General features: G+C 39.4%; 1 protein-coding gene across 4 annotated transcripts; it reads left to right on the forward strand.

The window, feature by feature from the left end:
* Nucleotides 1–7,848: 7,848 nt before the first annotated feature.
* Nucleotides 7,849–26,949, forward strand: LOC124101635 (zinc finger protein 717). Of its 4 annotated transcripts, none has more exons than XM_046457721.2 (6): nt 8,097–8,234; nt 11,106–11,267; nt 12,385–12,532; nt 20,997–21,123; nt 22,018–22,110; nt 25,256–26,949. In XM_046457721.2, exons 3-6 carry the CDS (start codon nt 12,476–12,478, stop codon nt 26,563–26,565), a joined length of 1,587 nt encoding a protein of 528 aa, XP_046313677.1. In that variant the 5' UTR covers nt 8,097–8,234; nt 11,106–11,267; nt 12,385–12,475; the 3' UTR covers nt 26,566–26,949. The 4 variants fall into 4 exon arrangements, with proteins under 4 accessions (XP_058439440.1, XP_046313677.1, XP_046313678.1 ...); XM_046457722.2 differs by having other exon boundaries at nt 11,106–11,221; XM_058583457.1 differs by lacking the exon at nt 11,106–11,267 and having other exon boundaries at nt 7,849–8,234.
* Nucleotides 26,950–72,089: the final 45,140 nt, after the last annotated feature.

Raw genomic sequence — 72,089 nt, forward strand, 5'->3', positions numbered from 1 at the left:
AAAGATGCATTTTTGGTGATTTTTCAATTTTTATTTTCAGAAAATAACACCATGTCCTATCTTTACTTGTATAATACTCCGATTTACATAATAATTTTTTTCTTATTTAGCAAAGTGTTTTATTCAAAAACTTCTCAGCACCACCTAATTATCAGAAAGAATGGATGTCACCTTTTTCTGCCCAATTAACCCCCAATTCAGAAGCAAAAGTTAAACCCTTTGCCTAGAGCTCCCCCTAATGATGACTCTTGAGATTATGATAAGGTTTTGGTTGTTCTTTCGCCCAACTCCTCCCTAAGCCTTTACTTAAATGGACTCAAGCAGAGCTGTCTGTGCACAATAGCTCAGAACAACAGGAAGGAATCAGGTCAGACCCAATCGACCTCCCATTGCTGGGCCACTGGAGGAACATGAAATTACCTTGAAAAAATTGTACTCAGTTGTCGCGACCCCTTGCCCGCAAGGAAGACGCAACTCGGGAATCTTCTTTCAACAGTTTATTCAGGCCCTTGATATTTCTTCTTCTCTCTCTCTCGGATGCCCCTCCCAGCCTTAATAAAGCATCCCAAGCCCCAATGCAAAGCTGCCGCGTGGAGCTTTCTCACAGGGTGATGTACAGGGTGGTGAAAAATCATGTGCCAACTCTCCCAGATAAGGAGTTGTTTGTCACAGACCACAGCGGAGCCAGCGTCATCTTGTAATGGCGACCATAATCTGCAGAAACGGCAGAAGCGGCTCACCACACTCAGTGACTTCCAGCTACATAGGACAGCAGTTTGTTAGGCAACTCTGATTTCAGGTAACCCTCCACTACTCTAGGAACACGTGGCAATGAAACATTGCATTCACTGAGCAGAGGAAGGCACGTCAACAATGTAAAAGTCACTTTCTTTTGAGAGAGAGAGAGAGAATTTTTTAATGTTTATTTTTCAGTTATTGGTAGACACAACATCTTTATTCTATTTGTATGTGGTGCTAAGGATAGAACCCAGCGCCCCACACATGCCAGGCAAGCGCGCTACCGCTTGAGCCACATCCCCAGCCCCTGGAAAAGTCACTTTCTGAAAGGTAAGTGGCAAATCAGGAGACCTGAGGGAGAACTGATCACAATGGAACATCAGATGCATCAGAGAGGCCCTTTCAGTGAGGACAAGAGGATGCTGCCCTAGGAACGGCGAGAAGACTGGTGTTCTTGCCAGTGGAGGCTTAATGGAGTGAAGGAGGGGGAAGTCAGACTACTGTAGACTGGGGACGCATGGAGGTAGGAAGTAGAAAGGGTCGGTCTTTTTTTTTTTTAGGTTTTAAAATTTGCTCTTTTTAGTTATACATGACAGTAGAATGCATTTTGACATATCAAACATACACAGAGCATAACTTCCCATTTTTTGTGGTTGTACATGATACGGAGTTATATTGGTTATGTATTTATATATGAATATAGGAACGTTATATCCAATTCATTCTATTGTTTTTCCTATTCCCATCTCCTCTCCCTTCCCTTCATTTCTCTTTGTTTAATCCAATGAACTTCTATTCTTCCTTCACGCCTCCTTATTGTATATTAGCACCTGCAAATTAGAGATAACATTTGGCCTTTGGTTTTTTGGACTGGCTTATTTTACTCAGCATGATAGTGTTCAGTTCCATCCATTTACTGGCAAATGCCATAATTTCATTCTTATTTTTTAAAAAAATATTTATTTTTTTAGTTGTAGTTGGACACAATACCTTTATTCCATTCATTTATTTTTATGTAGTGCTGAGGATCAAACCCAGAGCCCCATGCATGCTAGGCAAGTGCTCTGCCACTGAGCCACAATCCCAGCCCCTAATTTCATTCTACTTTATGGCTGAGTAATATTTCATTGTGTTTATACACCACATTTAGAAGGTGTCAATCTTGACAGCTCTTGCAACACAGTTTGGGAACAAAATGAAGGACTGGGGAATATACATAACTATTTGGAACATGATAGACAAGAGCTCTAAGAGTTACCTACTCTCTATATCTATATTCATGTAAAGAGAGATAACTCATTTTTGCATATAACGAAAACACCCAACTGAGAGGCAAATTATGTAAGAAAGGGAAAGAAGACTCACATGTGGATCACTTGCCATGTGTCAGGAGTTGTATGGACACATTTCATTCTATCTTCAGAAATCAGAGTCATTCATGTCTTATTTCTCCTTTAGAAATGAGGAAAGCAAGGTTCCAAGAACTCAGTGTGCAGTTTGGTATTAACCATAACTATCAAAAGAGCCTGCAGACTCAGTGACAAACACCAAGGTCAGCTTTTTCCACGAGGGTTTTGCCTAAACTGTGAAGGTCACCTTTTTTTGTGAGCAAATATTATACAAGATGTGTAGTACAAAAATCTCATAAATACGAAGAAAAATAACCTCAGCAGAAGATGGTAAAATACTATTAATAGAATAAAAATGAGGCATAACAGAGCCATGTTCTAGGATCTTAGAAATTAGATTGGCCTCGGAATAAAATTCACAAATGGATGAGATGCAAATTTGTCATAAAGTGCAAGAGTCACTGCGAGGCCAGAGACATTAAGCACAGGACACAGGGATCTGTTTTGCAAACAAAGCCTGAGATACTCAAGTGGGAAAGTGTTTCAAGGGAAAATATCACATTACCCACCCCAACACATCCTGGGGCAGAGGATGCCCTGGCTCAGCAAGTGCCCTATCTAGTACTGTGGTAGGTGGAGGGGAAGGAAGCAGTGTCTAGCCATTAAGTATGGAATTTCTCTAAAACTCAATTCTTTGGAAATTGTAGGTACCATCAATCCTGAGGAGCTTGATGAATTTATTTTTAATTGAAAACAAATATAAGGTAGAAGAATCTATCAGAGATATCACACTTAATTTTTGTTTTGTGAAACTTTTGTTTGAATTGATCAAAGGTGTATAGATGTGTAATGCATGGTGATTTAAAATATATTTCTTTCCATGTGCTGAGTTGGTAAAAAGTCTGAAAAACACAGTTAGTTTTATCCCTTCTACTTGGATACGTGTTCATGAAGTCACCTCACCACACATATCTGCCTACTAGAGAGGAAGATGCTGGTCACAGTGAGTCTCATTTCTGTGTGTGTGTGTGTGTGTGTGTGTGTGTGTGTGTGTGTTTGAAGCTCTCTGTGCATCTTGTGCTGCAACTGCACACTGCTCGGTGGCCCCAGCCTTGACTAAAGCTTCCAGCACAAACACATCTGCACATGCTATTCAAACAGAATTTGGGCAGTGATGTCACCAGGATGAGATGTTGACAGTGAGGTGAATGAGAGTGGAGTGTCGGCTGCTGTTGAGGGCTACAGCGGAGTCGGGATGAGCATGGCATTTTGGAGTGGTTGAGAGGTGACTCCAGCAAGCCATTGAGATGATGATGATGGTTATGTTAAGCTGTGTATTCAATTGTATATTAGACCCCTGCTGTCCGCCTCAGCCTGCTACTTTGGAGTTCTCCCGGGGATTCCTGGGGAGTTCTCGTTGGTTGGGGAAGTGCCGGAGGAGGGATTTCTGGTTGGTGTGTGGTGTGTCCCACGAGAAGGCCTCGTGGGTGGTGTTCACAGGAGTGCGGAGAATAAAGGAGTTCCTGTTTTGAACCTACAAGGCTGTGTGGCGGCTCGGTTATTTTGTGCCTAGCCAGACTGCGGCAGGCTGCCTGAGAGCACAGGGGGAAACCAGAGCCAACTATGTCCAACAAAAGGTGCTGGCTTCCATTCTTACCAGTTCTTTCCAGAACTCTTCCATTTCCTTTACCCCATCTCTCTCTGTCCCTTTCATCTTGGAAAACAAACAAGCAAACAAAAAACCCTTCTGCTCTCCTGACTTGTCCATTCACATGGAGTTAGGATGGGGCCACTGGGGATCCAGGAACTAGAGGCTGGGATCAGAAACCCCAGAGGGTTTTATTGCTCCATTACTGTCTCTTCTTCACTTCTGGGTTCTTGGATTCTCTCCCATCTGCTTCACTCCCACACTCAGTTCTTCTCCTGACTTCTCTTCTTTTTAGGCTGGTGGATGAAGAGCTGATTAATTAAAGGCAAACAGAGCAGAGGTATTACAATTAGTGTAGAAGGAATGGCAATAAAGCAGAATATAGAATTTCCTTGTCTACATTGACAAGTTTGGAGTAGGCACTTTACTAGAAAAGTGTGTCCTCAAGTCTAAGGTGCTTTGACTTTTACTTTGTATATACAAATTGTGTAGGCATTAACTATCCTGTGAGTGACAAAATGTTCTCTCCTGTACCAAACTCTTGTTCTGGCTCCTCCAAGCCCTCTTCTGGACTAGGACTCAATCTTAGTTGTCTTAGTTGATTTTCTGTTGCTGTAATTGAATCCCTAGACTAATTTATAAAGAACAAAGGTTTATTTAGTTTACGGTTCTGGAGGCTGGGAAGTCAAAATAGGCCAGATCCTTGGTTTCTTCTCCTGAGCATGCTCTTAGACTCTTTACATAGCCAGACTGAGGATTTTCCAGAATTTCCACATTTCTCTAGACTGCCTCCATTTTGGTTACACATTCTATCTTTAAGTCATCTCCTTGCTCTCTCATTTCGCTGTAAGCAATTAACAGTAGCCATACCACAGCCTGGTAGCTTTGCTGCATAGAAATGTCTTCCCTCAGATATACTAGTTCATCAAGATAAAAACATTCTGAGTCAGGCATGGTCATCTCAGTGGCTCAGGAGGCTGAGGCAGGAGGATTGCAAGTTTGAGGCCAGTCTCAGCAGATTAGTGAGTCCCTTAGTAACTCAGTGAGACCCTGACTCTAAATAAAATATAAATAGGGCCAGGATATGTCTCAGTGGTTAAAGGCCCCTTGGTTCAATCCCTGGTACCGAAAAAAAAAAAAAAGTCCATTTACTTCTGGACAAACTGAGCTTGATTTCATTGCAGTCTTATTCTAAGCATAATAGTATATTAATGATAAAAAAATCTGTTGCCAATTTACCTAGTGTCTGGCTCTGTTTATCTTTCAAGGTAGATTCTTACTCACATATTTAGAGAGTAGGGAATTACTGCTGGCCAGCTTTGAGAATATGGATTTCTCCTGTTGTGGAAAGATTCATGCTAAGTGTGTTGAAACCATGGTGCTAAGCGTTCCATTGGATCCACAAAATGTCAATGTTCCCAAGGAAGAGGCAGGGTCAGTCAATCAATCACTTCCAAGAACAGTATAGAGGAACAGTATCTAGCCTGGAACATGGTTGAAATAAATTCTCTTCTCTGAAGCCACTGAGATAAGGTTGTTAATATTTACCAGAGCCCAAGAAAGTCAAATTAGATGGGTCTTATTTTCCACAGTTTTCCATACCACATGGGAGGGAGCATGGAAATGTACTAAGTGGAACAGAAGTGGGTGTTCAGAGGGATGAGTCACAGGAAGGTGTATGGCAGATTCCTAGAAATGAGGAAGGAATGCAGAGATAGATGGAGTGAGAGAGAGGTCATTCACTGTACAAAAATCAATTGTATTTCTGTACAGAAGAGGTAAACAATCAAAAAACGAGATTAAAGAAACAATCCTAGTTACAACAGAATCAAAAGCAAAATACTTAGGAATAATTTTACCGAAAGAAGTGAAAAAATGAATACTAAAAACTGTAACCCACGGACGGCTAGTTTGGGGAAAACCTGTGTGTCATCCCTGAGTCCCCTCTCCTTGGCAATGAGGATATCATCTTCATTGAAGGAAGAAGGGAACTTCATTCTTTCCCCTCTGAGCATTACAAGTGGGCTGGGGTGTATACTCTTCCAAACATATATTACTGTCTCCATTTTTTGGGTAGAAAACTGAGGCCTACTAAGAGGAGTGACTATTCATATAGGCATTGGTTCTTCCTACCCAAACCCTGCCAATCATCTTGTATTTAAAGGACTCCCAGGTGGATGATGGGAAAGGCAGCGGAGCACAACAGACACTAGTATGGCAATTTGTAAATCAATGGATGTGTAACTGATGTGAATCTGCAATCTGTGTATGGGGTGAAGGTGGGAGTTCATAACCCGCTAGAATCAAAGTGTGGAATATGATATGTCAAGAAATTTGTAATGTTTTGAACAACCCACAATAAAAAATTAAAAAAAAAAAAAAAAAAAAAAGAGAAAAAAAAAAAAAATAAAAAAAATAAAGGACTCCCAGACACCAACAGATTTTTAAGAGATAAATATGGGATTCAATGTCTAAGAGGGAACCTAAAAATTTCAAAGTCTGAAGCAAGTAGGATCTGCAAAGGTTGTCAAATGAAATAACAATCAGTGTGAGATTCTCCAATGAATAGTGATTTTTTTTTCCTGGTGTATAATAGAGTATTGCAATGGCAATACCTGTGCAACACTGAACTATGGGTATATTCAGGAGTTTGAGGCAAGAGGAAAGTGATAAAGGCAAAAAGGGAGACATTTACCTAAATTACTTGGGTCAAAATTTGCTGGTTTGGGGACCTGATGCAGGAGTTGGTGTCAGCTGTTGGTGTAGGTGTCTCTGCTTGGCAAGTGTGTCAAGAACATCTTGTCTGAGTTGTTGCCATCTTAAACAATGCTAAAGATAAATTTTTGTTACAGAAATCTGTGTAAATGTGCTAGGTGTGCAAAGCACTGAGATGTGTATAGAACAAGAAGAAATCTCTTTTGTGCCTTTAGAAAGATCTTGAGAAAGTACTCATCACAGGCAGGCAGGCATGACTCACCCTCTTCATAACTTCTAAACCCTTATTTGTGTGGGTCTGAGAAGAACGATTTCATTTTTTGTATCATCAGCTTTTATAACATCAAGCTGACTACCCTGAATCTGCAGAAGAGAGCTGCAGGAATTTGAACAGGGCAAAGCACATGTTAAGAAAAGAGAAAACCAGGCTTGAGGAAGAGTCAAGCCTCTCACATCGCTGTCCCACAACTGCCAAGCTTCTCCACTTTCACATCACCCTGATTCCACCTTCAAGCACATATCAACCTGGTGACCCTGGTGACTCCAGCCAGACACTTCCCTGTCTGAAGAGCAGTTGGTGGTATTGGAAGCTTTGAGAAATCTCTGTACAGAACTTCTTGCCTAATTTGTGGCAGAAACCAAAGAAGAAAAGGCAAAATTCTCCAAAAAGAACAAATGACTACAGATTCTGAGCAGATAATTATCAGATACCAGAGTGTAAACTGATTGGCACAAGGATTATGGACTGCACACACTCTATGACCCTGATATTTAACTTCTTCTACCAAAGAATTTCCAATTCAATAATTCATTGAAAACCCATTCATTAGTTCAGAGAGTGAGAACACTTCTTTAATGAGCTCAGACAGAGCTAACATTAATTTCTTATTTGTTAACCATTTAATTTTTTTTCTTAGTTATAGATGGGCACAATACCTTTATTTATTTTTATGTGGTGCTGAGAACTGAACTCAGTGGGTGCCTAACACGTGCAAGGCAAGGGCTCTATCACTGAGCCTCAATCCCAGTCCCCTTGTTAACGAATTTAAAGTAAAATGTAGACATGACTTTTAAAGCTTTCGAATGCACATGTAAAAGTAGACGTCGATTTTATAATCGCAATACGCTTAAACAAAATAAAAAAAGTTAAAGCCAGTTTTTAACATCACGGACTTCTTCGCCTACATTCGAATTTCTCCATTCGTTCCACAAGGAACCAGCTTCTCAAACCAGGATTCTATAAGGAAGCTCCTGAGCCCAGTGCAGGTACATCCGGGTCTCCGAGTACCCGGACTCACAGCAGAGAAAACTAACATTCCCTCCGCGGGTTCCCCAAGGGCAGGCGCAGTGCCTCGTGGGAAATGTAGTCTCCTCACTAACACGGCCCACCTGGTTGTCCGATTCATTCTGAGCATGCGCGGCCACGCCCACTCCCGCCATGTTTCCGCTGAAGTTCTCGGGCAGAATTTCTTCCCACGCTCCAGAGCACGCCCAGACTTGTGTTTTTTGTTTTGGAAAGTTGGTGTGAGTGGGTGGAGATCCCCAGCCTCGAAGTCCCTGAGGAGCAGGAGGGGTGTCTTGTTACTAGGGGGGATCAGAAACGTCCGCGGATCTCAGGGTCCGGGCCGTGACGGTGCCAGACGGGGCTGCGGAAGGGACGACTGGGTTGTGCTTTCAGGACTTACCTCCTCGCAAGACCCGTCGCCGCCAGAAGGCAGGGGATGTGCCTCCAGAAGGCCGGAGGTTCTGAGGGAGGCGGTGGAGCAGAGGTTCTGGATCCGGAGGTATGCTACCGTCAAGTCACACGCCACGCAGACCTTCGGATCCCGTACTAACCCGGGTGGCCCCCCACGTGTGCGAGAAGCTTCCTAACCGTACTAGGAAAGTGACCCCCAAGTTCCCAGAGAAATTTATCAGTGTAACGCGAGCGCGCTCGGAGGCTTGCCCTGCGGTAAAAGTGAGGTTTCTGGTCCTTCTGATACCGCCAGTGACAGTCCTGCTCCCCCCGCGTGTTGGAAGTTTTAACATTAGAGAAGCACCGAGGCAAGCATATACAGCAGGGTTTATTTAAAAGGGGGCAACAGAATTCTGGGAGGGAGAAGGGGCCATGGCTGGTATCCTGGAATCCCCAGAAACGAGGTGTTATGCCCTTTTTATATGTCCTAGGCTTCCTTTATTCTGCCCTCTTCCCCTTATCTCTCCTTCCTGACAAGTGACTAGGCCCAGGAATGCTGGTAGGGGGCGGTGTCAAGGTGGAAAACCGGTGGGCTGAAGGGGTAGGGCAGAATGGAGCGGCAAGGACACATTAATTAACCTTATAGCTCCCTGTAGGGAGGGGCAATTCTTGGGACAGGTTATCTTAGCAACAGATTGGGCTGGGACAGGTTCTTGATAAGGGTGGAGGAAGGGCTCTGAAGGAATTAACATTTCTGTCCCTCAGTGGGCAGTCTCCAACTTCCCAGACTTACTCAAATTGGACTCCTTGATCCCACCTGACTCAATTTATATATCTTTCCTGCCTGCCTGCCTAATTCCAGCTTCACTGCTTGCCTACCACCTCTAGTTACAGAAGTTTATAGAAATTTATAGAAGACCTAGTTTCCAGGGACAATGAATTAGTCTACCAGGAAGATAAGTGAGACTGGCCAGCGAAAAATGAAAGATGGAGACCAGGTAGAGATACACATGAAAGTTTATTTGTTAGAGAGCTGACACATAAAGCACATCTCTCCTTAGAGGTAGAGGCAAAACAGGCTTGGGATCCCGGACTTTTATAGGGCAGGCTCAGGGATTAGAAATGGTGTCCTAATGCAGGCTGTTAAGGGTGGGGTTGGTATGGGGGAGTAGTGAGCCTATCTCAGAAAGGCCCTCGGGTGGGAAAGTGAAATTTTTTTCTTAAAATGATGACTGTAAAATGATGGCTGTCACTTAAGATGGCCGTGCAGATGCTAAGCAAGGACCTTACAATGATGGTCTCATTTTCCTTGGAACCAAGCACTTCTTAATGCACCTTGAGGAAGTGGCTCCATGAATAGGAATTCCAATTGAGAAACTACACCCATGGCCAGAATCCTCCCACTAGTGCTTCTGCGCAAAGGCAGAAGAGCCAGAAAGGTGACTTTGCATAGCCTAAGCAATTATTGGCCCTACTGTGTAGAATGCCCAGGACTTGGTTGATTGTACCTCATCCAGTAGCTATCAAGGACTTGGTGGGATTGAAAGTTTGAATCATCTTTCAGAGCGGAAAGGTAAGCTGGGCTAAGGGAGGATAGGCAAGGGCCTAGGAAATGGTACTTACTGGAAAATGATTAAAGATGTGGCCTGGGCTGGAGGCATACCTGAAAGCATCTGTCTACAGTGCTTTGTACACACTGCAATTCCTTCAGTGTTTTTTCCTCATTGTTTGCTATATATTGAGTTATCTCAAACTTAGTCTATCACTGTAAAGAAAAGGAGACACAGAGAGAGATGCAGAGGCAGAAAATGGCTGCTGGTCCAAGTGGCCACGTTTATTTATATCAATAGGTTACATTAGGTCATTAGTGCAATAACTACATTATTTTTAGTATATCACTAAGGTTGCTTGTTTTGCAATTATATTCTATAGTTCCAATATGCAATGTTAGAGCTTTATGTAGCTCTCAAGAAAGTCTGTTTGAAGTTACTGTTAGGCAGGCAGATCCAGGAGCTTGGTGAAACATTGTTATCTAGCAAGCAAGTTCCTTTATTCCCAGGGACTATGTGCTTGAGATCAAAGTCGAGGCTGATAAGACTGTAGTACAGAGCCTCCTTATGGAGGACAGTACCACAGCAGCTAGGGATTGCACAAGTATTAGTTATCTTACTAGTTCCTGGGAGAAACTGCAGAATATTCCAACTGTGGAAAACAAAACATCTGTTTTCCTCTGGGAGTTTGTTCAGGAGAGGAAATTCGCTGTCTTGTACATTTCCACAGCCAGAACCAGATTTGGCATGTAGGGATATGCTGATGCCACTTCTATTCTGATAGTTCTTCCTGATAATTCAGGGATGGTTTTCCGAATGGGGATGGTATTTCTTCTTTATAAGAAAGATAAAAAAAAGTTAAATTCAGTTGCCTGGGGTCACATGATTTCAAATGTTAGCCAGATTGACTTTTTCTCTTACATTACCCATTTTGCCACAATTAAGTCAAAATAAGTGTTTATTTATTTTGAGGTTATTTTTGTGACACTGAATTCAATATAGAACAAACATTGCTTTATAATACTGTGGCTTAAGCATTCTTATCCTTTTCTTTATCTCCAACATTTTCTGCAGATTATGTGACTTCAAAGGGATAATAACACAAATGTCTCCTACTTAATGTTGATAATCTGTTTTTAGAAATCATACATTTTTCCACATACATTGTTTAAAATGTTAAAGTTAGACCTATGACACTTCAAACCAGTTTCTTAAAATGTAAATAAAATATATTGTACACTAAAAGTAACAGACTTTAAGGTAAACAGACTATGACATAAAAAAAGTTTGCTGATGTGTAAACAGTTTTATGATTCATATGATATCTGTTTGAGCCAGCAACCTCAGCTAAGTTCATTGAACTTACATTCGTTCTGATTTTTAAAACTTCTACATATTTTTTTTTTTTAATTTTAATATTTATTTTTCAGTTCTCGGTGGACACAACATCTTTGTTTGTATGTGGTGCTGAGGATCGAACCCGGGCTGCACGCATGCCAGGAGAGCGCGCTACCGCTTGAGCCACATCCCCGGCCCTCTACATATGGTTTTGAAAAATTTTTTGATTATATTTGACATGTAATCTCTCCCAGGTAGTTTTGTTAAAAGCATTGAACTATGGTGACTTTGATATGTCAGTTGGCATTCACTGTGTGAGGAACCAATCCAAAACTTATTGGCTTAAGGGGAAAAAATTATTAGTTTAAAGTTCTGTTGATCTGCCTTTTTTTTTTTTTTTTTGGTATCAGGGATTGAACCCAGGAACATTTAAACCACTGAGCAACATTCCCATCCCTTCTTTAGTTTTAATTTTTAGACAGGGTCTCACCAAGTTGTATAGGGCTTTGGTAAGTTACTGTGACTGGCCTCAAACTTGAAATCCTCCTGACTCAGCCTCCTGAGTTGCTGGGATTACAGACATGTGTCACCACGCCTGGTACTGATCTGCATTTTGAGGTGTGCTCATGTGGGCAGTTTCTATGCTTATGTTTCTTGGTTCACAAATGAAACTTTAGTCTAATTTTTGCTGAGGTTGGTGCAGGATGGCTTCATTGCCATTTCTGGTGGTTTGTACTGGCCATTGGCTCTTTTTTAGGTTTCTAACAGTATAACCACAGGCTTTTTAATGTTAATTCTGTAAGAGGGCAAATGCTGGTGGGCAAGTACTTTTCAAACTGATATTTGTATTGCATTTCTAATACCCATTGGCCAAAGCAAGTGAAATGGTAAAGCCCACTTTGTTGTCAGAACATACTGTACAAGGGCTTGGGTACAGTTCTGTCACTGGGAAGCATTACTGGAGCAGTGTACCACAAGACATACACGTTGTGCACATTTTTACCTATATGATTGTGGGTGAAATGTTGGGTTGTTCCATGATGTTTAGGTATATATAAGTAAAATGTGTTATAGTGGAAACAGTTATATGGAGTCTTGTGTGGAATCCCCACATTAATAGGGAAATAGTTACTACAGCCCAATTGTATTTCTATAGCATTAATTTGATTTAAATTAAGTTATATTTTTAGACAATATTAATATAAAATTAGTAGGTAATGCATGTTTTAATTAACCCCCAAATAAGTTCTAAGTCTAATCTCTACCTTAATGTAGATGCATCTTCAATAGGGTCTTAGTTGCCCCTTACTGAGTAGACTATTCTCCCACATAGAGGCTTTTTAATTTATTTATTTTTTTTGTCTTTTTCAGCAAATATGTAGAGTGTTTTGAGCAGAATAATAATGTACTGAGCTCCACCAGTTCTTTCCTTAGTCTACTCTACTTGCCTGCTGTTCCAGCCATGCTTCCAGAGTTCTCTTTCTGTGTCCAAAAGCAACGAAAACTGAATAAATCTTTAGTAAGTTGTTTATTTACTTTTCACTTTGTTGTCATTGTATTTGGTGAGCTTTGTGAGACCCACAAATTAAAATGGAAAAAGAGAAATAAGTGAAACTCAGCTTCAGGAAACTGGACATAAAGTTGGCATGTAGATTATAGGTAGGTTATAAGACCTCAGAGTCACCTAAGTTTAATGCATCTGTCTCTGATCTTTCTGACACCATGGCAAAAAGACGGTCACATTTGTTACATGATTGGAATGGAACATAAGAGGAGGGCATGCTAAATCCTCTTGGGGCATGAAAACTTGCTGCCACCAAAGTCTGAAACACTGTCTTTATTGGTTATATAGATGATGTAGTAGAAAACTTTTCACTGACAATTTGGAAATAAACACTTTTTGTGTTCAGCATTAGATAGATTTACCTAATTGCTAAAGTAATGTGGTTCCAGACAGCTTTTGCACAACCATCCTGGATTCGGGGATTAAACCTGGAATGTGTGGAGGACTGAGTCAACCACAGGCCCTTAAATAACTCTCCATAATTTTTCCTCAGTTCATGTGTACAGGTTATACATCAGATCATTCAGTTACATTTTTTCACAAACATTCCCACTGCTCATTGGACTTGAACCCATGGAATGTAGTTGTAGTTTATTTCTTTTCTTTTTTTTTTCTTGGAGACACTAGTCTGAGCAATTGTTCCTGTTGGGCATCTGCTCCAGTTCTTTGATTAGGTAGTTGACACATACCTTTGTTTTATTTATTTATTTTTATGTTGAGGATTGCGCAAGTGCTAGGCGAGTGCTCTAGTTCTTCTAAAGCTCACCAGTAACCTAAATTATAGTCATATCTAGTACTATTCTCTGGTCTTTACCTTACTTGAATCTTTGGCTGTTTGCAGATGATCTTCTGGAAATTCTTCTGTATTAGTTTCTGTCATGGCCTCAGTGATGGTTCTTCTCTTTTACCTGAATTTCTTTTCTTCATGCATGTGTCTCATCCTGTTCACTGTTTGTCCCTCTCTGCAGTTCTCCTTGATGATTCAGCTCTTTGTGGTTGGGTGCTCCAACCTGTTTTTAGCTTGGTCTTTTGACTATAGATTTAACTTCCTGTACTTATTTTTTCATAGCCGTCCAAAAGGCAACTCCAAACCAACAAATCCAAATTTAAAGTCTCATCCTCCTCTATTTCTTTCATATGGCATTACTGCCATTTAGTCAGTGACCCAAATTACTGAAAAGGGATTTTTTTTCCCTGAGCTTTTTCCTTTCTTAGGTCTCATCTCATCTAATCTCATCTTACGTAAAGTGAGTATCCCATGATACTCTTGTTTGATTGTTCTTTTCATTTATTTTTGAGTCTGCACATGGTGGCAGCATAGAGGGAAGAACTTCTGGGACTCACAGTCCCCTGAAGGGTGTGTTTGCTAGGTGATGAGGTTCAGTCGCAAGTAGACTCTGATTCTGGCTAGCTCATGTGACATCCTTAGCAGTACACAGAGAGAAAGCATTCAGGAATTAGTTGGAATGTTTGAACAAGTCAATAAGAATATTTGTGAAGAATGAAACCAAGAAGCACTGACATTTTTAATGTCTTTTACTTGTATGTTTGTCGTTCAAAAATACATGTCATGTTTTTAAACTCTTTGAAAGATTATAACTAATTCTTCTATTTCAGGTAACCATTTAAAAATGAGAAGGGTAAGATAGATATGTACATGTTTATGGACTAGAATTTTAAGTTGATTAAGAACAAAAAATGACCACCTTTTCAGTGCTGGCTGAAAGCCCAACAAATCAGATCCTGGTTGCCTGCCATCTGCCCTTTCACATACTTGCCACCTATAGAGAGTAGTATGAACATGGTGGACACTTCTCTGCAGCTGGGTAGTGGGATGCAGGAGGCACCCTGTAGGCACTAGTCTGAGCAGTTGTTCATGTTGGGCACCTGCTCCAGTTCTTTGATTAGGTTATGCTGGTCCCTGGGAATGTTGGATTGCTTCTATATCCTGTCTATGTGAGCAATGCAGTATGTGCAGATATCTCTTTGAGGTCTTGCAGTCAATTTTGGATATATATACATAGAAATTGGACTGTTGGACCATAGTGAAAATCTATTTTTAACTTTTTGAGAAGCCACTATCCTATTTTTCATAGCTGTTGCAACATTTTGCATTCCTACCATCAGTTTATAAGGATTCTAATTTAGCCAATACTTGATATTTTCTGTTGGGTGTAAAGTGATAACTCATTGTGTCTTTCATTTGCATTCCTCTAATGATGAATGATATTTCATATGCTTGTTGGCCATTAGTGTGTCATCATTGGAGAAATGGCTGTGAAAGTCCTTTATCTGTGCTTTAAATAAGTTATTTCATTTTTTTTTTAAATTGTGGGATGGAAGCAGTTCTTTAGGTATTTTGCGTATTAACTTGTTATGAGATATATGATTTGAACTATTTTCTTTCATTCTGTAGTTGTCTTTTTACTCCAATTATGATAATGCACAAGAATTTTTTTTTGATCTACATTCATTTGTGTATTTTTACTTTTGCTACCTGTGCTTTTTAACATTATATCTATGAAGTCATTGCCAAATCCAATTTTATAAAGCCTTTCTACTACATTTTCACCTAAGAGTTTTATAGTTTTAGTGTTAAATATAGGTTTTTGGACCATTTTGAGTTAATTTTTGTATGTGGTGTAAGGTAAGGTTCCAGCTTGTCTTTTGTATGTGGATATTCAGTTTTCCCAACACTGGTTGCTGGACTTTTCTGCACTGAGTGGGCTTGGCACCTTGTGGAAGATCATTGGAAAATATATTTTCTAGACTACATCATATATTTTGGTTTAAAAATATTGTCACCTCAGTGTATTGAGATAGCCAACTAGATTCAGAAGTTAATAATAAAATAAACATATACTGGGAAACTTGCAAATACCTATTTGCTGTCAATTTTTAATTATGTAATTTTAAAAATTCAGGTATGACTGATGTACGAAATTGTCTATATTTAAAGTGTACATTTTGATGAGTTTATGAATAAGCATTATTCACTTATGGCAACTTCCCCAAAATAATACATTAAGGGGCTGGGGATGTGGCTCAAGCGGTAGCGCACTCGCCTGGAATGCGCGCGGCTCTGGGTTCGATCCTCAGCACCACATACAAATAAAGATGTTGTGTCTGCCGAAAACTAAAAAATAAATATTAAAAAATTCTCTCTCTCTCTCTTTAAAAATAAAAAAATTAAAAAATGATACATTAATGTATCATCTCCAAAAGTTTCTCCTGTATCCCCTCTTTTTATATATAAAACACCTTTTTAAATGTAATAATGTTTATTACATTTTATATATAGTAAACCTATAGGTAGATTTTATATGTAGTATCCCAGAAGGTAACCTTCTTAGCAGATATTTAAGTAAAGGTAACCTTCTTAGCAGATATTTAAGTATATAACACAATATTCTGAATTGCATATACTGTTTTGTAGATTTAAGACTGATTCATATTTTATGACTGAAACTTAGTACACTTTGACCAACACCTTCCCAATTCCTTTGACCCTAAGCACATGGTAACTACCATTCTACTTTATTCTTCTGTAAGCTTGAGTATTTTAAATTCTTGATATATATAGTATCCTAGTCTATTCATGTTGCTGTAACAAAAACCTGAGACTTGGTGCTTAATAAAGAACAGAAATTGCACAGTTTTAGAGGCTGGAAAGTCCAAGATCAAAGTGCTGGCATCTGGTATCTGGTTAGGGTCTGCTGCCTCCCCACATAGTGAAGGACATGGAAAGCAGAAGGGAGTGATTGAAGCCCTTTCTATCAAAGGGCCCTAATCCATTCCAGAGGAAGGAACTCTCATCTGATCACCCCACAGAGGCCCCACCTTCTAATACTGTCCACATGGTGATGTGAAATTTGGGGAACACATACATTTGGGTCATTGCTAGTGGCATCATGCATTACTTTTTTGTGTCTAGACCTATTTTACTTAGCATAATGTTCCCCAGGTACATTTGTGTTGTCACGAGTGGAGGGATTTCCTGTTTAAGGCTGAATGATACTCTGTTGCCTGTATGGGCCAGATTTTCTTTATCCATTCATTATTATTAAGTGCTTTTATATTATAAGTAGGAAGGTATTTTTAATATTTGTTTTATTATTAAGTAAAAATTATCAAACTCAAACTTTTAGGTGGCTGGATTTTCTTTCTTTCTTTTTAAAATACTTTTTAGCTGCCAATGGATTTTTTTTTTTTTTTTAACTTTATTTATATGTGGTGCTGAGGATTGAACCCAGGGCCTCACACATGCCAGGCAAGTGCTGTACCATTGAGACACAACCCCACTCCTGGATTTCTTTTTTAAAAGAGAAAACCTCTTTTATTTTGTTAGAGCAGTTGAATTTCACAGTAGAATTTGAGGAAGGTGCATAGATTTCTTCCATAGTTATATCCTTACACATGCACAGCATCCCCCTTTGTCAACATTCCTCAACAGAGTGGGAAATCAGTTACAATTGATGACCCTGTATTGATACTTAAATAGTTGTCCAAAGGCCATGGTTTACGTCATGGTTCATTCTTGGTGTTGTGCACTCTTTGGGTTTGGAAAAATGTTAATGGTATTTTTATAGCATTATAGTGCCATAGAGGGTATTTTCACTGCATTAAAAATCTATTGTGCTCCCTCTGTTCATCCCTCCTCATCCCCAGCCCTGGAAACTACTGATCTTTTTACCTTCTCCACAACTTTACCTTTTCCAGAATGTTACACAGCTGGAAATATAAAGTAAAAAGCCCTTTCAGACTGTTTTTTAAAATTTCATAATGTGCCTTTTGAGATTTCTGTATGCCTTTCAGGACTTTGTAGCTCATTTCTTTCTAGTGCTGAGTAATATTTCATTGACCACATATGCCACAGTTTTATTTATTCACCTCTTGAAGGATAGCTTAATTACTTCCAGATTTTGACTTTGAATAAAACTACTATAAACATTTGTTTACAGGTTTTTATTCTGGGAGTGATTTTCTCCTCTTTTGTGTAAATACCAATGAGCACGATTGCTGGATCATATGGTAAGAGCGTGTTTAGTGTCATAGTAAATCACCAAAATGTCTCCCTTGGTGACTGTCCTGTTTTGCATTCCCACAAGCAGTGCATGAGTTTCTCTTGTTCCATGTCTTCATTAGCATTTGGTATCAGTGTTCCATATTTTGTTCTTTCTACTAGGTATGTAGTGATATCTCATTGTTATTTTAATTTGCATTTCCCTGATGTCTTATGATATAGAGCATCTCTTCCTGTGTTTATTGATTGACTGTGTCTTCTCTGTTTGGGTATCTGTTAAGCTCTTTGTTTTCTTATGATAGCTATAGAGTTTTGAGTTCTTTTAATGTTTTGCATAACAGCCCTTTTATCAGATTTGTCTTCTGCAAATATTTTCTTCCAGTCTATGACTTATTTTCTCATTCTTTTGACAATGTCTTTTGCAGTAAAGAAGAAATTTTAATGAAGTCCAATTTATCTATCATTTCTTCCCTGAATTTTGATTTTGGCTTTGTATGTACAAAGTCATTACTTTCCCCTCGGTCATCTAGGTTGTTTTTATATGTTCTAGAGTTTTATAATTTTTCATCTTACATTTTAGTTTGTGATCCATTTTGATTTAATTTTTATGATGGGAATGTCTAGATTCACTTTTCTTGTGTATAGATTCCTAGTTGTCCCAACTCCATATATTTTAAAGAATAACTTTGATTCATTCCTTTGTCAAAGACCAGTTGATTATAATTATATGGAACTAATTCTAGGCTCTCTGTTCTGTTCCATTAAATTGAATCTTTTGGTCAAAGTTTGTAAAAACTGACATTGATAATATTGAGATTTTCTATTCATGGACATAGAGTATTCACTTAGTTGTGCTTTGATTTTGTTCAGAAAGATTTTGTATGTATAGAGATAATGTGTTATTTTGTTAGATTCATATGGATTTCATTTTGGGGTGACAATATAAGTAGTACTGTGTTTTCATTTAAAAATTCCACTTATTCATTGCTGATATATAGGAAATTGAAAAATGTTTATACATTAACCTTATAGGCTGTAATCTTGTTATAATCACTTATTCCGGTTTTTTTTCTTTAACAGTTTTTTTCTACATAGACGACAGTTGTATTATCTGTAGTCAGTTTTATTTATTCTTTGTCTGCATACCCTTTATTTCGTTTTCTTGTATTACTGTATTAGCTAGTACTTCTATAGTTATGAAAGATGTGATAAGAGGGTACATCCTTGCCTTCTTTAGTCTTGCAGGAAAGGTTTGAATTTCTCACCTGTTAGATGTAGGTTTTTGTGGGTATTTGTTTTCAAGTTGAGGAGAGTTTTTATCACAAATGGATGACAAGTTTTTTCAAGTGATTTTTCTGCATCTGTTGTGTAATCATGTGATTTTTTTTCTTCTTCAGACTATTGATGTGATGAGTTATATCAGTTGATATTCAAATGCTGAGCCAGCCTTGTGTGCCTGGGATAAATTCCACTTGTTTTGATGTATAATTCTTTTTGTAGATTGTTGGATTCAATTTGCTGATATTCTACTGAGAATTTCTTTGTTTTATTTTGGATCTGTGTTCATGAGAGGTAATGGTCTGTAGTTTTCTGTATTTGGGTAGTGCTGGTTTCATAAAATGAACCATAATATTCTATCTGCTCCTTTCCTCTGAAATAGATTGTAGGGAATTGATATAATTTCTTCCTTAATATTTTATTGAATTCACCGGTGAATGTATACACAACAGGTACTATATTTAAAGATTAATAATTATTCTGTTCTTTAATAAATATATATTTATTATTGTGTATTACTTGTGTGAGTTTTAGTAAATTATATCTTTGGAGGAATTGGTTTGGCCTATTCTGAAAATAATATTAGGGACTTTCACAGTTGAAAAGGAGGAGCACATTCCAGGTGGTGAGGGGCAAACACAGGTATAGAATAGTCACTAAAGTAACCCATATCTTTGCAGAGATTTAAGATGGTAATGAGGCACAGCTACAGTTCACTTCAGCATGCGATGACAATCAGAAACCAGGGCCTTGCCACCTGTGTGGGTGCACATCTTCGTTTTTTGTGTGAGATAGCCTGATACTCTCAGTATTATTTCTCCCTTCTTGTTTGGGTTGAAGTCCCTTTATTCCCTGTTAATCTCTTAAGATTATTCACTGTCATGGCTACAGGTACCATTGAAATCTTGGTACTTCAAATGTTAATGTTCAGCTGATGTCTCTCTCCTATACTCCAGATTCATATCCAGTTGCCTGGTGGACATCCCACATAAGAAATTTCAGTTATTTCATCTGCGATATCTATAAGTCTAGGTTATTTCTGCCCCCCTCACATTCTTCCATTTTTCACATTTCACTTTGGAGCAGCAGTATCTAACTAACTGCCATCATACATGTAGCCTGGAAGTAATAGTTCTCTTTGACCCTCTGTTCAGCAAGTTAATACCACATTCTGTTTCTGCTTATACTTTTCATTGTTTCATTTTCTCATTATGTATATTTACTGCTCTCTGTTCTAATATAGGTGGTAAGCTGTCACCCTTTTTCTTCCTTTATCACTCTTTCTTAAGCTCTTTGCCACTCTCCTTCCAGGGTTGACTATTAAATGCATATCTGTTCATGAAACTTACTTTTTCCTATTTACATTGTGTGGTTAGGGAAGTGGCAGTCCACCCTGTCGTGCCCACAAGCAATCCTTTAGCATATAGGAAGGACATTTTGGGACATGTATATGTTTTTAATGTATAAGCAATTAAAAGATGGTAGGTACATACAGTCTTTTTGTTGTTGGAATTGGATCATAAGTTCAGACCAACTCAATAATAAGTTCCTTCAGTATTGCATGAATCTCTTATCATGGCCCAAGATCATTCACCTTGGCAGGGCACTGTGTTTAATTTCATTAATGTGTTGTGCATTGTTTGTGGTACTCAAATTCATGAAAACACAGTTCACATGGAAAAGCTGAACATCTTTAGTGTTTCAGTGACACCAACCTCATAATACAAAATAGAACGGTGTTTTCTCCTTTTTTGTTTTCCCAGTCTATATTGCACTTCTGTTTGTATTAATTCATTTTGCACATCATTCCAGGTCTGCATATATTCTTTGTCTTCATATCAGATCATAAGACTTTTAGAGGAACAGAGTTTTATTCATGCTTATCTCCCTCACAACAAGTATGGGTCTAGATATTTAAAATAAATTTTATAGTAGTATTTTTGATAATAAATTTTTACTGTGGATACTTTCACTATGATCTTTCCTTCATCCATCATATATAGTATAAGCATTCTCTGTTGTGTGGAAGATACATGTAAGACATACACACCTATATAGAAGGGAGACAGACACAATCTGTGGAGGACTGATGACTTGAGGAGAAATGTGCTGTTGCAGGGGTTGGTGTCATTTGAGGATGTGTCTGTGGACTTCACCTGGGAGGAGTGGCAGAACCTGGATGATGCTCAGAGGACCCTGTATAGGGATGTGATGTTGGAGACCTATTACAGCCTGGTGTCACTGGGTGAGCAAAACTCCCCTTTAACTTCCGGGAGCGATGTCCTTCCCTGCGCCCATTTGGCAAATATAAGAACCATTTATAAGGTTTAATGCTATTTAGGTATGGGATTCTAATTCATGTAGAATGTGCCTTTGTTTTTTTGGTATTGGGGGTTGGATCCGGGGATGCTACCTCTGAGTGCTTGTTATTTTTTTGAGATAGAATCTCACTAACTTGCCTCGGTTGGCTTCCATCTTGTGATCCTCCTGCTTACCTTCTGAGCTGCTGGGATTACAGATTGGTACTCTCACACCTGGTAGTGTGTCATGCCTTATTAATGAAAGGCCTTTTTTGTGGGGAGCCATCGTGAACTACTTGAGGGGTCTTTACTTGGTACCGAGCCATGGAGACTTAGGTTTTATTCCTTGGAACTATCCCGGCTCTCCCATGTGAATCAGAACACCCAAGGCATGAAATCTCTGTCTTTGCTCTACTGAGTAGACAGCTCTTGTAACTTTCGTTTTGGGCATAACCTTTGGAAACTGGACAGCCCACCTCCTACCTTATTTGGCAAAGAATAGTCTATGGAAAACCTTTGATGTTCCCCCCAAATAAACAAAGCAAGCAAAGGCTCCATTGCTCTCTTTTTAGTGTGGAAGCTCAATCCCTAAGATCGACTATCCCGCCCCTGCTTTTTAAAAATTACTTTCTGTGTCCTGTGTTTTTTTCACTTCCTTCTCTTTCTTAGCTTTTGTTTCGCAGCCATCCCACTCTACCAAGAGGAACCTTTACTTCCATTGCCTATGCGGGATGTGGGCAAGACCTTTCATTGAATAGTTCCTGAAGCCAAGCTCTTTTTTTTGGGGAAGGAGCTGATGTGGCAGTTTGGCAAAATCTTACATTATTTCTCATTAACAGGGCACTGCATTATAAAACCTGAGGTGATCTTTAAGTTGGAGCAAGGAGCAGAGCCATGGATGGTAGAGGAACACCCAAACCAGACCCTCTCAGGTCAGTCAGTGCATATTGAGCACAGGGGAGATTGGGAACAGTAAAATTCATCAGATGTTGGGAGTGTTGAGCTTATTCTACCTCTTTTTTGCTGCGTCCCTGTAAGGGTTCTGTATTTGGGATTGGGTTGTCTCATGACTTTATGGCTGTGGTGTGCTTGGTGGCTGGGAGTTTCTGTACAAAAGAACAGGATGCTTAGTTGCTGGGAAAGTTTCTGTGCAAAGGTATGGAATCCCTAACTGCTGGGAAAGTTTTTGTGCAAAGACACAAGATGCCTAGCTGCTGTAGCAATGCCCTGCATGAGGAGGCTCTGTGCTAGAGTCTTATCAGCCTTGACCTTGATCTCAGGCACACACCTCCTGGGAGTGTGTTTCACTGCTGTGCTTGTACCTGTCCACTCAGCAGTAGCTTTAAACAATGGACTTTCTTGAGATCTACACAAAGCTTCTAACATTGCACATTGCAACTATAGTTTGTAACTAAGTAATAACCTACATAATGTTGCTAACTCTGTAACCTGCTTAATGACACAATGAACAATAATGTACTACTGATGCCAGTGACCTAATGTAACCTACTGACATAAATAAAGCTGGCAGCTTGGACAAAGGGCCATTCTGCCCCTATACTTCGTTTCTGTCCTCTTTTGGATTCTTTTTTTTTTTTTTTTTTTTTAATTTTAAGATGTCAGTGGACCTTTATTTAATTTATTTTATGTGGTGCTGAGAATTGAACCCAGTGCCTCACACATGCTAGGCAAGTTCTCTTCCACTGAGCTACAACCCCAGCCCTTCTTTTGATTTCTTTACAGCTTTCGATTTCTTTATAGGTCCCAGACCTGAGGAGAGCTGGATCAAAGATTTTTTATTATATAGTCTACAGGGAGGGCTCTTATACGTAAATCCTTGCCTTTTATTTTGCTGAGTATTTTAAACATTTACCTCTGATCTATTCTCTGCCTTCCTTTTCTTAAATCTTTTTCTTTGTTTCTCACTTTTTCACATTTTCAGTTGCTGTCTTCCACCATTCCAGTGAAGTTGGTTTTTCCCCCAGGCATTTTAAAAATATACATCCATTTATTCTTAAGCAGATTTTGAGCAGTGGGAATTTTATAATGTACTTATAACAAACGTGATCAATATATTGTCTCTCTTTTATGAAGTTTACATTCTAATGAGAGAGAAATAAGAAAAATGTGAATTAATTGGATGGGAAATACATAGAATATTTAACCAGAGTGAGAAAAGAAAATGGAATGTGATAATTCAGAAAGGATGGTCAGAGAAGGCAGTTTTAGGGAATTATTATGTATTTACTTTGGTATGGCTTCAGTTCAAGTTAACTTTTTCGCCACTACTCACATATAATACCTTGGTGAATATAAAATCTATATTTGAGGGTGGACCATCCCTATTGGAGGTGCAAATTTGGACATTAGCATCTTTAAACAAAAATTTAAAGTCATTCTTGTACAGGAGGTCATCAGAGAGTTGATAAGATAGAAAAGAAGTCTAGGAGTGAGCCTATCATCCAGAAATAAAGAATCATGAATCTGAGAAGGACCCAGAATAGGAGCATAGCAAAAGGTGGGTCTGGACTTCAGAATAGAAACAGGAGATGTTGGGTCTCTAGGCCAAGTAAACGAAGGTTTCATTTTGGAGGGCTCAAATTTCTGAGAGTTGAGTTTGAAGTCCCTATTTTCCCTTGTCTTTATGAACATCCTTCTAAAGCAAAGAAGATGAGAAATGTATGTGAAGCTCCATTTTCTAAGAAAATAGGAAGCAGCTGAAACTTTAGTACATAAAATAAAAGCTTTCAGAAGCAGTGAATTGTGCGACAGGGGTACTTGCATTAGGAATCGGAGGGACAAGTCAGGTTGTGGATCTCAGAAGAAACCAGAAAGGCAGTTTCTGGTGGGCACAGTATGGGTTAGGGAGCAAGTTGCTTTAGACCAGCATGTTATGGAAGCCCAGGGTTATAGGTTAAAGTATCTCATATCTGTTATGGCCTGAGAAGCAAAGTAAGCCAGGTTTAATTAGGAATTTGGAGAAAGCTGTCATCATCTAGCACAGGGAAAAGAGTCAAATTTACTACCCCAGATAGTATATTTTTTATTACATTAAATCAGAAGAAAAATCATGTAGTCATGGACTGCCTAACATTTTGGGCTATTATGGACCATGTATCCATCTAAATAATCTTGGTTCCAAAAGATTATGTTAGAGCTCAAAAATTTCTATTATTTAATGACATGGTAAGCATTATAATGTCATAGACCAGTGCATAACCCACATGTTTGTGGTGAAGCTGGTATTATAAAACTTAGTCCTCTAAGTTGTGTATAGGACATAATTCTTGATAATTTTTAGTCACTTACTACAATGAAATACCTAAGGCAGCTAACTGATAATAGGTAAAGTTCAATTGGGCCTAATGGTTCTGGAGATTCTGGTCCAAAATAGTGAGACCCCATCACTTTTGGCCATTGGAAAGGGTGGAAATATTGGGAGCATGATGGCAAATTATTTACATTATGAGTCAGGAAACAAGGGTGGGAGAGGATGGGCCATGTTCTTACAATCTACTTTGAGGACACACCTACAGTGACCTTAGGACCTGCCTCTGGGTCAGGCTTCCTGAAGGTCCACAGCAACTTCCAGTAGTGCCAACTTGGAGACAAAGTCATTAACACATGGGCCTGTGGAAGATGTTTAACATTCAAACTGTAGCAGTAATTGTAATAAATTACTATGGTATCGTTTTATATATTTACTATACTATAGTTTTTATTATTTTAAGGCATACTCTTCTACTTATAAAAATGTTTGTTTTTAGACAGTATGCTGTGTTACCCTGGGAGCAGCCTCAGCTTATGTTTACTGTGTCTCCACACAGGTCCTGTATCATTCAGATTTCTGTAAGCACACTCTGTGATGTTTACACAATAACAAAATTGTGTAATGACATTTTTCCTCAAGTGTTCTTGACATTAAGTGATGCATGACTATACTCACATAGTCACTATTCATTATTGATTAATTACAAATGGTAGGCTGCTAAGGTAGGAAGAAAGAACTTTACTTTTACATGAGCATTCCATAAGAAATGCTTATATTTATGGATTTGTTTTTGTTTTTCATTTTAGATGTCCAGAAAGTGGATGACCAAATAGACAGGAGCCAAGAAAGTCAAGACAGACGTTTGTGGCAAGTTGTAATCACCAACAGCAATTCATCAACTAAGGAGAGAGTTGAAGTAGAAAAACAATTTAAATTGAGCTCAAGACTGATTTTAAATAATGGGAACTATTTAGAAACAAGGCCTGAGGGGTTTAATGTACATCAAAACAGGCTTCTCTCTAGGGAGCCTGATACAAGTAATGTAATCGGGAAGTCTCTCAGATGTCCTCAGCATCTTGGTCAGAATCAGCAGGAGGAATTTGAAAGTTGTGGACAAGTTAAAGCCTTGAACACACAGGTGAATGTATTGAAACATGAGAGGGTTCCTATGAGAAATACCTGTGGAGAGAAGGACTGTGGGAAAGGCTGTGATGGTTCATTTTTTATTGATGGAGAGACAACTCAGGTGAGGAAGAAAACTTTCTACAAAAAACCTAAAAGGCAGCAAGTACACATAGGAGAGAGACCCTCTGAATGTATTAAAGATAAGGAAACCTTCACTAGCTGTTCAGACCCTATAATACATCAAAGGGCATGTAGAGGGAAAAACCTTTATGCATGTAATCACTGTGAGAAATCTTTCAACCGTAAGTCCAACCTTGTCATCCATCAACGAATTCACACAGGGGAAAGGCCCTATCAATGTCATGAATGTGGGAGAACCTTTTCCCGGAACTGTCACCTGAGGGAGCATCATAAAACTCACACAGGAGATAAACCCTACAAATGTAATGAGTGTGGGAAGACTTTCAATCACAAGGTAGGCCTCACTGTACACCAGAGAACTCACACAGGTGAAAAACCCTATGAGTGTAAAGAATGTGGGAAAACCTTTTGCCAGAAGCCACACCTCTGCAAGCATCAGAGAATTCACACTGGAGAGAGACCCTATGAATGTAAAGAATGTAGGAAATCTTTCAGGGTCAAGTCAAAACTCACTGAACACCAGAGAAATCACACAGGTGAAAATCTCTATAAATGTGAAGAGTGTAGAAAAACTTTCAACAATAGATCAGCCTTCATTGTCCATCAGAGAACTCACACAGGAGAAAGACCTTATGAATGTAATGTATGTGGGAAAACCTTTAGCCAGAAGGGAAATCTTGGTGAACATCAGAGAATTCACACAGGGGAGAAGCCCTATGAGTGTAAAGAATGTGGAAAAGTGTTTTCCCACAGGTCCAACTATAGCAAGCACCAGTTAAGTCATGTAAAGGAAACACCCCAAGAACATATGAGTGTGGGAAAATCTCTTGCCAGGTCACAGCACCCTTAATTTTGTATGGTAGAGACTGGCCAAGTGTTCTCCAAAATCCATTTTCTTTCCTTCTGGAAACAGTCTGCATTTCTCAGTGCCCCATTATTGTTGGGGTACCATGTAAATAGCTCTGCAGGTAAATAGGGACACAAGCGTTGAATCTTATTTCCAAGCATGGTGCAATATAAAAGCTGTGCCGTCAGTCCTTCCAGATGTCTCATGCTCTGTGGATCTCATGTGAAGATGGCCACTAAGATGTTCTTCAAAACTTTAAATGGGAGAAGGTAACTATGATTTAAGACAAAAAGAAATGACTCACAAGATCAGAGATTATCCCACTTCTGTCCTAGAACCCTTGATTTATACTTTATGTGAGTGAAAAATAAATACTCTTTTGGGCTATCTCATGTGTGATCTGTTTGCATTACAATAGAAACATCTCATTGTAGCTAAAAATAAATATCTTTAATACATCAGCCCTTCAAAAGCTTCCAATATTTTTGTAGAGAAGAGAATTTATAATTATGGGAATTGTAACTGTGTTCAGAACGCTTGACCTGCCAATCATAGAGACTAATGCTTCTATGTAAGAGTTTTGGTTCTTTTTTTATGGTTTTATTTATTTTTAATTTACACATATAATTCTACTTCAACATTCAGATTTATATGCATATATTGATACACACACACAAATTTTAAAGGTAACCCTCTCCATAAGCCTAGTCCATAACTCAGAATTCAACCTAATACTACCCATATCCATGAGCCTTTTATACAGAAATTATAATCATTACATTGAATATTCATGTATTTTTAATACATACATTCCTGTATGTTTATATACATTCATACATATACATATGTCCTATCGGTAAACAAAATACTACACATATATTTTAATACATATTCATTTATATATTTATAACATACATCTAAGTCAAATTGTAAGCATCCATCTCAATAAATCCAGATACATATAAATATTTTAATGTATATCCATATTGAATTTATACATATGGATAAAAATGTTTAAACCTTAGCTCTAACCTTAACCCTTTTTCACTACATGGTCTGTCACTACAACTATGGCTCAACAGAAACCTCTACACATATAGACCAGATCACTTTACATGAATGTACCTATATAGTTGGGGATATAAATTTTTAAATTCACATAAAAATCCAGATATATATATATATATATATATATATATATATATATATATATATATAATTTCTTTTTTTCATTTCCATTGGCAAGCCCCAAATTTAACACATAACCAAAATACCACATAACTTTAAAATAGCCGTAGATAAAAGTATATATATTTATAAACTTTCATATAATTTTAATTCTATATTGATATATGCATTCCAGTGGTAACACCATCAACCTAGTCACTAACTCGGAACTAAACCTATCCTTACAGATAACCATCAATCTTCTATACAAAAATTATAATCATTACTTTGAATACTCATATATATTTACATATATGTTCCTTTATATGTTTATAAACATGTATGTACCCTAATTCTAAACAAAATCCTACCCATAAATTTTCATATGTATTCAGTTGCATATTCATAAAATATATCTAAATATGAGAGTTCTTGGCTGCACTTGGCTGCATGTTTTTCTGTTCTTTACATGACTAGGCTGTAAACTTTCCAAATTTATATGTTCTGATTTCCCGTTAATATGAAATTCTTCCTGTAAGTCATTTCATTGTTGCACTTTGCTATGTGTCATTAAAAGAATCTATGTAGTTCCTTTAGTGTTTTGCTCAGAACTTCTGTATTATTTCATATTTCAAAACTGATCATAAAGAATAGCTATTCAGTATTGTTTCCTGAGGAGTGTCAAGTGTATTATAATGATGCTTTTTTTTTTAGTTAAACATGACCAGTGATATCTTCCAGGTGACATTTGAGTATGTGTCTGGGAACATTTTTGATTGTTATAACCACATGTTGGGATTCCTCCTGGCATCTAGTGAGTGGAGGCCAGGAGTGTTATTGAACATCCCACAGTGCACAGAATTGCCCCTTCAAATATGGGGTTATACTTAGGAACATTCTCTATTAACAAAAAAATTTCCTTTATGGAACCCAGCATAACTGTGGATAGAGAATATATACACTTAGCATAATATTATCACTTTTTATATTAAACATAGGTGTTGTACTGCATAACTTTTTTTCCTATTCTCCTAGTATATGTAAATTTGTATGACTGTTGTTACCAAACTGCCCCTTAAGAAAATAATTATTTTTCCCTAGTTTGCAGCTAATACAAAGCTAGCCACTGGGTTCAATAGAAACCTGACTTATGCATTTCTGCATAATCAGGAACATAATTTTTGACAGCTTCTGACTGATTAATTTGAACAGCTGTGAGTTATAGTAGTAATTTCATCAACTCAGTGGAAAATAGTCTATGGAAGGAAAATTTCTTTATTTTTCTAGTTTTAGATGGAGCAGCAGCATAGGTATGCATGCGTGTCAAGTGCTGTGTATCTGGGGAATCTCTTCATGTGTACTTCCAGTGATGGAGTGCTGTGTTTCTTGCTACACAAAGGGCAACATGGTAATCCCTGGTTCTACTTCTATATATGATTCAACACACTGATCTCTGTGAGTTGCTGTTTGTACATATTCAGAGACAGTAAAAACAGAACCTGCCTTGAAGGTCACTGTAGATAAGCATCGTGCTTTGAATATTACCTGGCTCCCTTTATAAAAAGCATGTAATCTGTTAGTGTTGTAGTCAGTGTAGCAGTAATGGGGATTATCATAATTCATAAAATTATTAATTTTGATATATTATTATAGTTGGTAGTAGGCAATAACTTTTCTTTGTCTATATAAGCCATCTTTAACTTTGAGAAAGTCATGATTTGGTTATGGTACTTATACACAGAGTTATTCAGGGATCATCTTGATTGAGCATTTTAAGATTATTCGAGACTGATCTTGAGTGATCTTTTAGGTTAACCAGTTCTGCCCAGTGGCATGCTGGGAGTGTGTGGCATGTCTAGGGAAGTTTTCACAAAGGGGTGAGGGACATGGAAAAGAGAGTCCTGTTGATGGTCACTAATTAACGTTTGTGGAAATGGCCTCTGCTTGCATGCTGAGGCTCTCAGGGGTGGGGCCTAGGAGTGGGAGGACCTTACACAAGGTCCAGTGGGAAGGATGAGGTGAAGGGCCACTGAATAAATACACAACCCAGAGCTGCTCCGTTTGGGGACATTTATGTAAAGCAGTACATTTCTATTGTTCAATGAGAAATTGCCAGCACCTTGCACATCAGGACAATATATTTAGTATGTTAATGTCTGTGGGTGAGGAGCCACTCCAACCACCCATACCAGTAACCACCAGGGACAGCCTCACTGGTCCCGATTTTGTCTCCTGGTTGTCTATCAAAAGCTAATCAGACTTCAAATACCAGGGTAAAGCAGATTAGGGGAAATAAATGGCCACGTGTTTTCCGTGGAAAATGAAGCAGAACAGCCCAGGCAACTATACTTATTCCTGATAGTGTTGACTTTTAAGGCAAAAGGCATTATTTTGGAGATAGCACTAAATCTATACTGATGAAAGATTTGATCTGTCATGGTGATAAAACAATTTTCAATACCTGTACACCTCAAAACTCAGCCTTAGCACGTAAAGGGAAATATTCAACTTAAGGTAAACGCATGGCCATAGCGGGAGATGCAATCGCCTCTCTCCATTGTGTTTACAAAGGGAGTGAGTTATAGAAAATAGAGGTAAAAACAAATGAATGCAGATAAAAGTCCATAAATGGACTTAGAAATCCCCTAGTTATGGGGGCACAGTTGGAGCCTAATCACAGGGAGGGATCTCAACCTGTATAACCTCCTTCCTGGTCCCCTGTTGGTTGGTCTGCAAATCCAAGAAATGAAGATTAAAGAGGAACAGAGCAAGTGGCTATGGGTTATGTGACCCTTGAGCAGGCTTAAGATTGTGGGGAGGGTCATTACCCAGGTCCTGCATGTCCTTGCTGAGTGTCCACATTAACCTGCTCTGTGTCCTGATGCAGAACAGTTTTGGTGCCTGGTTACCTGGGCAGCCCAGGAGTCCCAGGCACCACTTCTTTGTGTAGGTGGGGGATTCACTGGTTTGCTGCTTGCTGTAATATGTATTGCTGCTTATGGTGCTGGACCAGATTCCTTAGTCCTTCTGCTACCTCTTTGCCCACTGTAAGTGTAGCTTCCATTTGGACCCCTTGTGTTACCCTGGGGTTTAGAAAAAGGTCAGACTGAATTTGCTTATGCCGAAGTTTAATGGTGGGCAGTGAGCAGCATAGTCCTTTGCCTGTGTCTGGGTCTTGAATCTCCTGCCAGCACCCATGATTTTCAAACAGGCTCACGGATTCCAAGCTGGTTATAGACCTTGCACAGTTCCTGACCCAGACAGTCAAGCAGGCCTGGTGGGTGGCAAGCGGGCATGATAGCCAGGTGGACAAACGCTGGCCAGGCCCTTGGGTTGGTGCAGTTTGCCTGCCCAGTAGGTGCAACATGGCTGTCCCTGAGGCACAGAGGAGTCCACAGAGGGGGCAGGAATGAGTAGGGTGAGTGAGGTCTGGGAGGGAAGCTGAGAGGCAAGAAGGGCACAGAGGTTGGGGAATTGTGGCTCGGCAGGAAGGTCCTTTCACACCTTACAGTCTCCTGCCTTCCAGTCTCATACCAGCAAGGGGGGAATTCTGTACCATCAGTTCTCAATTCTTTTCATTTCCCTTTTTTCATTTATTTTGGATTTAGTTTTCCCTTCTCTGTCTAGTTTCTTTTCTATTCTCTTTTGGTACTCGGGATTGAACCCAGGGGTGCTTAACCACTGAGCCACATCCCCAGCCTTTATTATTTTTCTAAACTTTGAGACAGGGTCTCACTAAGTTACTTTGGGCCTCATTAATTCTCTGAGGCTGGCTTTGAATGTGATCCTCCTGCCTCAGCCTCCCAAGTTGGGATTACAGGTGTACACCATTGCTTCAAGCCTTCTATCTAGTTTCTTAAGGTGGAAAGAAGCTTATTGATTTTAGATTTTTCTGTTTAAAATATTCAAAGCTTTAAACTTCTCTTTAAGCCCCTTTACAACTGCATCCCATTAGTTTTGACATGTTGTGTTTGCATTTTCATTCATCTTGAAATATTTTCTAATTTCCCTTGTAATTTCTTGACCCCAGACTGCTTGGGAGTCAGTGTTTTTAACTTCAGAAATTAAATGAAGAAAAAAAGATGTATAATGAAAACAGAATCATATGAACTGGATGTACTGGTTGGCCATACCAATAATGGACCATATTATTTACTATCAGTTACGACTATCATTTTAAAATCCACATGGCCAGAGATGTTCTTTGTATGACTTCAACCCTTTTATATTTATTGAGGTTATTTAAGACTCAGCAAGTGATTTTTTCTATAGCATGTGTTCTATGTGCACCTGAGAAGAATGTGTGTTCTGTTGTTGGATGTTTCATACTGTTATGTCAATCTACTTAATAATGTTCAAATATTCTGTGTTCTTTTCAGTTGTTTGCTTAGTTGTTCTGTCCATTACAGAACAATTGTAGAAGGTGGGATACTGACTCCCAGTACTGTTGTTGAAGAGTCAGACTACTTGTTCCTTATATTAGCTTTCCATCACTATGACAAAATACCCAAGATAATAAGATAATAAAGAGGAAAGTTTCATTTTGGCTCATGGTTTTAATGGTCACTTGTCCCTGCTGTCTTGGACCTGCTACATCATGGTGGGAACATGTGGCGGAGGAGGCCTCTCGATGTCATGGTGACCAGGAAACAAAGGGAGAATGAAGAAGGGATGGAGGTCCCATTATCCCTTCAATAGCACATTCCCAGTGTCCTAACTTCCTTCTAGTAGGCCCCACCTCCTAAAGTTCTGCCACTTCTTGGCAGCACCACAGACGAAACCTTTGATCACATGGGTCCTTGAGAGATATTCAAGATCCAACACAGTATTCCTTAATTCCTATTCTTTTCTTCCCCATTTAATGTTGGGCTTTTTTGTAAGAGTTATGTTTATAATTATTATATTGTCCAGGTTGATTAATCCTTTTATCTTAAAATTAAGATGTTCCTCCTCTAATACCTTTTTTTTTTTTTTTTTTGGCTTTGGTCTATTTTGTCCATTATTGGTTTGGCCAACCAGTATATCCAGCTCTTATGGTTCTGTTTTCATTATACATCTTTTTTTTTTCCATTTAAGTTTTAGTCTCCTATGTCGAATGTATAAGTCTTGTTTGTTGAGAGCCACAGCCTAAGCGGCCCCAGCAAACTTCCAGCTGATTGGCTCACAGTGGCCCCAGCAAACTTCCAGCTGATTGGCTCACCGGCCCTAACAACCAGCTGATTGGCTCCTCTGTGGTGATGCTCATTGGGCTGTTTCCCCGCCCTTTCAGAACACGGAGCTGCTCATTGGGGGACTCTTTTGGCTCCGCCCATGCGACCCAGCCAGTCGGCCTCAAGAGCAGGAAGAGATTGGGGGAGGTGCTGGCAGGGAGTGCCTGAGGTGGCCTTGGGTTCTGAGGGAATTCCTGAAGAGCTAGTGTGGTGTGGCGTGTGTTCTAAAAATAAAGTTCATTCCTGCTTGATTAATGGCTCTTGAATTGTGCCCAGCCTGACTGTGGCATTTGGTGGTCCGGACAGGGAACGTCTGAAGATTGGGGGTAAGTGAAATTGCTCGCCCCTGAGGAAGAGCAAGAGAATGGGTGACCATTTTAAAAAACAATGTGTTCTTGTTTTGATTTATTTTGTTTTTATTTCAAGTTACCTGTCCCTAGAACTTTTTCAGGCAAACTGGGGAAAGTGGTTGGCTCAGGGTTTGAAGTTGTTCGGCCCTAAGGAAGAGAGAAAGATAGATCACGAAAATACATTTCAGGAAAATAGGAAAATTGTTACAACGATTTTTTGTTTCATTCTGTTTCGGTTTTGTTTTGTGTTATCTTGTTGGGTTGCGTTATCTTTATAGTAGATTAGAAATTAGTAAAAAACAAACTGAAAGAGTGTTAAGTAAATTGTTAGAGGTTCAGACTATGATAGAAAACATGTAAGATCAAGCAAAAGAGAAGGTCTCTGGAGCTAGTCAGAGAAGAAAATTTAAAAGAGGAAGGACTATCAGGGAAAAAGTTACAACAGGAGGCTGCTACTAACACCATACTATCACCAGAGGGCGTAAGTGTCCAGCCAACAGCTCTGCCTCCATATGCTGGGAGGCCCCCAACCCCCATAGTTGATAGTTGGGATCCTGAGACAGGACTTCAAAGATTAGCATGCCCTGTATTTGAGCAGGCAGGAGGGCAGCAAATTCACCATGTTTTAGATTTCAAAACAGTGAAGCAGCTAAAAGAGGCTGTAACAACCTATGGTCCTCAAGCACCCTTCACTGTAAACATGGTCGAATCCATTACCAATTTGAGCATGACGCCAGCATATTGGACTAGTGTGTGTAAAGCTGTGCTAAATGGAGGACAATACCTGTTATGGAAGGTTGCCAATGAGGAATTTTGCACAGAGACGGCTAGGCAAAATGCAGCAGCCGGTTATCCTCAGAGAAATCTAGATATGTTATTAGGAAAGGGACCTTATGAGGATCAGCAGCAACAAATTGCATATGATCCTGCCATATACTCACAAATTGCTGTAGATGCGGTTAGGGCATGGAAGACTTTACAAGGACATGGAGGTTTACAAGGTCAATTATCTAAGGTAATACAAGGAGCTAATGAACCTTACGCTAAATTTGTAGATAGGCTTATTCAAACAGCTACCAGAGTTTTTGGGGCTACAGAACAAGCAATGCCATTAATAAAACAACTGGCTTATGAGCAAGCAAATCGTTGGTGCAGAGAGGTCATTAGACAATAGAAACATGAAGATTTAAACACATATATTAAATTATGTAGAGACATTAATGAACAAAGGGAAGTCTTGGCAGCTGCAGTACAACAGACTTTAGATGCCAGGCCAAAAACATGCTGCAATTGTGAACAAACAGGACATTTTAAAAGGAATTACCCCATAGAAGGAGGGTTTAACAATACTAGATATCAAAGGGGTAGAATACCGGGTATTTGCCCATGATGCCATAGAGGAAGACATTGGGCTAATGAATGCTATTCTCAAACCACCATAGAGGGTACTCCGTATCAAAAAATAGGCAAGGACCAGGTGTTTACCCACGATATCGTGGAGAAAGGCATCAGGCTCCATTGCCAAAAAACGGACAGGGGGGCCCAATGCTCCGGGGCCCACAACCACGAATATACGGGGCACTGGAGGAACCCAGCAACACCATCAGGGTAGTGCCCAGGACACATTATCCATCAGATCTCTCATCAGACAAACCAGAGGGAGCACAGGGTTGGACATCTCCGCCTCCTCCAGAACAGTACTAACTCCAGAGATGGGAGTTCAAATCATTCCCACAGGGGTAAAAGGGCCTCTTCCCCAAGGAACAGTAGGCTTATTATTGGGAAGCAGTTCTTCTACTCTAAAAGGACTTATGATAAGTCCTGGGGTAATTGATCCCGATTATGAAGGTGAAATAAAAATTATAGCCAGTTCTCCAAAGGGTATATCAGTAATTTCACCAGGAGATAGAATAGCACATTTATTAATAATACCCAGCCTACATGACAAATTTTCTAGTCATACTGTAGAAAGAGGTTCCAAGGGATTAGGCTCCACAGGTGTAGATTGGGCTATGCTTTCTTTAAATTTAGATTCTCGCCCCATGCTAAAACTAAATATTCAAGGACATGAGTTTAATGGGCTACTGGATACAGGTGCAGACCTTAGCATCATCTGTCATCAAGAATGGCCAAAACTTTGGCCATTACAACAAGCCACTCAAACACTTTGAGGCCTAGGAGTGGCGACTAATCCCCATAGAAGTGCAATGGTATTAGATTGGAAAGATTCTGAAGGATGTAAGGGAACTATACAGCCATATGTATTGGATCATCTTCCTTGAAATTTATGGGGACGAGATGTCCTAGATCAATTAGGACTAACATTAACAAATAACATCAATTCAAATGCGTCCACTATTATGGCTAGACAAGGTTTTAGGAAAGGAAAAAGATTAGGAGAATAAGAACAAGGTATAGCAGCACCAATACAAATAGATCAAGGAACAGACAGACATGGATTGGATTTTCAGGAGGGGTCACTGAGACAATAAACATTACTTGGAAATCAGAAAGACCAGTATGGGTTCCTCAGTGGCCCCTGACTAAAGAAAAGATACAAGCAGCCCATGAGCTGGTCAAACAACAATTAGCGGAAGGACATATACAACCTTCTGTATCTCCCCATAATACTCCCATTTTTGTCATTAAAAAGAAATCTGGTAAATGGAGATTATTGCAAGATTTAAGAGCCATTAATAATGTTTGAGATGGTTATTATGGGACCTGCTCAAGTGGGGATTCCCCAATTGTCTGCTTTGCCAAAAACCTGGTATGTTTTAGTTATAGATATTAAAGATTTTTTTTTCAATTCCAATTCATCCTGAGGATAGTCCATGTTTTGCATTTACTATCCCTGCACTGAATCATGAAGGTCCTGATCGGAGGTATGAATGGAAAGTACTCCCTCAAGGGATGGCTAACAGCCCAACTATGTGTCAAATTTATGTTAACAAAGTATCCAGCCACTTAGAAATCAAAATCCTGAACTACAAATATTTCACTATATGGATGATATATTATTAGCACACAAAGATAAAAACACATTGCTAGAATGTTATGCCATACTTACAAATTTATTAAAAAATTATAATCTAGAGATAGCAATAGATAAAGTACAATTAAATTTTCCAATTAATTATTTAGGAGTTCTATGATCCTCAACCATGGTCCATCCACTAAAAATTCAAATACGAGTAGATCAACTCAAATCACTTAACGACTTTCAAAAGTTATTAGGAGACATAAATTGGATAAGGCCTTATCTAGGCATACCAACAAGAGAGTTGGGACCTTTATTTGATATCCTAAAAGGTCCATCAGATCCAAATTCACCCGAATGTTAACACCTGAAGCAAGAAAGACATTAAAAATCATTGAAACATTTATGGAACATATGCATTTGGATAGAATTGATATGTTTGCCTTTATTATTTATTGTACTACCAACAAAAAATATTCCTACAGGAGTATTTTGGCGAGAAGGTCCATTATTATGGATACATTTATCTTATTCTCCTAACACTATTCTTACTAGGTATCCTGAGGCTGTAGGACAATTAATACTCAAAGGAATAAAAGCAGCAAAGGGAGTGTTTGGAATTTCTCCCAATAAAATTATTACTCCATATACTATGGATCAAATTGATGAGTTAGCTAATGAGTTAAATACTTGGGCAATAATCATGTGCAAATCTAATGTTTCATTTGATAACCACTTACCATCTAATCCTTTATTGTCTTTTTGGTCATCGCATCCTGTAATTTTTCCAAAAATGACAAGAAAAACACCTATCATGGATGCTCCAAATATATTCACTGATGGATCAAATAATGGTACAGCAGCAGTAGTTACCCCTGATCAAACGTTTACATTTTTAGTACCCAAACATTCAGCTCAAAAGGTAGAGCTTAATGCAGTATTACAAGCTTTTGTGATGTTTAAAGATTCTGTATTTAATTTATTTTCCGATAGTCAGTATATAGTTAATGCTATAGTATCCCTTGAAGATGCTGGTAGGATTTCCCCTTCCTCTACTGTTTTCTCTTTGCTTTCCACTATACAAAGTCTAATCTGGGACAGAAAAGATCCATTCTTTATAGGACATATCAGGGCACATACAGGATTGCCTGGAGCCCTTAGTTTGGGCAATGATTTAGCAGATAAAACTACACATGACATACATATTGTCTCTACACTAGAAGAAGCTATAAATTTTCATAAAAAGTTCCATCTCAATGCTAATACTTTACAAAAGCGTTTTAAAATAACTAAGGAACAAGCTAGAAAAATAATAAAACAATGTCAAAATTGTGTGACCTTTTTACCACAAGTTATTCTTGGAGTTAATCCTAGAGGACTGATACCTAACCCTATTTGGCAGATGGACGTCACACACTTGCCAGAATTTGGAAAATTAAAATATTTGCATGTTACATTTGATACTTCTTTCGGATTTTTGATGGGCTCCCTTCATGCCGGAGACAAAACTAAAGATATTATAGCTCATTGCTTACAAAATTTTGCCACTGTGGGCGTTCCAAATCAGTTAAAAACAGATAATGGCCCTGGTTACACTTCTACCTCTTTTAAACAATTTTGCTCATCATTTGGCCTTACTCATATAACAGGAATCCCATACAATCCACAGGGACAAGGCATAGTTGAAAGAGCTCATCAAACTATTAAAATGTACTTATTAAAGCAAAAAGAGGGAATTGGAAAGGGGTATATATCCCCCAAGATAAACTTAAAATAACCCTTTTTACTCTAAACTTTTAAAATTTGGATTCATCAGGGCTTAGTGCTGCGGCAAGGCATATGTGTCCAAAAAATGTACATAAGCCCAAGGTACTTTGGAAGGATATTCTAACAGGACAATGGAAAGGTCCTGACCCAGTGATTTTCTGGAGTCTGGGGTCTGTTTGTGTGTTTCCACAGGGAGAACAGCAGCTGATTTGGATTTCAGAGAGATTAACTATAGCGATTTCTACAGACCAAAAAGAAGATGATTTGGCTCAAATCCGTAACAGCTGATATCCAGAACTCCAGTTTGGCTATCCTTAATTCTGCAACAGTTGTTCTCCCACACCTGGAGGCTAATGAAACCAGGATGTTTTTTTTTTTCAATATCTATTTTATTATTGCCCTTTCCCACATAATGAAGTTCTATTTTGTTTTTTGAGCTCATACAGACCTAGGTTAATGTTTTGCTGATCAGTTCTATTTTTTGACTATGGAGTTTTTAAACATTGCAGTGGAGATTTCACCTGTAAAAAGTTACAAGGCCTTTACTATTATGTTATGTGTTGTATGTATTATATTATGTGTGCACACTTGTGTTTTGTGTTGTATGTTTGTATGTGCGTATGTCCATATATCATATATGACGAGCGCTCATGAAAAAATGGATCCAAATATTTTTTTTCTTATTCACATGATTTAAATGGTTTAATTTAAATTGGGTAAACAGCTGTTGAGGATTGTGTTAATATGTGAACAAAAAAAGGAGGTTAACAGATCTGTTTGTTTACATTCACCTTTCCTTTTCATTATATTTAATAATTCTATTCAGGATAATGTAAATTGTTCAGAAAATTGCTTTCTTTTAATGCCTGCTGGAATGTTACATAATTTTTTCTTTAGCCATTATTGCCAGAATTCGTATCTTCATCCCAGTGCCGGTGAAGACAAAGATAAAACCAAACTACAGCTTCTACAATAGCTATCACTGAACTGTTTGCAGAACTTGCATCGACTATGTATCATTTGTATGCATTATGAACTATCTGTTGGTGCAGCGACTTGTGGTAGTGCCGGGGTATTTTTGCTGATGGTGTCATCGGTGGTACAATTTTTCCAAAAGGAGCCGTCAATTGGCTTGGTGTATTCTCCTCCCTTCTGCTTGTGATGGTCATTCAGCTAAAAGTTGGGGGCCAACAGAGGTGAGGCAAAGAACCTCACCCCCCCACACTGGTACAAAGGCCTATCTACAGGTGTGGCTGTATGCTGGACCGGTAGTCAATGATGGGTAAGATCCAATTGCATTGGTACCAACCTAAGACAGGAGGCTGACACCTTGAGGTCAGCTCATCTGATGACAGGTAAGGACCATTTGTAGTATTGGGCAACCTAAGACAGGCACGGTCCCTAAGCCACATGCTTGTTGTTTAATTAAACAGAGAGGGGGAGATGTTGAGAGCCACAGTCAAAGCGCCCCCAGCAAACTTCCAGCTGATTGGCTCACTGCGGCCCTAGCAACCAGCTGATTGGCTCCTCTGTGGTGATGCTCATTGGGCTGTTTCCCCGCCCTTTCAGTTCACGGAGCTGCTCATTGGGGGACTCTTTTGGCTCCGCCCACATGACCCAGCCAATCGGCCTCAAGAGCGGGAAGAGATTGGGGGAGGTGCTGGCAGGGAGTGCCTGAGGTGGCAGTTGGGCTCTGAGGGAATTCCTGAAGAGCTCGTGTGTTGCGGCGTGTGTGTTCTAAAAATAAAGTTCGTTCTGCTTGATAAGTGGCTCGTGAATTGTGCCCAGCCAGACAGCGGCACTTGTTTGTTTTGTTTACTGAGCTATACTCCCAGAACACTCACCCCACCCCTTTTATTTGACCTAGGGATTGAATCCAGGGTAGCCTCATTTTATTATTTTATTTTTGAGAAACTTGCTAAGTTGCTGAGGCTGGCCTCAAACTTGCAATCCTTCTGCCTCAGCTTCCTGAGTTGCTGGGATCATATGTATGCTACCCTGCCTTCCTGGAATGCCATTTGAATGAGGGGTACAATGACTAAGTATTTACCATGTACCTGGCCACATTAAGACCCACACCCCTATATAATAGTCGAACTGTCAAAGGTACAAGACAAATAATTTTTAAATATGCAAGAGAAAAGCAGCAAATTACACATAAGGGTATTCCCATTAGACTAATAGTAAATTTCTCAATAGAAATCCCTTCAGGCCAAGAGGGAATGAAATTGTGTATTCCATGACTTGGAAGAAAATAACTGTCAACCAAGATTGCTATACTCAGTAAGGCTATCCTTCAGCAATGAAGGAAAAGAAAGCTCTTCTGACAAGCAAAAACTGAGGGGATTCATGATGACCAGACAGGCCTTGCAAAAGATGCTTAAGGAAATCCTACATACAGAAATGAAAGAAAGATAACTACTATCATGAAAGCATGTGAAAGTACAAATCCTAAGCTGGGCATGGTGTAATCCCAGCAGCTCAGGAGGCTGAGGCAGGGGAATTAAGAGTTTAAAGCCAGCCTTAGCAAAAATGAGGTGTTAGGCAACTCGGTGAGACCCTGTCTCTAAATAAAATACGAAATAGGGCTGGGGGTGTGGCTTAGTGGTCAAGTGTCGCGACCCCTCGCCGGCAAGGGAAAATACGACACAGGATTCTTCTTTCAGCAGTTTATTCAGGCCTTGTTTCATGTATCATCTTCTAGTGACCCCCCGCCGAGCGCCCAAGCATAGCCTAATAAAGCTTACTCAAGTCCAATCCAAAGCTGCCACGCGGGGTTTTCTCATAGGGTGTTGAGGGACAGCACGCCAACTCTCCCAAATAAGGAGTTGTTTACCAAGATCCACAACGGAGACTGGCGCCATCTTCTAATGGCGGCAACGGTCTACAAACACGGCTCACCACAGTTCCCCCTTATCTCTTAAAAAACAATGCAGGCGAAAGTAGAGGTCCTATCCCACTGTGCAAACATGGCTGCAATGTATGGCTCAGTCCTAAGGAGGCGCCTTCCCTAGATCTGACACCATATCAGCCGACGCCTTTTTTCGTGGGACGGGGCGTGGACGTCAAACCCGTATGCAATAGGACATGCTTTCCTTGAGGTCCGTTGAGGGATCACTCAAGTGCAGTGCTTTGCCTCGCATCCTGCATCGTGACGACGGTGAGAAGTAGGATAACACAAGTAGCCTGGTAGTAATGACAAAATTTAAGTTGGCAACACAATCCCTAAACCCCAGAGGAAGGTAAAGAGTCTGTAGCCGAGAAGAAAGACCAGTCCTGAAACCCATCTGCGTGCAATGGTAACAAGACCTGCAGAGTGCAAGGGCTATTCAGCACTGGGAGAGAATAAGGAAGAGGACATGCCAATCCCAGTGCAATGTGAAATTAACTTGGGGTGCAATGGCCATGCCCAGAAATCACTGTTTAAGATGTGCAAGCCAGATTTGTGGAGAAATGCCATTTTCTAAGGCCGCAAGAGCCTGTACGATCATAGCCTTCTCTTGCGCATGGCGAGTTTTAAGGCGACAGAGAAGCCACAAACAAAGTACAACACCGAAGCAACACATTGCCCCAAAAATGCCCACTCCCACCCATTCCTTAAAAAAGGAAAAGGCAGAGGATAGCCAACTGGTGAATTGACCCAAAGTCACTGGTTCGACATGGGTACTATTCAAAACAGCAATCTGAGTTAGTTGAGACTGGATCAAGTTTTCTGCTTCCATGGACCAGGTTCCGGATAGATATTCCCCGATGATGCGGGAGGCATTCCTGGAATCATTAAATCTGACAGAGGTTATACATAAATGTGCACGTTGATCAATACAACCCAAATGTACTAGGTCAGACAATTCCTCAACTTGAGCTTGAAGCAGATCTATCCTTTGATTAGCAGACAAAATCCCAGATAAAATGTGTTGATTAATTCTACTTTGAGATTCAAGTATGGTGGATGTTTGTTGAATAACCTGATTAATAGTGGCAGCAGTTTGAACCTGGCTGGCCATGGCTACTCCAGCTGTAACTGCTGCAGCAGCAGACACTGCCACAGCTGTCACTATAGCTGCCATAATTCCAAAATCTCTACGGGCTCTAATCAGTTCAACAATAGGAAAAGACTCTGGATCTGCAGTAACCGGGATCGGGACAAAGGTTGGGATTTTCATAACCATTGCCGTAGTCTAGGAGCCATTCCAACACTCAGACAAATAACAGGTAATATTAGAACAATTAAGCATCCCCTGTAATGTAACATTAGCCAAAAGAAACAGGAACGGAGATTGGAGACAGACTGCTGCGGAGGGTAATGTAGCATTAAACAATTGTGAATTGTGTGAAGTAATTTTAAGCCTCCTACCTCTCTCCGAGTCTTGGGTACTGCCAGAAACATTAAACAGCCAACTTTGGACTCCTAATATTTCCCTGGGGAAACACAAGCGCGGACTAGACTAGCCCAATCTGAGGGAGTCATGCAAAATCTAGTAAGTCCCTCCACCTGAGTGAGAGTGAAAGCGGCATCTATGCCATAAGTGCGAACAGATTCTGCCAAGGTTTTAATTATCTTAAAGTCTAAAGGCTCATGATATCTTCCCCTGTTATTGTCCTGAAATACAGGGTATGCAAGTCCCATATCTGTATTAACTGTCCTCCAAACTTGTGCATGAAAAGATCTCCTGGAACCTTGGCTCCCCCCCACATACGGAGGTGGGGCAATCGGCACCATATCTTCTTCTAGATATTCTACCTCCTCCTCCTCAGAGTTTTGTTGACCAATGTTAACTCCCTTCCCCTTCTTACAGTAGGCCTGCGTGCCCTGTGTCTCCTTTTTCTACTTTTTCATTTTTATCTTATGTAGTTGTTGTAACAATATATCAAGGTCCTCAGAACTCTCTGAGTCGCTTGTGTTCTCAGGCGTTTTTAATTCGGTCAAGTCTGGGTAGAGCCTTCTCCTATTTTTATCTTCAGGCTCTTTTGCCTTCTCACTACTGTTACTTTCAATACTCTCTGCCACTTCACTACATGATCCTTCAGATTTTTCCTCATGCAGTTGCTCAAGAATAGCTTGACCCTCACTCACAGCTTCCTGGCATTTACCATCTGTTATACATCCTCTAACTAACTTCCAAAGTGGTATAACGCCACCCTCTAAGGTGCCTTGCTCACGAGCGAAATCTAGATCTTTCCCTAATTTGTCCCAGCTAGGAATCGTAAGACTCCCTGAAAAAGCAAACCAAGGAGCTGCTATATCAGCTTCTCTTAAAAACATCTGCAAAGTACCCTGCTTTATCTTAAGTCCTTTTGAATGTATCAACCCATCTAGGGCCAACAAAATTGGGCTTGAAGAGGTAGCGCCCATAATGTTTTTAGAGCTATAAAGAAAGTGAAAGTACAAAAATCCCCGCTCTCTTCCTTTTACAGGGGAGTGTCCCTTTTCCCGCTCTCTCTTTCTTTACCGAGGAGCGTCCCGCTATTAGCTTGCGGATTCCCACTTTACCTGGGAACTTACCGGTGCACCACCCTGACTGCTGAAAGTTCTGGATCCTGGGTTCGAGGAATATAATTCCCCGTCTGGGCCACCAATTGTCGCGACCCCTCGCCGGCAAGGGAAAATACGACACAGGATTCTTCTTTCAGCAGTTTATTCAGGCCTTGTTTCATGTATCATCTTCTAGTGACCCCCCGCCGAGCGCCCAAGCATAGCCTAATAAAGCTTACTCAAGTCCAATCCAAAGCTGCCACGTGGGGTTTTCTCATAGGGTGTTGAGGGACAGCACGCCAACTCTCCCAAATAAGGAGTTGTTTACCAAGATCCACAATGGAGACCGGCGCCATCTTCTAATGGCGGCAACGGTCTACAAACACGGCTCACCACAGTCAAGTGTCCCTGAGTTTAATCCCTAGCACAACCAACCCCTCCCCAAGTACAAATCCCACTGGAAGTGTAGATATACAAAAGAGAAACAGAAAAAAAAGCAAATGTCAATATAGTAAACCATAAAGATGAATAATAGAGGAAGAAAAGAGCAAAGGCTATATAAAACAACTAGAAGAAAATCAATGAAATGACAGAAATAAATCCTTACCTACTGATCTTGAATGCAAATGGATTAAATTCTCCAAGATACAGATTGACTGGATTAAAAAAAAAGGACCCAACAATACACTGTCTACAAGAAACTCAGTTCACCAGTAAAACACACACAGGCTGAGAGGATGTAAAATGGTATCTCAAACTAATGGAGACCAAAGTGAGCAGGTTATATTTGACAAAAGTAGACTATAAGACAAAAACTGTAAGAAGAGACATGGCAGTAACTGTATAATAATGATCAAGGTGATCAGTTCAATGAGAAGGAATAACGATTATAAATTTAAATGTACCTAATGTTGAAGCATAAAACAAATACAGATGTAAAGTTAGAGCCTCCAATACAATAATAGTTAAGGTTTCAACACCCTATTGTTAGCAATGGACTGATTGTCCATTCGAAAAATCAACAAAGACACACATCAGAGTTAATCTCTATTGTAGACTAAATGGACTGAAAATATATTCCCAGAACATTCCAGCTCCCAGTCACAGAATGCACATTCTTTTTATTTAAAATAGATGATATCTTAGGCCAAAAAACCCAAGTCTTAAAGTTATTATTTTCGGGTACAAGAATTGAAGCCAGGGGCTATGAACTACAGTCATATCTCTAGCCGTTTTTTATAGTTTATTTAGAGACAGGGTCTTCCTAAGTTTGCTGAGGGCCTCGATAAGTTTCTGAGGCTGTCTTTGAACTCGTGATCCTCCCTCCTCAGCCTCTTGAGCTGCTGGGATTAGAGGCATGAGCCACCACACATGGCTACAAATTTTTAAAAATTGAAATCATACCACCCCCATGTCTTCTGGTTGCAAATGAATGAAACTAGAAGCTAACAACAAAGAAATTTTAGAAATTATATAAATGCATAGAGATTGACCAACACATTTGTATGAACCATGGGTCATCGAGGAAGTCAGAAGTGTAATTTAAAATATTATCAAACCCAATTAAAATGTAAACCCAATATACCAACACTTGTGGGATATAGCAAAAGCAGTCCTAAGAGCAAAGTTAATAACATGTATGCCTAGATTAAAAAGGGAAAAATTTCAAATAAACTATCTAGCAAGGCATTTCAAGGACTTACAAAAGCAAGAATAAATCAAACCTGAAATTAATAGAAGGAAAGAAATAGCAAAGATCAGAGAAAAAATGAATAGAGAATAAAAACAGATTCACCATTATCAAGTTGGTTTCTTCCCAGAAATGCAGGAATGATTCAACACACACAAATCAATAAATGTAGCACATCATAACAGAATGAAGAATAAAAATCACACGATCATCTTAACAGAGAAAAAGCTTTTGATAAAATTCTACATCCTTCCTGATCAAAGTTCTGAACAAATTATGTATAGAAGGAACATAAACATTATAAAGGCTACATATGACAAACCCTTACTGAATAGGGGAGAACTGAAAAAATTTCCTTTAAGATCAGGAACATGATAAGGGTGTTTATTCTCACGACTCTTATTCAGTATAGAACTGGGAATTAAAATTTTTTTTATTTGTTCTTTTTAGTTATACATGACAGTAGAATGTATTTTGACATATCATACATACATGGAGTATAACTTTCCATTTTTGTGGTTGTACATGATGTGGAGTTATATATGTATTCATATATGAACATGGGAAAGTAATGTCTGATTCATTATACTGTCTTTCCCATCTCCCTTCCCTTTCCCCAACTCCTCCCTGTCCAATCCAGTGAACCTACACTCCTCCCTCCCCAACACCTACCTATTGCTGGTTAGTATTCACATATCAGAGAACATTTGGCCTTTCAATTTTTTGGGATTGGCTTATTTCACTTAGCATATAGTCTCTAGTTACAAAAATTTATGACAAATGCCACAATTTCTTTATGGCTGAGTAACATCCCCCCCCACACACATATGTATATGTATATTTATCTATATCATGCTTGCTTTATCCGGTCATCTGTTGAAGGGCACCTATGTTGATTCCATAGCTTAGCTATTGTGAATTGAGCTTCCATAAACATTGATGTGGCTTTGTCACTATAGTAGGCTGATTTTAAGTTCTCTGGGTATATGATGAGAAGTGGGATAACTGGGTCAAATGGTGTTTCCATCCCAAGTTCAGAACTAGGAATTTTAACCAGAGCAATTAGGTAAGAGGAAGAAATAAAAGTCATACCAGCGGGGAGAAAGTCAAATTCTCCTTGTTTGCAAATTATATAATGCTATATATAGAAAAACCTGAAGAACACACTAAAAGACTGTTAGAACTGATAAATGAATTCAGTAGAGTAGCACATGATCAACATAAAGAAATTGGCAACTTTTTTATACATCAATAATGAATTCTCTGAGAAAGATATCATGAAAGCAACAGCTACCTCCCTCCAAAAAGCCCTAAGAATAAATTAAGGAAGTGAAAGATCTCTACAATGAAAATTATGAAACATCCATGAAAGAAATTGAAGATACACACACAAATTGGAAAACCTCCTATGTTCATTTTAATATTGTTAAAATGTCCTACAATTCAAAGTGATCTACAGATTTCAATGCAATTCATATCAAAATGCCAATAGTAATATTAACAGAACTAGGAAAAATTCTAAAATTTATATGGCAGCACAAATGATCCCAGTAGCTAAAGCAGTCTTGAGCAGATATATTCAGATTTATTTATTTAAGATATATTCAGAGCTATACTAACCAAAATAGCATGGTACTGGCATAAAAACCAGAGACACAGACCAATCCAACATAACAAAGAGCTCCACAGCAAACCCACATCTTCAGCCAACTGAGTCTTGACAAAGGCACCAAAAAATATACTGGAGGAAAGATAGTCTTTTCCATAAGTTGTGCTGGGAAAATTGGAATTCACATACAGAAGATTGCAACTTGACCCCTAAACTCTTGATCCTTGTACAAAAACTAGCCGAGAATGGATCAGATCTCTAAATGTAAGACCCCAAACCCTGAAACTACTTACTCGAAGAATATATTGGGGAAACACTTCAAGACATTGGAGCAGGCAACGATTTTCTGGATAGAACTCCAAAAATACAGAAAACCAAAGCAAAAAGTGACAAATGGTATCACATCAAATAGACAAAAAAAGCTTCTTTTATCAAATAAAAGAATAATTTAGAAAGTTGCCATAAGAGTAAGTGGAGGGGGCTGGGGATGTGGCTCAAGTGGTAGCGTGCTTGCCTGGCATGCATGCGGCCCGGGTTCGATCCTCAGTACCACATACAAACAAAGATGTTGTGTCCACCGAGAACTAGAAAATAAATATTAAAAAATTCTCTCTCTCTCTCTCTAAATAAAAAAAATACATTAAAAAAAAGAGTAAGTGGAGGGATTGTGGCTCAGTGGTAGGAAAAAACCTACAGACTGGGAGACATATCTGCCAATTATTCATCTGTCAGAGGGCTAATACCTAGAATATATAAGAACTAAAATACCCAAAGATAACCAGTTCAATTAAAAAGTGAGAAATGATCTGAGTAGACCCTTCTCAAAAGAAGAAATACTAATGGCCAATAAATATGCGAAAAATATGTAAGAATGCTCAGTATAAATCAAAACTGCAGTGAGGTACAATTTCACCCCTGTTAGAATGGCTATTATAAAAATAAATAAATGCTGACAAGGATGTGGAGGAAAATGAACTCTCAGTTAGTGTTCATGGGGATGTCAATTAGTAGAGCCATTATGGAGAACAGTCTGGAGGTTCCTCAAAAACCTAAAAAATAAAACTACAATATTATCTAGCTATCCCACTTCTGGGTATATATTCAAAGAAAATCAAATCAGCGTATCCATGTTTATGTGTCACTATTACTAATGATTATCCTAGGTGCCCATCAACAGATGAGTAGATAAGGAAAAACATGGCAGATATACATAGGAGAGAACCATTCAGTCATAAAGAAGAACAAAATTCTGTCATCTGTAGCAAAATAGAAAGAGCTGGAGGATGTTATGTTGAGTGAAATAAGTCAGAAACAGACAAGAACCACATGTTCTGTCTTATAGTTAGAAGCTGAAAAAATAGTTGATCTGAAAATAGAATAGTGATTATTAGATATTGGAAAGGCATGTGTGTGTACAAGAGGGTTGGATTTGATCAATGCATGCTGTATATGTGTATGGAAATATCACACTAAACCCTAATAATATATACAATTAGTACATATTATTAAAAAAATGAAGAGAGCCAGGCTCAATAGTGCACACTTCTAATCTTTGCAAGAGAAAAGCAACAAGTTACATATAAAAGTATTCCCATTAGACTAATAGTAAATTAGGGAGGCTGAGGCAGGAGGATTGCAAATTAGGGACTAACCTCAGCAATTAAGGAAGACCCTGTCTCCAAAAGAAAAAAAAAACAGGAAGATGGCCGCTGCGTACGGGGGTTGCTGAAGTGCTGAGCGTGGTGCTCAAAGCAGCGGCTTTAATAGAGATTTCGCACAGTCTGTTAAAGCTCCTTTCACCGTTAATCTGTAGTGGACCACTTTGCCAAGGAGCAGGAAGAACAAAGAAATCGAAAAAGAGACGCTTGGCTGCTCAGAGCCGCGGGCGCTTTGCTCCCATCTGCTTCCTCTTTCGCTTCGCTCCGGGCGGAGAAGCTGAATGTGTAATCAGCAGTGGATTGTAAGTACCCAGGCAAAGAAAGCTCAGTGCGCCCCGCCTTTTTTTTTTTTTTTTTAATAATTTTTATACAGGGAGAGTTTGTGGATTGGGATTGCTGGCGGGGCTGTGGTTTCTGTGCCGAAAATCCACTCCGCGGGAGCCGCCATTTGCTTTCTGCTTGCTGTCTTGATGGCTCTGTATACACTGTCCGGCAGCCGCACCTAGAGGTTGGAGCTGGGCTGCGTGCCGAGCCCTGTCCTCCGAAGGCTGGACTGCAGCCTCGAGCGTCTCTGTGGCCTGTTCGCCGCTGCACCTTCGGGCAGAGCCTGCTCTGGGGTCGTTCTGCACCCCCCTGCCAGGGGACCCGTGCTCCGGAGGAGGGGGACGGAGAGCCGCGGCGGCAGCCGCTTGGGCCCCTGGGGCCTGACACCGGGCTGAAGAGCTGCGGAGGCCAGGGCGGCTCTGCTACGGTCGCAGACAAGCGCGGACGCTCGCCAGGGCGGCTCTGCTACGGTCGCAGACAAGCACGGACGCTCGTCAGTGCGGCCCAGAGTTTCATTTCTAGAAATCTGCACTGGAAACAGAAGCAGCAGTTTGTATAATCCCAAGAACTTGCTTATACCAGGAAGCTGTAAGGGCAACATGAATATCATTGATGAGATGTAACATGGTGGCAGGCGCAGAGAGATCAAGTCTCTGACATCTTCAACTGCGTGGGCATAGGGAGCCGTAAACTGTCTAAATGCTGTTTGCTCAGGATCACTAGGCAATGCTGAGCTGACGTGGATCTGGGGTGTACAGGCTGGGCCCCTCAGAACACACACACAGAGCCCGAATCGGAGGCAATTAAGCTCCGGTTCGCCTGCTTCGTGTGACTCACCACTAACGATCCCGCTGAAATAATTGGCCGGCCCTTAGGAACTTACAGAGGTAAAAGCCAACCAAGCCTTCATAGGCAGTGGCCACAGGACTGAAACGGGGATTGGGAGAGACAGTCAGGACCCACCCGTTGCATTGGTCATCCGGCAAAGGGAACAAACGGTCACCATTTGCATGGGATATCACCATGGCAGAGAAATGGCGTCACGGGCGGAGGAGATAACTGCATTGAAACCAGCGCGACAGGTGTGTAATCCCCTAGCCATCTCTCTCCACACAGCGGGGAAACCTTAAGGGCCACTCCCAGCTCTCCTGTGAACGCAATAACCAGACCGAGGGAATCAGGAGTGGCGCGGGATTTGCGGCGCGGAACTCCCGGCTACAGCTCCCACCAGTGCTGACAACTGAGGTCTCTTGCACCAGCTACCGGGGGCGTGGCTACAGGAGGGCAAGCAAATTCGCTGGGGGATCTCAGCCCCAAGCTCTACAAACTTAGGGTCTGAGGGAGGCAAACAGGGAGAGTGAGCCCAGGTGTTCATGAAAACAGGGCTCCCAGGAGCAGCAGACCTGGCGTGTAGCCAGTATTGTGGTGAGCGCCACAGGTGAGCACGGCCTGGCTTGAGGAAACACAAGACAAGGCCCTAGACACTCAGGATTGGAGACCCGCCCAGTCTAGGAGAAAGAGCTGCTGCACAGTGAATGGTTCCCACCTATTGAGAGGAGAAGCTTGGCCCAGTGGGCACAGCTCCACCTACTGGAAGAGAAGTTAATAGAACTCTAGGACTGCATTTATTATTATTATTATTATCATTTTTTTTCTTTTCTTTTTCTTTTTTTTTTCTTCTTTTTCTTTCATTTTCAATTTTTATTTGTTGTTGTTCTTTAATTTTTTTTCAATGTTTCTATTTTTTTAATTTTTTTAAATTTTATTATTATTTTTTTTAAATTTTAATTTTCATTTTTTATTATCACTATTATTTTTGTTAAAATTTTTTTTTCATCTTTTCTTTCTTTCTTTATTATCTAATCTTTGTTATTCTTGTTTCTTTTGTCTTTTCATTTCTTTTCAATCTTCTTATTCCCCCTTCCTTGAATTCTACCTGCCTACTCTCATTCTCTTTAGTGACTTCTTCCCTTCCCTTCTAATATCTTTCCTCTCAAGCATCAAATAAATCTATAAGAGTAAACAGTAACTCAGCAGTCAAACAGAACAAGAAGTAACATGAGCAGCATAAAAAAGCAAGGAAGAAAAGGAGTACAAACAATGCAGGACAGCCTAAATATTCAGGAGGACCTAGAGTCAGCAGAAAAATGGTCATATAAAGAACTCAAGGAATACCTTAGACAGATGGAATGGAACCTTAAAGAGGATACGAGACAGCAAATCCAAACAGTGAAAGAACACTTTGAAAATGAATTACATAGACAGATAAAAGAAGAAGTTAAGCATCTTTATCAGGAGATTGAGATTATAAAAAAAAACCAAACAATAATTCTAGAAATGAAGGAAACGATAAACCAAATTAAAAACTCAATTGAGAGTATCACTAACAGAGTGGAGCAAGTAGAAGCCAGAACATCAGATAATGAAGACAAAATATATCGTCTTGAAAAGAGCCTAGCCAACTCAGAAAGGCTGGTTAAAAACCACGAGAAAAACATCCAAGAGATATGGGATAACATAAAGAAACCAAACCTACGAGTCATCGGGATAGAAGAAGGTACAGAGATTCAAACCAAGGGAATGAGTAACCTGCTGAAAGAAATAATTACAGAAAACTTTCCAGAAATAAAAAAGGAAACGGATATACAAATTGTAGATGCATACAGGACACCGAGCACACAAAATCACAGTAGACCAACGCCAAGACACATTGTTATGAAGATATCCAATATACAGAACAAAGAGAAAATACTAAAAGCTACAAGAGAAAGGAGGCAGATTACATTCAGGGGTAAACCAATAAGGTTAACAACGGATTTTTCATCACAGACGCTGAAAGCGAGAAGATCCTGGAACAACGTATTTCAAACACTGAAAGACAATGGATGCCAACCAAGAATTCTGTATCCAGCAAAATTAAGCTTCAGGTACGGTAACGAAATAAAAATCTTTCATGATAAACAAAAGCTAAAAGAATTTGCAGCCAGAAAACCAGCATTGCAAAGCATCTTGAGCAAAACACTACATGAGGAAGAAATGAAAAACAATAACCAAAACCATCAGTGGGAAGTGCCTCTATAAAGACAGAGGGCGGGGGGAAAGCTAACCATGGAGAAACAAACTAAATTAAAAAAAAAAAAAGAAGATAAATAATCAAACATGGCTGGAAGTACAAACCATATATCAATAGTAACTCTAAACATTAATGGCTTAAACTCTCCAATAAAGAGACATAGGCTGGTAACATGGATTAAAAAAACAAATCCAACAATATGCTGCCTCCAGGAGACACATCTGATTGGAAAAGACATACACAGGCTGAAGGTGAAAGGTTGGGAAAAAATATACCATGCACACGGTCCTCGTAAGCAAGCAGGGGTGGCCATCCTCATATCGAATAAAATTGACTTCAAGACTAAATTAATCAAAAGGGATAAGGAAGGACATTATATACTGTTAAAAGGAACCATTCACCAACAAGACATAACAATTATCAATATTTATGCACCAAATAATGGTGCTGCGACGTTCATAAAACAAATTCTCCTCAAGTTCAAGAATCAAATAGACCACAACACAATAATTATGGGTGACTTCAACACACCTCTCTCACAATTGGACAGATCCTCCAAACAAAACCTGAATAAAGAAACTATAGAACTCAATATCACAATCAACAACCTAGACTTAACTGACATATATAGAATATATCAACCATCATCAAGTGGATATACTTTTTTCTCAGCAGCACATGGATCCTCCTCAAAAATAGACCATATATTATGCCATAGGGCAACCCTCAGTAAATATACAGGGGTGGAGATAATACCATGCATTTTATCTGATCATAATGGAATGAAACTGGAAATCAATGATAAAAGACGGAAGGAAAAATCCTACATCACATGGAAAATGAACAATATGTTACTGAATGATCAATGGGTTACAGAAGACATAAAGGAAGAAATCAAAAAATTCTTAGAGATAAATGAAAATACAGACACAACATATTGGAATCTATGGGACACAATGAAAGCAGTTTTAAGAGGGAAATTCATCGCTTGGAGGTCATTCCTCAAAAAAAGGAAAAACCAACAAATAAATGAGCTCACACTTCATCTCAAAGCCCTAGAAAAGGCAGAGCAAAACAACAGCAAATGTAGCAGAAGGCAAGAAATAATTAAAATCAGAGCGGAAATCAATGAAATTGAAAAAAAAGAAACTATTGAAAAAATTAACAAAACTAAAAGTTGGTTCTTTGAAAAAATAAATAAGATCGACAGACCCTTAGCCATGCTAACGAAGAGAAGAAGAGAGAGAACTCAAATCACTAACATATGGGATGAAAAAGGCAATATCACAACAAACACTACAGAAATACAGAAGACAATTAGAAATTATTTTGAAAACCTATATTCCAATAAAATAGAAGATAGTGAAGACATTGATAAATTCCTTAAGTCATATGATTTGCCCAGACTGAGTCAGGAGGATACTCACAACTTAAACAGACCAATAACAATAGATGAAATAGAAGAAGCAATCAAAAGACTTCCAACCAAGAAAAGCCCAGGACCGGATGGGTATACAGCGGAGTTTTACAAAACCTTTAAGGAAGAATTAATACCAATACTTTTCAAGTTATTTCAGGAAATAGAAAAAGAAGGAGCTCTGCCAAATTCATTCTATGAGGCCAACATCACCCTGATTCCGAAACCAGACAAAGACACCTCAAAGAAAGAAAACTACAGACCAATATCTCTGATGAACCTAGATGCAAAAATCCTCAATAAAATTCTGGCGAATCGGATACAAAGGCACATCAAAAAAATTGTGCACCATGATCAAGTAGGATTCATCCCTGGGATGCAAGGATGGTTCAATATACGGAAATCAATAAATGTTATTCACCACATCAATAGACTTAAAAATAAGAACCATATGATCATCTCAATAGATGCAGAAAAAGCATTCGACAAAGTACAGCATCCCTTTATGTTCAAAACATTAGAAAAACTAGGGATAACAGGAACTTACCTCGACATTGTAAAAGCTATCTATGCTAAGCCTCAGGCTAGCATCATTCTCAATGGAGAAAAATTGAAGGCATTCCCCCTAAAATCTGGAACAAGACAGGGATGCCCTCTATCACCACTTCTATTCAATATAGTTCTCGAAACACTGGCCAGAGCAATTAGACAGACGAAAGAAATTAAAGGCATAAAAATAGGAAAGGAAGAACTTAAATTATCACTATTTGCAGATGACATGATTCTATACCTAGAAGACCCAAAAGGGTCTACAAAAAAACTACTAGAACTAATAAATGAATTCAGCAAAGTGGCAGGATATAAAATCAACACGCATAAATCAAAGGCATTTCTGTATATCAGCGACAAAACTTCTGAAATGGAAATGAGGAAAAACACTCCATTCACAATATCCTCAAAAAAAATAAAATACTTGGGAATCAACCTAACAAAAGAGGTGAAAGATTTATATAATGAAAACTACAAAACCCTAAAAAGAGAAGTAGAAGAAGATCTTAGAAGATGGAAAAATATACCCTGTTCATGGATAGGCAGAACTAACATCATCAAAATGGCGATATTACCAAAAGTTCTCTATAGGTTTAATGCAATGCCAATCAAAATCCCAATGGCATTTCTTGTAGAAATGGATAAAGCAATCATGAAATTCATATGGAAAAATAAAAGACCCAGAATAGCAAAAGCAATTCTAAGCAGGAAGTGTGAATCAGGCGGTATAGCGATACCAGACTTAAAACTATATTACAGAGCAATAGTAACAAAAACAGCATGGTACTGGTACCAAAACAGGAGGGTGGACCAATGGTACAGAATAGAGGACACAGAGACTAATCCACAAAGCTACAACTATCTTATATTTGATAAAGGAGCTAAAAGCATGCAATGGAGGGAGGATAGCATCTTCAACAAATGGTGCTGGGAAAACTGGAAATCCATATGCAACAAAATGAAACTGAATCCCCTCCTCTCGCCATGCACAAAAGTTAACTCAAAGTGGATCAAGGAGCTGGATATCAAATCAGAGACACGCCGTCTGATAGAAGAAAAAGTTGGCTCCGATCTACATATTGTAGGGTCGGGCTCCAAATTCCTTAATAGGACACCCAAAGCACAAAAGTTGATAACAAAAATCAACAAATGGGACTTACTTAAACTGAAAAGTTTTCTCTCAGCAAGAGAAACAATAAAAGAGGTAAATAGGGAGCCTACATCATGGGAACAAATTTTTACTCCTCACACTTCAGATAGAGCCCTAATATCCAGAGTATACAAAGAACTCAAAAAATTAAACAATAAGAAAACAAATAACCCAATCAACAAATGGGCCAAAGACCTGAACAGACACTTCTCAGAGGAGGACATACAATCAATCAACAAGTACATGAAAAAATGCTCACCATCTCTAGCAGTCAGAGAAATGCAAATCAAAACCACCCTAAGATACCATCTCACTCCAGTAAGATTGGCAGCCATTATGAAGTCAAACAACAACAAGTGCTGGAGAGGATGTGGGGAAAAGGGTACTCTTGTACATTGCTGGTGGGACTGCAAACTGGTGCGGCCAATCTGGAAAACAGTATGGAGACTCCTGGGAAAGCTGGGAATGGAACCACCATTTGACCCAGCTATTGCCCTTCTTGGACTTTTCCCTGAAGACCTTAAAAGAGCGTACTACAGGGATACTGCTACATCGATGTTCATAGCAGCACAATTCACAATTGCTAGACTGTGGAACCAACCCAGATGCCCTTCAATAGATGAATGGATAAAAAAAATGTGGCATTTATACACAATGGAGTATTACGCAGCACTAAAAAATGACAAAATCATAGAATTTGCAGGGAAATGGATGGCACTAGAGCAGATTATGCTTAGTGAAGCTAGCCAATCCCTAAAAAACAAATACCAAATGTCTTCTTTGATATAATGAGAGCAACTAAGAACAGAGCAGGGAGGAAGAGCAGGAAGAAAAGATTAACATTAAACAGATACATGAGGTGGGATGGAAAGGGAGAGAAAAGGGAAATTGCATGGTAATGGAGGGAGACCCTCATTGTTATACAAAATTACATATAAGAGGTTGTGAGGGGAATGGGAAAATAGACAAGGAGAGATATGAATTACAGTGGATGGGGTAGAGAGAGAAGATGGGAGGGGAGGGAGGGGGGATGGTAGAGGATAGGAAAGGTAGCAGAATACAACAGTTACTAATAGGGCATTATGTAATAATGTGGATGTGTAACCGATGTGATTCTGCAATCTGTATTTGGGGTAAAATTGGGAGTTCATAACCAACTTGAATCTAATGTATGAAATATGATATGTCAAGAGCTTTATAATGTTTTGAACAACCAATAAAAAAAATTAAAAAAAAAAAAAGAAAAAAAAAACAATGCTGGGGATACAGTTCTGTGGGAGAGTGGCCCTGGGTTCAGTTGCCAGTACCTCAATAAATAAACAAACAATAAAATAAAAAAGAGGGAAAACATATTCACTCAATATTTGCCTCTGTATTCATAACAAACAGGCAGGAAATACTCAGGAGGATTATAGTCTTCATTTCTGTAACTGGCCGCATAGCTAATATTAATAACTACCCTTGTCCACTGACCATCTTAGCTGGCTGTGGTTCTTTACTTATGGGGCTAATCCAAAACATCATTCCTGAGGGGGTTGGGCCATTCACATCCTACCTGGATTAGATGGTCACTGTTATCCATTGACCTTAATCACAAAACACTGTGTGACTAGGAGATGTCCTAAGGTGTGTGTGTTCCAGACTCCACTGTGCAGTACCAGTCCAGTTTCCCCTTGATAATCAAGATCAATCACCACGACCAACACAGTAACTCCCTTCTCTGCCTGTTGATTCAGAGTCATGGGGAATCCAAAGTAACTGACAACCATCTTCATTTTCAGTCCTATGGAATTATTGGAGGGAGCAATCTTCTTGTAGAAACAAGACTTCTAGGCCAGCAAACCATAAGACTGTGGGATCAGGAAGCAAGAGTTTAGTACTTGTTACTTGGGGGTCATAGTGGGTGGTACCGCTCTCATTTCCACCTCTTGATTTCTAGACCCATGAATCTTGGGAGGAACAGCACTGTATATTGGATAGGCAATCAGACAATACACAGACTTCTGGAGACTCTTGGCTCAGTTCCGCAAGGGACTGCTACCTGACACTCTTACCGAGCCTACAAAAGGCCCTTCCACCACTCTATAAAAATCAGCTTCTTCAGGATGGGGATGGGAATCTAGTGAAATCAGCAGATTCCATCAGTGTGGATCTATTGCCATACGTCTTTTGCTGTGAAGCACGTTCCTTGATCAGAAGCACTGCTGAGTGAAATTGACTGTGGATATGGTGTTCTGTAGTCCACAGGTGGGAGCTTGTGCAGAAGCATTTCATGCAGAGAAGGCAAACCCACACCCAGAATAAATGTCTATTCCAGGAAGAGCAAAATGCTGCCCCTTCCATAGTGGTAGTGGCCCAGTGTTATCGTTCTGTCGCCAGGTAGCTGACTGATCACCCCAGGAAATGATGCATGCTGAGAACTCAGAGTTGGTCTCTGCTGCAGATTGGACAGCAGGGATACAGCCAGGTTTTATCTTTGGAAGTCCATGTTGCTGACCCCATGCATAACCTCAGCCACATAGCCATGCTTTCATGAGCCCATTGGGTGACAACAGAAGTGTCAAAGGAAAGAGGCTGATCAGTGTCCATAGAACAGGTTGTCTTATCCAGTTGAATGTTAAAATCCTACTCTGTCCTCTTCTGAGTATTCATTTGGCACACAGATGTCTCCTTTTGTTCACTCAAAGAGGCGTACCCACATACAACTTTCACAGATCTCCTTGTTATTACTCTGCCAATAATGTTCTTCCTGAGCCCCTGACTATCGAGCCAAGCCATTGGCCATAGCCCATGTATCAGTATATATTCACATGGTGGGCCATTTATGCTTCTAAGCAAAGTGAACACATAATGTACCAAAGTTCTGCCCATTGGGAAGATTTCCCTTCACCACTGTCCAGGGGTGTCACAGAAAGAGGCTGTCCTGCTGCAGATCCACTTTCAGGTGGTGCTTGCATATTGTGCAGAACCTCTGTAAAACAGAACCTCTGTAAAAAGTTTGAGCCTTTGATTTCTCTATCAATTTATAATACACAACTCCTCACAGGGACATGGGTGCATGCTGTCAGAGATAAGGTGGTGTAGCTGGAGTAGGGGACCATGGATATTGGACTGCTTACTTGTGTAACATGTACTTTCAGAGCCTGCCACAGTCTGCTCCACTGGCCCAGAGAACAGAGAAACTTACACAGCAGTCTAAATCTGCTGCAGAGTCTTCTTTTAGCTGGGGTCCCACTTAAAATCAGAAGATTTCCAGATCACTCAGAAAATGGACCAGAGTAAAACACCCCCCCCAAAAAAAGGTATATGATGCCTCCAAAATCCTAAGAAGTCCACAGAGTGTTGAGTGTTGAGTCATTTTTTTTTAGTTGTAGGAGAGATTGAAGCAACATCACTTCATAATGGTTATTTAGACATATCTGACACTGCTGAACCCCTAGAAATTATACTGAGGTAGAAGGTGCCTGAAATTTGGTGGAATTTATTTCCCACCTCTGACATGTTAATGTTTTACCCATAAATCTAGACTAGTTTCTACTTCTTGTTCATGGGTCCAGTCAACATAATGCATCACTCACTATATGATACCAGTGGTATCATATAGAAGGGACAGGTATCAAGATCCCTGAAAAATAAATTATAACATAGAACTGGAAGGTTGGTTATCTGTGAGGTAGGTCTGTGAAGGTGAATTGCTAGCCTTAGCTCAAAGTAAATTGAGCTAAAATTACTTCTTCTGGACCTATGGACAAATATGGAGGAAAAAATATCTGTATACCAGGAAACACACGATGTATTAATTTTCTTAGTGAAACCACATCTGATACAGCAGCTTCAGTTAGAGGCACCATATAATTAAGCTTACAATAATCAACAGTCATTCTCCAAAATCCATCATTTTTCTGCACAGGTCAAATAGGTGAGCTAATAGGGGTATGATGAGAATCCCCGGCTTCTTTCAAACCCTTGATGATGGCACTAAGTCTCTGAAATCCTTACAGGAATGCAGAATTAATTTTGATTTACTATTTTCCCAGTTAGAAGCACTTTTAGTGATTTCAACTTAGGCTGTCTCACCATAAAAACCCTGAACAGGTCAGGGAACCGATGCAGGGATTCTGCATATTGGTCCCAATTACACATTCTGAAACTGGGAAATCACCATAGGGTGAATTTGGGGAATCAATGGAGCCCCCATGAGCTCAAACCCCATGGATCATTGGACCTCCATAAGCCTTTACTCTGACTGGTGTGTCACAGTGTTTTGGTTCCCCTGGAAGTAGTGCCAGTTCAGAGCTAGTCTTTAGTAGTTCCTAAGAGTTCTGATTAGTTCTTTTTCCCTAGTGCATAATTATCCTGATTAAAGGTACCTACCTTTGGAGAAGCTGTGAGAAAGTTTAACAGTACATTTTTTTTACTATTCTGTGGTCCTACCTCAAGGAGACCTAGTCTTCCCTTTATTCGAGGGGTTCTGGGTCTATAAACTGGCTCAAATATGAACATTGATTGAGGATCTGTGACTGATTCAGTTGAAACTTTTATTCACTTGAGTTTTGCTTATGCAGATAAAACAAGAGTTTAGGAAGCTTCCTGTGTGTTTCACTTCTGGGAACATCATAATCAACTTGCCAGCACCATAGGTCTCCATGGGTCAGACTGTTCTGATTGCTTTGTTGACTCTGTCTCCACGACAGAAACCATGCGCACTTTGACATTGGGGCTGCCACTTGGCTTCTGACATCCTGGGATCCAGTTACTTCCCTTGCTTAGGTTTCCCAATACAATCCCTGCAATCTCCACTGTAAGGGCTGGCTTACAAAGGAGAATAATCACAGAACCCCCCACCACAAATATATTTCCCAAAGTAGTGGTAAAAGACATGTTTTCTGTACTCTCCCTGTATGGGTGATTAGGTCTTACATGACAAACTCATTCTTACACTCCAGTCTCCAAAACACTGAATTATTTCTTCTACATTAAAAGAAAGCAGATCTGACATTTCCATCTTGTTCATTGTGGGCTACCTTTTGGGCCATGTTTCAGTCAACCGAATGAATAAGCTGTTAGAAGCCTTTTTGACTCCCAAGCTCCATCATTAAATGTAGAATCTCTATTTAGTGAATTGCTATCAATAAATTCAGCCTAATCCAAATTTATGTTTTTTTTCTACCATTATCCCATAACCTTAATATCCATTCCTAAACATGTCCTGCAGATTTCTGACTGTCCAACTCAGAAAATTCAGGTACTTCTTGTGGAGTATAGTTCACTCTCTCTTAGGTCACACTTTTTAACTTGCCATTATTAGGGGCCTCCTGGGGCTTCAATGTAGTTATAATTCTAGAAGCAAAGGATGGCTGGAGAGAGTGGATCCTGAGGAGATACAGCATTATCTTGATGGTAAATTTCTAAGGGGAGATTATTTGAATTTCCCCAGGCAATACCCTTATCTGGAAGCAGAGTGGCTGCTCCCACTTGGGGTAGGGAGGCCTCTTCTACCAGAAAAGAAAACTAGTCAGAATTTAGGGGCTCAATGTCTCCAACTTCACCAGGGCCTTCCTACATTTCCTGTCTTCATTCCAACATTCAGAATTCCCTTCCTTCCCAATCAATGTCCTCACTGTACCAGTAAATATCTTATAAGGCTAGGGCTTCATCTTATATTGAAATCCAGTCATCCACAGGGTGAGATTCTGGGTTTTATTTTCAGTAATCTCAGACCTGAAGCTATAGGAGATAAGGGTCTCCTTTAGTGAACACAGAAGCTTTCAGATCATTTATGTAGCATTTGAGCTGGGAATATGATTCCCTGAGCTCACTTTCTTCTTTCTCTAACTTGTCCAGTGACATTAAGAAGAACCAGCCAATCTCATTATATTCACTAGTTTCCCAAATACATTTGGAAGTATTATCCCATCATTGCTCCTTTCATCAATTGATTCGGATTAGCCAACAGTGATATTTTGCATATTTTATTCCCAGATCATGCTGTGGACTATTAGTGCTCTATTCACCACTACAAATAGGACCAATAGAATACTTGATTCTAATGAGATTAGAGAGTCATTCCAGAGACCTCAGAATGAATTCAGAAAATCTTTAAAAAATTGGTTCCTCTAGAACCACTCATATTACCAAATCTGCAGTAATCTCAGTACTAATCTGTATTGGTCATGTACCTCCAAATAAATAAACCAACAGGTTAGATACAGAGAGACAGATAGAAGATAGATAGATAAACAGGTAGATTTATTTTAAGAAATTATGGAGACTGAATTCTGAGATAGAAAGTTGGTAAGATGGAGGCCCAGGATAACCAATGATACAGTTCTAGTCTAAGTCTGAGGGTCTGAGAAGCAGGATGGCTGGTGATATAAGTTTCAGTTCCAGTTTGAGTTCATAGTCAGGAGAAGACTCAGCTCAAAGACTCAGAGAAAGAAGAAAGTGGGCTCAGGGAATCATATCCCCAGCTCAAATACTACATAAATGATCTGGAATCTTCTGTGAGCACTTAATAAAACCCAACACCCTCACAGACACACTCTTAAAAATGTGTTTGAGTTTGCTCTTTTCCAGATGTAACCGATTATTATTAACCATATATTAGCCATGTTTCTGACCAGACAGCACTGCCAGAATAATATGTTAAAGGAAAATAGTGCACAGCTGTTGGTTATTTACCGTGAATACATTTTGCATCATCTTGATTATATTATGTAGTGCATAACTGAAGAATCAAATTATCAATATTCTTAAAATGGGTAACCAAGCATCCATCTGATTTAGGAAACATTTAAATGATACATGATTAATGACAGAAACCCTAAACCCTTCTGTTGTAAAGCTACACAATCTTTTTTTTTTGTTGTTCTTTTTAGATACACATGACAGTGGAGTGTATTTTGACATATCATACATACATGGGGTATAACTTATCCTAACTATACATGTGCATGTACATGATGTGGAGTTTCCCTGGTCGTGTATTCATATGAGAACATAAGAAAGTTAAGTCACATTCATTCCACTGTCATTCCTATTCCTATCCCCACTCCCTTCCCTTCTTTCCCCTTTGTCTAAACCACTAAACTTCCTTTCCCCTCTCCCTCCCTTGTTGTGTGTTAGCACCCACACATCCAAGAGAATATTTGACACACTCCATAGTGCTTAACCAAATCAATGGGCACCCATGGCCCAGTCAAGCTCACGCATAAAATCATCCTATTCAATGAACAGGAAACCTCTATGCACCTGGGGGAGTTCATGACTTTTGAGGAGGATGTTGAACTTCCTTCAGACATAGAATTGGGTTTTGATTCAACTTTGTTTTTCTTTCACAAGAAAAGGGAAATGCATCACCTAACATGTGGTTTAAATAATTTGTTATAATTATGATGAAAATCTGTGTATCTTCTGTGGACAAGTAGAAACAACAGATAAATTAAAGCACACTGGAAATTCATAAAAATATCAGCTTTACATAAACAATCTTCATAATAAACCTGAACACTTTAAAAAATGTTTAAAAAAGATGTTTTTTGAATAATCCTGAGGACCATAATAAACCATCTTGGTTCTTTTGTTTGTCCAAGTTTCCATTATCTGAAACAGATAATGTTTATTCAGAGCCCAAGGTTTTTTTTTTTTTTATTGTTGGCTGTTCAAAACATTACATAGTTCTTGATATATCATATTTCACAATTTGATTCAAGTGGGTTATGAGCTCCCATTTTTACCCCATATACAGATTGCAGAATCACATCAGTTACACATCCATTGATTTACATATTGCCATACTAGTGTCTGTTGTATTCTGCTGCCTTTCCTATCCTCTACTATCCCCCCTCCCCTCCCCTCCCCTCCCCTCTTCTCTCTCTGCTCCCTCTACTGACATTCGTTTGTCCCCCTTATATTATTTTTCCCCTTCCCCTCACTTCCTCTTGTATGTACTTTTGTATAACTCTGAGGGTCTCCTTCCATTTCCATGCATTTTCCCTTCTCTCTCCCTTTCCCTCCCACCTCTCATCCCTGTTTAATGTTAATCTTCTTCTCATGCTCTTCGACCCTACTCTGTTCTTAGTTACTCTCCTTATATCAAAGAAGACATTTGGCATTTGTTTTTTAGGGATTGGCTAGCTTCACTTAGCATAATCTGCTCTAATGCCATCCATTTCCCTGTAAATTCTATGATTTTGTCATTTTTTAATGCAGAGTAATACTCCATTGTGTATAAATGCCACATTTTTTTTTATCCATTCATCCATTGAAGGGCATCTAGGTTGGTTCCACAGTCTAGCTATTGTGAATTGTGCTGCTATGAACATCGATGTAGCAGTGTCCCTGTAGCATGCTCTTTTTAGGTCTTTAGGGAATAGACCGAGAAGGGGAATAGCTGGGTCAAATGGTGGCTCCATTCCCAGCTTTCCAAGAAATCTCCATACTGCTTTCCAAATTGGCTGCACCAATTTGCAGTCCCACCAGCAATGTACAAGTGTACCCTTTTCCCCACATCCTCGCCAGCACTTGTTGTTGTTTGACTTCCTAATGGCTGCCAATCTAACTGGAGTGAGATGGTATCTTAGGGTGGTTTTGATTTGCATTTCTCTTACTGCTAGAGATGGTGAGCATTTTTTCATGTACTTGTTGATTGATTGTATGTCCTCCTCTGAGAAGTGTCTGTTCAGGTCCTTGGTCCATTTGTTGATTCGGTTGTTTGTTATCTTATTGTCTAATTTTTGGAGTTCTTTGTATACTCTGGATATTAGGGCTCTATCTGAAGTGTGAGGAGTAAAGATTTGTTCCCAGGATGTAGGCTCTCTATTTACCTCTCTTATTGTATCTTTTGCTGAGAAAAAACTTTTTAGTTTGAGTAAGTCCCATATGTTGATTCTAGTTATTAACTTTTGTGCTATGGGTGTCCTATTGAGGAATTTGGAGCCCGACCCCACAGTATGTAGATCGTAGCCAACTTTTTCTTCTATCAGACGGCATGTCTCTGATTTGATATCAAGCTCCTTGATCCATTTTGAATTAACTTTTGTGCATGGCGAGAGAAAGGGATTCAGTTTCATTTTGTTGCATATGGATTTCCAGTTTTCCCAGCACCATTTGTTGAAGATGCTATCCTTCCTCCATTGCATGCTTTTAGCCCCTTTATCAAATATAAGGTAGTTGTAGTTTTGTGGATTGGTTTCTGTGTCCTCTATTCTGTACCATTGGTCCACCCGCCTGTTTTGGTACCAGTACCATGCTGTTTTTGTTACTATTGCTCTGTAGTATAGTTTGAAGTCTGGTATCGCTATACCGCCTGATTCACCCTTCCTGCTTAGCATTGTTTTTGCTATTCTGGGTCTTTTGTTTTTCCATATGAATTTCATGATTGCTTTCTCTATTTCTACAAGAAATGCCGTTGGGATTTTGATTGGCATTGCATTAAACCTATAGAGAACTTTTGGTAATATCGCCATTTTGATGATGTTAGTTCTGCCTATCCATGAACAGGGTATATTTTTCCATCTTCTAAGATCTTCTTCTATTTCTCTCTTTAGGGTTCTGTAGTTTTCATTGTATAAGTCTTTCACCTCTTTTGTTAGGTTGATTCCCAAGTATTTTATTTTTTTTGAAGATATTGTGAATGGAGTGGTTGTCCTCGTTTCCATTTCAGAGGCTTTGTCGCTGATATACAGGAATGCCTTTGATTTATGCGTGTTGATTTTATATCCTGCCACTTTGCTGAATTCATTTATTAGCTCTAATAGTTTCTTTGTAGACCCTTTTGGGTCTGCTAGGTATAGAATCATGTCATCTGCAAATAGTGATAATTTAAGTTCTTCTTTTCCTATTTTGATGCCTTTAATTTCTTTCGTCTGTCTAATTGCTCTGGCCAGTGTTTCAAGAACTATGTTGAACAGAAGTGGTGAGAGAGGGCATCCCTGTCTTGTTCCAGATTTTAGAGGGAATGCCTTCAATTTTTCTCCATTCAGAATGATGCTAGCCTGAGGCTTAGCATAGATTGCTTTTACAATATTGAGGTATGTTCCTGTTATCCCTAGTTTTTCTAGAGTTTTGAACATAAAGGGATGCTGTACTTTGTCGAATGCTTTTTCCGCATCTATCGAGATGATCATATGATTCTTATTTTTAAGTCTATTGATGTGGTGAATAACATTTATTGATTTCCGTATATTGAACCAGCCTTGCATCCCAGGGATGAATCCTACTTGATAAATGGTGCACAATTTTTTTGATAAGTTTTTGTATCCGAGTGGCCAGAATTTTATTGAGGATTTTTGCATCTAGGTTCATTAGAGATATTGGTCTGTAGTTTTCTTTCTTTGAAGTGTCTTTGTCTGGTTTAGGTATCAGGGTGATGTTGGCCTCGTAGAATGAATTTGGAAGTTCTCCCTCTTTTTCTATTTCCCGAAGTAGCTTGAAAAGTATTGGTATTAGTTCCTCTTTAAAGGTTTTGTAAAACTCTGCTGTATACCCATCCGGTCCTGGGCTTTTCTTAGTTGGTAGTCTTTTGATGGTTTCTTCTATTTCCTCAATTGATATTGGTCTGTTTAGGTTGTCTATATCCTCCTGACTCAATCTGGGCAGATCATATGACTTAAGAAATTTATCTATGCCTTCACTATCTTCTAATTTATTGGAGTATAAGGATTCAAAATAATTTTTGATTATCTTCTGTATTTCTGAAGTGTCTGTTGTGATATTGCCTCTTTCATCCCGTATGTTAGTAATTTGAGTTCTCTCTCTTCTTCTCTTCGCTAGCATGGCTAAGGGTCTGTCGATTTTGTTTATTTTTTCAAAGAACCAACTTTTAGTTTTGTCAATTTTTTCAATTGTTTCTTTTGTTTCGATTTCATTAATTTCAGCTCTGATTTTAATTATTTCTTGCCTTCTACTTCTTTTGCTGTTGTTTTGCTCTTCTTTTTCTAGGGTTTTGAGATGAAGTATGAGATCATTTATTTGTTGGTTTTTTCTTTTTTTAAGGAATGAACTCCAAGCAATGAATTTTCCTCTTAGAACTGCTTTCAATGTGTCCCATAGATTCCGATATGTTGTGTCTGTGTTTTCATTAATCTCTAAGAATTTTTTAATTTCTTCCTTGATGTCTTCTATAACCCATTGATCGTTCAGTAACCTATTGTTCATTCTCCAAGTGATGTATTCTTTTCCCTTCCTTCTTTTATCATTGATTTTCAGTTCCATTCCATTATGATCAGATAGGATGCATGGTATTATCTCTACTCCTTTATATTGTCTAAGAGTTTCCCTGTGACATAATATATGATCTATTTTTGAGAAGGATCCATGTGCTGCTGAGAAAAAAGTGTAACTGCTTGATGTTGGGTGGTATATTCTATATATGTCAATTAAGTCTAGGTTATTAATTGTGTTATTGAGTTCTATAGTTTCCTTATTCAACTTTTGTTTGGAAGATCTGTCCAGTGGTGATAGAGGTGTGTTGAAGTCTCCCATGATTATTGTATGGTGGTCTATTAGACTCTTGAACTTGAGAAGAGTTTGTTTGATGAACATAGCTGCACCATTGTTTGGGGCATATATATTTATGATTGTTATGTCTTGTTGGTGTATGGTTCCCTTGAGCAGTATGTAGTGTCCCTCTTTATCCCTTTTGATTAACTTTGGCTTGAAATCTATTTTATTTGATATGAGTATGGATACTCCTGCTTGTTTCCGAAGTCCATATGAGTGATATGATTTTTCCCAACCTTTCACCTTCAGCCTATGTATGTCTTTTCCTATCAAATGCGTCTCCTGTAGGCAGCATATTGTTGGGTCTTGTTTTGTGATCCATTCTACTAGCCTGTGTCTCTTGATTGGTGAGTTTAAGCCATTAACATTTAGGGTTATTATTGAGATATGGGTTGTTCTTCCAGCCATATTTGTTTATTTATGTTACTAAACATGGTTTGTTTTCCTCTTTGATTATTTTCCCCCCTTTAGTGTCCTACCTCCCACTGTTGGTTTTCATTGTTATTTTCCATTTCCTCTTCCTGTAATGTTTTGCCAAGGATGTTTTGAAGAGATGGTTTTCTAGCTGCAAATTCTTTTAACTTTTGTTTATCGTGGAAGGTTTTAATTTCATCTTCCATCCTGAAGCTTAATTTCGCTGGAAACACAATTCTTGGTTGGAACCCATTTTCTTTCAGTGTTTGAAATATGTTATTCCAGGATCTTCTAGCTTTCAGAGTCTGTGTTGAAAGATCAGCTGTTATCCTGATTGGCTTACCCCTAAATGTGATCTGCTTCCTTTCTCTTGTAGCTTTTAAAATTCTCTCCTTATTCTGTATGTTGGGCATCTTCATTATAATGTGTCTAGGTGTGGGTCTCTTATGATTTTGCACATTCGGCGTCCTGTAGGCTTCTAGGATTTGGGGTTCTGTCTCATTCTTCAAGTCTGGGAAGTTTTCTCGTATTATTTCATTGAATAGATTGCTCATTCCTTTGGTTTGAAACTCTGTCCCTTCCTGTATCCCAATGACTCTTAAATTTGGTCTCTTGATGTTATCCCATATTTCTTGGATGTTCTGCTCATGGTTTCTTAACAGTCTTGCTGAGCTGTCTATGTTCTTTTCAAGTTGAAATACTTTATCTTCATTGTCTGATGTTCTGTCTTCTAAGTGTTCTACTCTGCTGGTAGTATTCTCAATTGAGTTTTTAAGTTGGCTTATTGCTTCCTGCATTTCTAGGATTTCTGTTTGTTTGTTTTTTATAACCTCTATTTCCCTGTATAGTTGATCTTTTGCTTCTTGGATTTGTTTATGTAATTCATTGTTGAAGTGATCTTTCATTGTCTGATTTTGCTGTCTGATGTCTTCCTTGAGACTCCAGATCATCTGAAGCATGTATATCCTGAATTCTTTATCTGACATTCCATCTGCTGCAGCTATTACCTCTTCTAACGTTGAGTTGACCTGCAATGCTTGTGGTCCTTTCTTTCCTTGTCTCTTCATACTGTTCGCGTTCCTTTCTACTTGGTGAAACTGTTGTGCTATTGAATTTTCCCCCTATATATTTATATTGGTCTTGTATAGTTGCAAAGTCTCCCTCGCAGGCGCGGGCGGCGGCTCTGTCCCTCTGCGGGCCACTAGGCTTGTTCTGTCGGTGGTCACAGTTCTGTCTACTTTGCAGGCGCAGGCAGCGGCACTGCCCCTCTGCAGGCCTCTGGGGCTGTACTGCCAGTGGGTCGCAGGTGCGCCTACCTTGCAGACGCGGGGGGGGGGGCGGCTCTGCCTCTCAGCAGGCCGCTGCTCCTCTTCTGCTGGTGGGTCGCAGGCCCGTCTACCTTGCAGGAGTGATTGGAAGCTCTGCCACTCCGTGGGCCACTGGGCCTTTTCTGTCGGTCGTCACAGTTCCCCTACCTGGCAGGCGCGGGGGGTGTGGGGCGGCTCTGCCCCTCAGCAGGCCGCTGGGCCTGCTCTGTGCATGGTCACAGTTCCCTCTACTTTGCCGGCACAGGGGGAGGGGGTGGCTCAGCCTCTCAGCAGGCCGCTGCTCCTCTTCTGCCGGTGGGTCACAGGCCCGCCTACCTTGCAGGAGTGATTGGAAGCTCTGTCCCGCCGCGGGCCCCTGGGCCTTTTCTGTCCGTGGTCACCGTTCCACCTACCTGGGAGGCGCGGGGGGTGGGGGGCGGCTCTGCCCCTCAGCAGGCCGCTGGACCTGCTCTGTGCATGGTCACAGTTCCCTCTGCCTTGCCGGTGCAGGGGGAGGGGGCGGCTCTGCCTCTCAGCAGGCCGCTGCTCCTCTTCTGCCGGTGGGTGGCAGGCCCGCCTACCTTGCAGGAGTGATTGGAAGCTCTTTCCCGCCGCGGGCCACTGGGCCTTTTCTGTCCGTGGTCACCGTTCCACCTACCTGGCAGGCGCGGGGGGTGGGGGGGCGGCTCTGCTCCTCAGCAGGCCGCTGGGCCTGCTCTGTGCGTGGTCACAGTTCCAGAGCCCAAGGTTAATGGACCCTGTTGGTGAGGAAGTGTGCATTGTCTACATGAAAGTAAAATTTTAGTTTGAATTTAGATGCCTGCTTACAAATGGAAAGTGAATATTTAAGAATGAATTCACACCAACCAATTCTTTACAATATACAAGACACATATAACGTCGCAGTCTTTTTTTTTTTTTGGTATTGGGGATTGAACCTAGGGGTGCTTAACCACTGAGCCACATCTCCAGTTCTTTTTTTGTTTTATTTTCAGACAAAGTGTCACTAAGCTGCTTAGGGTCTCACTGAGTTGCTGAGGCTTGCTTTAAACTTGCAATCCTCCTGTCTCAGCCTTCTGAGTAGCTGGCATTACAGGTGTTCACCACTATGCCTGGCTACATCTCAGTCTTTAGAAAACAATTTGCTTAAATTTTTGTCTATCATATTTGCCAAATAAACGGAAAACTAAAGATAATAAAATTATTGTTTACAATCTGGTCCTAGTAGCAAAATGAGTTTGAAGGGTATTTTCCTGAGAAATAAATAGATAGGCACAGACAATTTTTAACATTTAACTTGAAACTCGAGTATTGTAAGAATCATAGTCTAAAATAGTTTGAAGGCACTGCATTGCCAAAATAGGTATTTGTTTTCAATACTTAGTTGATGTTCACATTTTTCATTATAGTGTTGTGACCTTTAAGAGGAAATGGAAAAAAACCAAAACAGTGTGATTCTTGTTTGAGCTCCGCATTAGTGAAAATTCAGTGCATTCCTCAGCTTTCAATATTGTTGTGGCTTAGATATGAGGTGTCCCCTAAAAGCTCATGTGTGAGACAATGCAGGAAGGAGGTGAAATGTTTGGGTCGTGAGATCCTGAACATAATCAATGCATTAATCCCCTGAGAGGGATTAATTGGGTGGTCAGTGCCGGACAGCAGGTGCCAGGTACTGTGTAGCTGGAGGAGGTGGCTCCTTGGGGTTTATATTTTGTCCTGGTGAGCAGAGCGTCTATGTTGTGATGTCCTGAGTTGCTTTCCTCTGCCACACACTTCTGCCATGATGTTCTGCCTCCTCTCAGTACCTGAGCAATGGGGTCAGCCATCTGTGGACTGAGACCACTGAAACTGTGCCCCAAATAAATGTTTCCTTTTCTGGTTGTTCTTGTTAGGTGTTTTGGTCACAGCAGCGAAAAAGCTGACTAAAACACGTACGCATGTCCTTGCACTGGTTTAGGTTATGGCTTTTAATATTTCCAGAGTTGATGACATGAAAATGTCCTTCACTCTTACAAAGCATGGGAATGAAGGATCATAACACCAACACTCAGTAAAAGGACTTATGCCATTTAAGCCAAGTTTCATACAGTGAAATCAAAGTGCAGATTGGTTTTTTTTTTTAAGCCCAAAGTGGGTATTTTAAGAAATGAAGAAGAGAAACCCTTTCAACAAAGTAAAGGGAATTCTGTCTGGTAATCTCCTGAGGTAAAGCCAATAAGATAATTGGATTTTCCACAATTTGTTTGTGTTTGGGATATGCCCAAGGAAACCTAGCTGGTCACATACATATTTTAAATTTAATAGAATTGTACCCCAATAAAAGGTCAATGGTGTGACCTGTTGTACTGTGTGAATGATAATAATAAAAAAGTATAATTCACAAAACATTAAAGAACTTTTCCCATTGTGTGACTCTATGGATTTATGAAAATTGCTTTCTTTGATATTAGTCAGGCATGGAAACAGCCTTCTGCTTCCATTTCATTGAATACACAGGGGAAATTATTGTAATAAAAGATGGAACTTGTTTTCTGGATTTATGTTCCATTACTATTAGACCACACAGGGGTTCATATAGTTGAAAACAGAAACTATAATGGAAATATTATTTAACAATCTCACTTTACATTTCTTTAAAGATCATAAGGAAAAGCGTGGTGTGGGTTAAGTGGGTTCTAATGCAGATTGGTGTCCATATTACATATGATGAAGCAGAGGTTTAGGGTACAAGGGATTTGCCCATGGCTGAGGCGTTGGTCAAGACAGGCCATGACTAGAACCCAGGTCTCTGACCTCCAATGGTGTCATGACACACCATCCAACCCCCTGCTTTTAGGAATGATTGCTATGGTTTTTGAGTTTTGTATGATTAGATTCGCAAATATTTCCTACTCTCTCTGCTAAGGGAGCTAAATAGCATGATTTATTGATTCATTCAAGTAGCATGTATTGAACAGCACCTGGGTGACAGATGCTGTTCTTGCCACAGGGCATTAGTCTAGAAGCTGAGGTCATTCCTGTTATCAGAAATGTGCCAAATCTTGTACAAAAACAAATGTCTTCTTTTTAGTTTCCTTCCTTTGTACTTACAGAACAGATTTAACTAAAAATTCAAGTCTGATGAAAGCAGTTTTCTGCTCTGAATCTTCAAACAAACATTGATTCTCAGATTATCGTTTTAGAAATTAGATCTTCCCTTCATGATATATAACTAATTACAAATCATTAATAATTAAAATAAAAACAAATCTAGAATTACCTAATTTTTTTGGAATTTATTAGAGGATGAAATCATACATATAAACACATGCAATTGCTGAAACAGTAATTCTTTATATTATGTAAACAAAAGTAAATCTATTGTTTTATAATACCTACCTTAATAAATGATGATAAGCAAATGATAATAACAAGCAAATAAGTAGACTTTATCTTTGTCCTTCATTTTAGAAACAGAGAATGTCTTTCTAATTGTACAAGGAAAAAAACCCCACACATATATCGTATGTATGTGTATACACACACACACACATATTCATTTTTATACAATTAAAAAGCTAAGTAATATGAAATATAGTTTACTATATTTAAATAAGATTTAAATATTTTCAACAAATAGTATGAGTTCAATAGATAATATGATTAGAATTTAAGGATCAAATGGATAAATAGAAGTAAGGATGGGTATTTTTTATTTTTTATTGTTGGTTGTTCAAAACATTACAAATTTATTGATATATCAGGTATTTTGTTTTTAATAAAATACATTCAATGTGATTTTTATTCAATTTTTAAATAGATTTAACATTGTAAAATAGAATTAGCCAGCTTACCAATCTATTGAGTCTCTAATATCTTTTGAGGAAATGAAAGTCAAAATAATAATA

This window comes from Marmota monax, unplaced genomic scaffold, assembly GCF_021218885.2.
Source record: "Marmota monax isolate L192 unplaced genomic scaffold, Marmota_monax_Labrador192_F-V1.1 WCK01_AAM20220418_F8-fsc00231, whole genome shotgun sequence".
Classification (NCBI taxonomy): Eukaryota; Metazoa; Chordata; class Mammalia; order Rodentia; family Sciuridae; genus Marmota; species Marmota monax.

What these genes read in the sequence shown, in the direction of transcription:
- LOC124101635 (XM_058583457.1), top strand. Translation starts at nt 7,864, where the DNA reads ATGCGCGGCCACGCCCACTCCCGCCATGTTTCCGCTGAAGTTCTCGGG. An exon ending in CAGAGGTTCTGGATCCGGAG is followed by an intron (nt 8,235 to 12,384) that starts GTATGCTACCGT and finishes TGTCTTTTTCAG; the next exon opens with CAAATATGTAGAGTGTTTTG. An exon ending in TTACAGCCTGGTGTCACTGG is followed by an intron (nt 21,124 to 22,017) that starts GTGAGCAAAACT and finishes TCTCATTAACAG; the next exon opens with GGCACTGCATTATAAAACCT.